This window comes from Salvia splendens, chromosome 12 (assembly GCF_004379255.2).
Source record: "Salvia splendens isolate huo1 chromosome 12, SspV2, whole genome shotgun sequence".
Classification (NCBI taxonomy): Eukaryota; Viridiplantae; Streptophyta; class Magnoliopsida; order Lamiales; family Lamiaceae; genus Salvia; species Salvia splendens.
Genome location: NC_056043.1, coordinates 11,585,281 through 11,654,696, shown reverse-complemented (window position 1 = coordinate 11,654,696; position 69,416 = coordinate 11,585,281). Strand labels below are relative to the sequence as shown.

Sequence of the window (69,416 nt, the reverse complement as noted above, 5' to 3'; positions counted from 1 at the left end):
TAATGTGTTCCATTATGTTCTCAACAATCCAAAACTCAGCTCCCTCATAAACATGAAAAATAAATCCGGAGACACGCCCCTGCATATTGCCACCAGGAATGATCATGCTAAGATAGCCAGTACCTTAACCTGGGACCAGCGGGTTGACATTAAGGCGGTTAACAACAATCAAAAGACAGCCCTTGATGTTGCTTATGAAAAAGGGATATATAATCCTTCTTTTACAAAGGTATGTATTTACAGCTAGTTAAGTACTATCTTGCAATTTGTTTTCCCATATATTGATCAGATCTATGTTTGGGTTTCAGCGTTTGACTTGGGCTGCTCTGAAATCTGCATCTGTTCCTCAAAATTCAGATTCATATAGGATTGTGAACGTCAACTTGGATGTCTATAAGGAAAGAGTAAACACTCTCACCATGCCTGGTGGCTACATTAGCTCTGAAACTGGCACTGATTTGGGCATGGCAACATTGTGGAGTGACACGGTGTTCCACGTTTTTGTTTTATGCGACACTATAGCCATGTATACTTCAATCCTTGTTGTTACTGCTCTCATCTGGGCTTAACTAGGTGATACCACCTTAGTCATCTATGCCCTTGAGCTTGCGGCACCTTTGCTCGGAGTTGCTCTGATCATGATGTCCATTGCTTTCACAGCTGGAGTTACCATAGTTGTTAACAAACTCAGATGGCTCCAAATCACTCTGCTTGCCATGAGTACATCATTCATCGCCCTATTGCTTCTGCTACTGCTTCCCTTGTGTGCACCACTCACTTCAAGGAGTCGGATACTACGGTATTGATAAGGCTCATTTCATGCATCGGTTTAAGGGTGATATACATGCTACTTGATCGGTTTATCGCGCAAAACAAATGTTAAATGTACAGAAATACCACTTAACCAAGGCAGCAAGGCCGAACTGATCAAGCAAGTACAAAAGGCGATAAAAGGCCAAGAATCGGGGGAGTTGATCAAGGGGGAGCGATCAAGCAGTTAGGTGGGGACCGCTGGCTTCTAGAAGAAGAACACGTGAGGAAATGAGCTGGATATAGCGCACCATTCTGTTATCAAGGACGACGTTCTAGAAGGGGACACGTGCTGGAATATGAGACGCAAGGACGGAGCTGAGTCACGAATCTGTAACCAAAAAGCGTCGTCATTCTAGAAGAACAGGATGTAGCAATCAATGAGTCTCAGAATGAGCGAATATTCCCTGTCAAGATCGTTATCCAGCTGGCGGCCGAATCGAGCTTATAAATAGAGGGTGTGCCACCACAAGAAGGCATCCGAGACTTTACTTTCCGTCTAGTTTAGCTTAGCTTAGTTATTTAGCGTAGTTCAGCTCTCTAGCTTAGTTTAGTTCAGTTCTCTAGCTTAGTTAGATAGCTTAGTTTAAAGGGCGACCGAAAGGGAGCGCTGCAGAATATTCATTCCTGTTAGCGTTATCTTAAGTTTCTCGCTGAGATTTTTCTCAGTTTTACCGCTTTCTTAGATTCCAAAGTGTTAGCTTAGTTTAAATTTCACGTTGTACTCAGCTTTTAGTTTAATCAAAGTTATTTTCGCTTTTAATCCGCGCATTTACTTTTCTGTTATTACCTGCAATTCACTTGATCCAGTAGTTAAATTTCCATTGATCAAACTAACTAGTTTAATTCTGTCTAGATTAAAACCAGTAGTTAAAAACTCCCAAGTTAAAGCGTGGCAGTAGCCAACCCCCCTGTTTACTACTCACACACTCGACACACCAACTTCTCTGTGGGATCGACCCCGAACTTGCCGCTTTACTGTTAAAGTTGTGCAAAATTGGGAGTTATAAATTACTTTGGCAAGGCGGAAAGGGCGAGAGCTAAATTGCATTGATTAAGTGACAACGACATTTGCTAATTGATCCAATCGGTTCGGTTATCATTCCATATAACTTGATCCGCATTCTATTCGTGTTTTCGACCTCTTTCCAAGTCCCTCCAGGTATCTTTCTTACTACCCATTTTGCTTGCTCGTATTAATTACGAGCACAAAGCCGAATCATTGAAGTCTGAAGCACCACCTATTCCACATTGTGGCATTGTATCGTATCTAATTATTTATGTTTGGTATGTACTTTAATCTACTAATAGTGAGGTAAAAACACTTCTTGTATTCGAAAATACATTACTGTCTTACTATTATCTATATGTCTGATCGTATTTACTCTTTATATGTTTTAGTATTAGTATATTAAGCATTGCACGTGTGATGTGTTGCTGATTTGTATTCTTGTGGTATTTTGTAGGATTGTTTGATATGAGGGTTTCACTTTGTTTGATTGAGATAATGGTGTTGGAAACTTTATGTTCTTAGAAGCTGTTTTGGGATGAGTTTGACTAGTTTACAATATTTTTTAAAAATTGATTGGCTTTTATTCCACTTATAAAATGACTATTGATCCCTTCTTCACAAAGTTGACTTGATCGTACTTTTATAGGAAATGGAAAACATGTTAGACAACTAATGAGTAGTGTCATAATCCTACTTAATAACTCTTTATAGAAAATTCTCTCTTCTTCGTATACATTTCTAAATTCCTCTAGATATGTGTATGATTTGTGGCAAAACATCATCATGCATGTAGTATATCGCAAAACATGATTATAGAAAAGAAGGAAACGACATAATTGATTGCGCATATGAAGAAGTTAATTGATTCTAGCTTGGTTTCGCAAGCAAACCCCTATGTCAAGGTGTTCCGTCTCAATTTTGAGGGTTGACATGTTTCTATGTGCGAAGAACAATCTCATAGCTTCCTTCGACAATATTTTATCGAAGAACTTTGGTCACGTACCAACAGATTCCAACATTTAAGTTTAATGTAATTTTCGTTGTTAAATTAATATCATTTAGACTAATTTAATTAGATACAAATAATGAAATTAAAAATACTCCCTCCGTCCCTAATAATTCGTCACCATTTGACCCCGCACGGGTTTTAAGAAATGTAATAGAATGTGAGTTGAAAAAGTTGGTAGCATGTAGGTCCTACTTTTATATATTAGTCTTATAATAAAATGTGAGTGTAAAAGAGTTAGTGGAATGTAAGGTCCACTGCCAAAAATGGTAAAAGTGAAAGGTGATAAATTTTTAGAAACGGATGAAAAAGGAAATAGGTGACAAATTTTGAGGGATGGATGGAGTATTATATATGAATTTGGATAATAATTTTAAAAAGATGAAATAAAATAATTACCTTCTGTTATGATTTGAGGTTTAAAATCGATATTAATTGTTGGAGTTGTGCTTGCACAAAATTTCATGATAACGTGACAAGATGAGGTGTCAGGGCACCCGCAACGCGTTGCGCGGGTGTCCCGCGTTCCGTCACGGAGGGAGGGAACGGCGGCGCGACGCGTTGCACTGCCTCGTCTCGTCCCCAGCCCGTCTCGATCCCGTCCCGCGTCCCGTCACGGCGTGACGAGTGACGAGTCGTCTCGCCACGCCCACTCGCCGGCCCGCAAGTGGGCATCGTCACGCTGACGCAATAAATCATTTTTTTTAATTCGAATTTAAAAAAAATTAAAAATATAATAAAAATTGTAAACGGTAATATTACCGTTTAATTAGCCGTTTTTTTACTCTATAAATACTCCTAATTCATCCTCATTTCACACACAACTACACATCTTCTCTCCCCAAATCATCTCCATTTCCTCTCCAGTTTTCATCTAACATCTCATCACAAAATGTCCGGCGACAGAAACTCCGGCGGTGGTGGCTCCGGCGGATGGGATCTCAACGCGTTCGGTGACTGGGAGAGCATATACAACACATTAGGTGGTTCCGGTTTGTCGACGTCGGGGGGTACCAACCACCCAATTTTGACGGATGCATACGCCCGTCCCTCAGCCCGGCGGTATTCGCAGGGATTATCCCAGATTCGGGAGGATTATTCCGTTGAATCCACTCCGGGAGGAGGGCGAGGCGGGGGAGGAGGCCGAGGCGGTGGAAGCTCCAGGGCAGAGGCGGGCGAGGAGGAGGAGGATCTAGGCCGGCATCCGTACAGCAGCAAAGAAACGATGGCGGTGTACAACGCCTGGATCCGTTTTCATACGATCCCATCGTCGAGAATCAACAAAGCCGGAAGTGTTTCTGGAAAAAGGTCTCTGAGGCCTACCACCAGATTAAGCCGAAGGGGTCCCGCCGCCGCACATATAAGATGCTTCGCACTCACTTTGACCGAGTCGACAGAGAGGTCAAACGATTCTGCGGCATCTACACGAATGAAACGGCTCAGTACCAAAGCGGATCCACGGGCACCGACATTCTGAGGTCGGCTTTGCGCGTCTACCATGACGACACCGGCAAACAATTCAAATTTGTTGATGTTTGGCAGGTCGTCAAGGATGAGGAAAGGTGGGTCGGCAGTGTCCGCCCCAGCTCGGGCTCAACCTCCAAGCGCACTGTAATACCCCGACTTTTTCTACCTTTTAATTGTTCTCCAAAACGTTGTTTACATAGCTGAAAATTTTTCCTTCAATTCTTTTCAATGATTAATAGAATGGGCTAAAGCCGTTAATAAAAAAATCGGGCCATGATCATTTCCATTCTTTTTATCAACCAATTGTTTTCTTGAGGGAGCCCAATTATTAAGAGCCCAAGTGAGCCCCATTGTTATTGCAATCGCACAAAATCAGCCACTCCCTTTCTGTTGAGGAATTTTTGGCAGCACCACCTGAAAAATAGGAACAAGAACAATTAGGGTTTCATCTATATATCACACGCCTCCATCTTTCATAATCTGAGATAGAAATAGGGAAATAACCGTGCGTAACAGAGTTTACATTAATGGAACAAAACAAATTGATAGAGAGATGAGTGATGGTGATCGAAAGAGGAGAGGAGACAGAGGCATGTGACGCGTTGAGAGTTCTGAAATCAGAGACATGAGAGTGAAGAGGGGATGACGAGAGATAGATGGAGGAGTGACAGCGGCGGTGCGATGCTGATCGGGACAGCGATGGCACTGCTCGTCTGCTCAACGAATCCCGAACAGCAGCAGCAGCGACTGAGCGGCGGCTGTGGCCGAGACGGGCTGAATTTTGATAGACATCCTCTTAACGATGGTAATCGAGAGAGGCGAAGTTGTGGCTTAGCATAATGAAGATAGGAACAGATTTGAGAGAGTATTTCGGTTGTTTTCTTATTGCTTACTTGTGTGTATTACAATCTCCCAATATATAGGAGAAAATAATTCCTATCTAAGGAAAAGCTATTAATTACATATCAATCTATTCTAGGGTATTGATATCAAATCAATGATTCCCTAATCTCCTCTCCTTAATTCATGTAGTTTGACACTCCCCCTCAAGTTGATTAACGGTATCTCCGATATTCAACTTGCTAAGTATTTCCTTGAAAATCTTTGGATGAACTGCTTTGGTTAGTATGTCAGCCAACTGTTCTTCAGATCTCACAAATGGGAACTCTACAATACCCATTTCGAGTTTTTCTTTGATGAAGTGGCGATCGACTTCCACGTGTTTGGTTCTGTCGTGTTGTACTGGATTCTCTGAAATGCTGATTGCTGCCTTGTTGTCACAGAAGAGTTGGCTTTTCCGTGTAGGTGGGAAGCCAATTTCTGTCAACAATCTCCTCAACCACATTATTTCCGTGAGTCCGCTCTTGATTCCTCGAAACTCGGCCTCAGCACTAGATAGAGCTACTACCTTTTGCTTCTTGCTCCTCCAAGTAACGAGATTACCTCCAACGAATGTGAAGTATCCCCCTGTCGACCTTCTATCGACTGGATTGCTTGCCCAGTCAGCATCAGTATATCCATGGATCTCCAGATCTTCTCCTTTTTCTAGAAACACTCCATATCCCACAGTTCCTTTCAGATATCGAACGATCCTTAAGGCAGCTTCCATATGATCGACCTGTGGCTTGTGCATGAACTGACTAATCACGCCAACTGCATATGTGATATCCGGCCGAGTATGTGAAAGGTAGATAAGCCTCCCTACTAATCGTTGATACCTTTCTCTGTTAGCTAGATCAGCTCCTTCTTTTATTTTCAATCCATGGTTTGAAATCATGGGAGTTTCTGCGGGCTTACACTCCAATAAGCCTGTTTCTGCCAATAAATCCAAGACATATTTTTTCTGCCTCAAGAAAATTCCACGTCGGGACCTTAACACTTCAGTTCCAAGGAAGTACTTCAGTGCTCCTAGGTCCTTCATCTCGAATTCTTTGAACAAGTTCTCTTTTAGACTCTGGATTTCTTTAACATCATCTCCAGTGATGATCATGTCATCAACGTAGATGATCAGACATGTCATCTTATCGTCTCTCCTCTTTGTAAAGAGTGTATGATCTGACAGGCTTTGCTTAAATCCTAGTTTGAACATTGCTTGGCAGAATCTTCCAAACCAAATCCTTGGGGACTGTTTTAGCCCATACAACGTTTTTCTCAAACGGCATACTTGTCCGGTTCCAAATTCAGCTGAACATCCTGGAGGGACTTCCATATATACTTCTTTGTCTGCCTCGAGTTCTCCATGAAGGAAGGCATTTGTAACGTCGAACTGGTGTAGGGGCCAATCCTTGCATGCTGCTACAGACAGTAAGGTCCGAACGGTATCCAATTTTGCCACGGGGGAAAAGGTTTCCTCATAGTCTACCCCATATACTTGTGAGTATCCTTTGGCCACGAGTCTCGCCTTGTACCTCTCGATTGAACCATCAGCTCTTCTTTTGATCGTAAATACCCATCGACATCCCACTGTCTTTTTTCCTTGAGGCAATGTACACTTCTCCCATGTTCCATTTTTTTTAGAGCATCTATCTCCTTCTTCATGGCTTCCCTCCAATGTTTATGTTTTGCAGCTTCCTCGAACTTCTGTGGGATTTCTTCTTCCTCATACAGTGCTGCTTCGAATGCCCTGGCCATTTCTGAGAGTTGTCCCTGTGCAACGTTGCTTATTGCATATTTGGCCTTTCTTCCCTTCCAATCTGGTGAATACCGTTGAGGAGGAATTCCCCTAGTGCTTCGCATGGGCAAGTCATATGATTCTCTATCTCTCCCGCTGGTTTCACCGTCGTCTTCATTGTTCCTGGTTTCATTAGTATTCTCAGGAAGTACAATATCCATATCAGAACTGTTTACCTCATGAATCGAAGACGGGGTTGACGGTTGATTAATGTCACCTAACTCCACGTTCTGACTAGTGGGGTTTGACAGCCCGGCGGTGCTGCTAACTCCCTCTGTTGGACCGGCGTTCACGACAGGGATTGGCTCGGGTTCGGGCTCTGGCTGCTCCCCCCCTATCTGGTTTCTCCCTTGAGTGGGCAAAGGTAGCCAATTTAGTAGTTCACTATCGGGACTATTGTCTGGTTGGTTCTCCCCCTGAGCACTAGATTGGCTATAAAAATACTCCCCCTCAACAAAGTCACAGTTCATGGTGGTGTGCATACGGAGAGTGGTTGGATCATAACATCTGTAACCTTTTTGGTTTTTTCCATACCCAAGAAAGACACATTTGAGGGCGCATGGTGAAAATTTGGTACGTTCCTGTTTGGGGATGTGGACAAAGACCGTACAGCCAAACACCTTGGGTTCAAGCGATAGAGATGATGGCAGTTCAAAATGTGTTGAGAAAACGTCAAAAGGAGTTTTAAACTCAAGAATTCCAGTGGGTAAACGGTTTATCAAGTATACTGCAGTAGCTATAGCTTCAGGCCAAAAGGTTTTTGGTACGTTGGATTCAATTAGAAGGGCTCGGGTTATTTCTAGGATATACCTGTTTTTCCTTTCTGCTACCCCATTTTGCTCCGGAGTGTAAACGCAAGAGGTTTGGTGAACTAAGCCCTTATCCCGAAAGAAATCTCGCATCTTTGTATTGACAAATTCCCCCCATTATCGGACCTCAGAATTTTGATGGAGTGATTATACTGAGTTTGGATTAGGCTATAAAATTCAGTGAATTTTTCAAAAACATCAGACTTATTTTTCAAAAAATAAACCCAAGTCATTCGAGAACAATCATCAATGAACAGGAGAAAATAGCGAAAACCCTGACCCCCAGTAATCGGGGCAGGACCCCAAACATCAGAATGAATCAAAGCAAAAGGAGATTTCATACGAGTATTGTTCAACTTAAAAGAGTGTCTGTGGCTTTTGGCCAGTAAACAAGTTTCACAATGAAAAGATTGCATAGATGTAGCTAATTTAGGATAAAGAAGACGAAAATATCCTATGGATGGATGTCCTAACCGACGATGCCAAAGCCAAGCCTGTCTGTCTGCCAGTCCGTGAGAAAGCATCGCAACACTCTGTTGGGCTATCTCGTCCACGTAATACAGTCCGCTTCGCTCAGTGCCACGCCCAACTATCGTCCCCGTCTTGATATCCTGTAACATGCAAAATTGTGGTTGCATTAATAATTTACAGTTAAGCTCTTTGGTCACATGACTAATGGACAAAAGCTTATGTGATAACGAAGGGACAAAAAGACAGTTAGATAGACGCATAGTTGGCGAGATATTAATTGTGCCTGCCCCCCGAACTGGAGCGAGGTCCCCACTGGCGGTTTGGACAAAGGTTTTATGAGATTTAGATATGGTTATGAAATCGGAGGCTTCAAACGACATTGTGTCTGTAGCTCCACAATCAAAAATCCAATGTGGATCTTTGGGGCCGGATGTGGAGGTGGATGAACAAGCTAAGGCGTCAAATGAATTGTGAGTGAGAATCTGAATTTCGAAAGGTATAGGACAGTGGGGTGCGATTTGCAAGGTTTTAGCAGTTTGGGGACTGTATTGGTATTTTTTGGAAATTTTGGGCTTAATTTCGGATTTATATGTGGAATAGTGGTCAGTTTGGGATTTTGTGGGTCTTGAGGGGGGTATAGGGAAGGTATTTTGGGGATGGGGTGCATTAGGTGATAAAGGGTATTTTGTGGGGTTGGTTTGGAAATCCCTAGAACATGAGGTATATGTTCCGAAATCATCCTCATTTGTAGAGGATTTCTCCGCCGCCGCCTCGCGAACCCTAGACGTCCTGGGAACCGTCGCCACCGGCACTTTCTTGCCGCCGGTGGTGTTAGATTCAGATATCTCACCTTCGGACCACGTCCTAGCCGCCGAAACAGAAGCAATGGCATTCTCGCCATTCTTCTCCTCCGGCCTGTTCTCACTGCTCACGGTTGATGGACCTCTGCTGCCCACCGGGACTTCGGTGTAGGTAGCTTGGTTGCAGACTGTGATCGCCGCCGCTGCCCTTCCACCACCATTGTTGTTCCGATTGGTATTCCGGGCTTGACGGGCCTTCTTCATTTCTTCATACCACTCTGGGAATCCATGAATATGAAAGCATGTGTCTTTTGTATGCTTTTTACCTCCACAATGGGTACACACGAGCCTACTTTTATCTTCATCTCTGCGGTAGTTTGAGTTCCGGGACGGTGGTGGTGGAGGGATCTGCGTCCGATTTTGGTCGAATGCCCCTAGTCCAATTCCGATATCGGTGGGGGCTTTTGGCTCTGGATTCATCAATTTGTCGTTCACGGCCTCCCGCCTGACTAGGCTATACGCCTTTCTTGCCGTTGGAATCGGATCCATGTTCAAAATCTCCCTCTTGATCTTGTCGTATTTGTCTTCAAGGGCCCATAAAAATTGATACAGTCGGTGCCTCTGGGTATTTTGATTGTATCTCTCGATGCTTTTTGGTGACTCCATCGGATTTGGGTCTCGGCTATCTATGGAAATCCATAGATCTTGAAACTTATTCCATAGAGCTTCTAATGTCATATTACCTTGTTTCATTCCATATGCTTGTCTATGCAGATCTGAAATTTGGAACGAGTCCGCTCCACTCCCATACGTGATTGCTAGACCCTCCCATAGGTCTCTGGCAGTCTCGTACTGTGAAACCTCGTTCACAAGGTTCGCCTCGATGTTGTTGATTATCCAGTTGAAGCAGCAGTTGTCTCGTTGCTCCCACTTCGGGTAGTTTGGATCATTGGATGTTGGAGGGTCTGAAACTCCAGTAATGTGAGACTTTAGACCCTTCCCAGTGATTGCTCGTGTCATTAGTTTCGCCCACAGAGAGTAATTATCCCCGTCGAGTTTGGTTGAAACATGTACGTCGCCCAGTGATTCTGGCTGGGTTGATGGTGATTGATTTGGTGGTTTCTGAGACATACTCAGTCTCATGAATTCGGTGAATTGCGCCGCGAATTCGGGTGTGAAGTTCACACGGCTACTGGTTTCTGAATCGGATTCTGACATATCTTCTTTTTGTGTTGTTTTGCAGGGTTTGACAAAGGGCCGGGAAAGGTCGAGACTATGATGATACTTTTCTGAGTCTCAAACCCGACAAAACCTGCTCTGATACCATCTTAACGATGGTAATCGAGAGAGGCGAAGTTGTGGCTTAGCATAATGAAGATAGGAACAGATTTGAGAGAGTATTTCGGTTGTTTTCTTATTGCTTACTTGTGTGTATTACAATCTCCCAATATATAGGAGAAAATAATTCCTATCTAAGGAAAAGCTATTAATTACATATCAATCTATTCTAGGGTATTGATATCAAATCAATGATTCCCTAATCTCCTCTCCTTAATTCATGTAGTTTGACACATCCATGACTTGTCTCGAGTCGACGGTGAAGGGGCTAGAACGGCAGTCTGAGGAACTCGCAAGGCGATGACGTCAACTGCATCGTGGCAGCAGCAAGGCTGCGATCTGACTGAGGGAAAAAGTAAGGAGCGCGGGCTGTCGGCAATGAAGACCGAGCAGCGACGAAGCTGTCCGCATGCAGTGACAACAGCGGTGTGAGGAAGGAGCGAAGGAGATGGAAGCGGCAACGACGCTGCAATTTGGAGCGTGGGGCAGCGGCGACGGAGAGACCAGGCTAGACGGAGGAAGGGTGAATTAGCGAGCAGCAGCAGCAGCTCCTGCTGCGTCGCGGCGTTGGCGGCGGTGGGGCTGTGTTTTTGCCGGCGACAACCAGCGAAAGAGAGAAAGAAGCGAATTAAGGATTCTATTTCGTACAACAATTGCAATTTGGGGAAGAGGTGTGAAAGTGGAAGAAGGGAGTATACGTGTGTATTTGTGAGTGGGAACTTTTCCAATTTTTTTGGTTACTCATTTCTTCCTTTATTTAATTTTTGGGCCTAATGCATTAATTAAAATATTTGGGTACTATTTTGATAAGGAGTTGGAATTGATTTGTGTTGAAACAAATTAATTGAATGGAAGATTTGGCCGGAGCACTTTAAATCAATGGGGACTTCACGCATGCTTTTCGAGGATGGAATGAAACACAAGTTAAAGCTTTTAAGCGAACGAGGTGGGCTTTCGAACTAAAGTTTTACTGTGGGTTTTCGAACTAAAGTTTTACTGTGGGTTTTCGAACTAAAGTTTTACTGTGGACTTTCGAACTAAATACTTTCTAGAGCTTTAGTTTTAATATTTTGATTCGAGCATCATTTTATGTGACGAAATTCCTTTTAACTGAGATTGCAAGTATTATTAATTTTATTCGATGATGACGTGATTTATGTGCTTAAAGTGATATGATTTAAGTGAAAGTGATGTTATGTGATATATGTGTTGATTTACCGAGTGATTTGTGATTTGCTCGACTTGTTGATGTGATGTGATGTGATGTGAGATGATGCTCGACCTTGACAGAGAAAAATGATTTACGCTTCAAATACGTTTTTGAGGAAAATAAAGTTTGCAAAGGGAATGTCATGCCATGTTTTTGTTTGAGAAATGCCTATCTGTTTGTTTAGCAAGGGAGTTGTCCCTACTAGACCTATTGAAATCGAATTCGGGTCTGACTAGGAAGTGAGTTCCTACTCAGGCTAGTGTACACCACGTAGATCGTGCGCTATCTCTTCGAGTTGGCCGGTCTAGTGACTTTGAATGTGGTCGCATTCCTTGTCATGTATGTTGAGATTGTTGAGATGATGTTGTTGAGGTTGTTGAGATGATGATGTTGATGATTGCTTAGTGGGGAGTGAGTCCCTACTATGAGTTTAATCGAATTCGGGTCCTAGCAAGGGTGCGTCCCTGCTCGGGCTAGTGTACACGATGAGGACTGTGAGTCATCGAAAGGGTTGGCCAGTTTTCGTGCTCGTGGAAAGTGGCCCCCTTACACGGCACCCTAAAGAACAGATATGACAGTTTCTTAAGTAAATCAAGTGGAAATGATTGTGTTTTGAAATGATGAGGAAATGATTTGAGGATGAGTAGAAAATTTGTGTTGGAAATATTTTTAGTGCTTCTCGGCATTTTAAAGTGAAACCCGAGATTCAAGCGATGGTGGCATGACATAACTGTTTTTATAAAATTGTTTTGGCATTTGTTCACTGAGTACATCAAGTACTCAGCCCTGCATGTGTTTTCCTTATGTGCAGGTTGAGCTGTGACGAGCGCGGTGGGTGTTGAGCATAAAAGTGAAGAATGTCAATCAAATGTCTAGAATATGTTGTGTCTTCATACATAACATTATTCTACTCTCGAAATGCTTCCGCTAACTATTGTTTCTTTTGCCAAGTATTGTTGAGATAATTTTTGTTTCGAGTTGTTGATTGTTGAAATGATACTCTAATTTTATTTGAGCTATTCTAACTCATTTTGAGCTATGGTCGAGTTGCGTTGTTTTCCCTTTCTTCCCCGCTTCTTTAATCCTCCCCTAGTCGCGATCAACCGTGTTTTCTATCCTTAGAAAATGCGGGCGTGACACGCACGAAGCACACGGCGAGTGGCCAATACTCGTCTGGTGACGCCGGTGAGGGCAGCGACGCATAAGAGGGTGCTCGCAGGAGGTTGAGGGCACGGCCGGTGATGCCAGGGGATCCTCCCATGGGCACCGTCAGCCGCAAGGGACCAAGGCGGCGAAGGCGGCTAGAGCGAGGAAGGGCCGAGGCGAATCAAGCCAGGTTGGCTCGGGTTCGGGCTTGGGGGAGGCTCGAACTCCCTTATGGCCATGTACATGACCGCCACAATGGCGGACACTTCCCCCTTTACGCTCGCCCAGTACCAAGCCTGGTCGAACGGAATTGTCTTTATGGCAGCACAACTTGGCCTTCCGCCTCCTACCGGCTTTAGTGCACCTCCATCGCCTTCGGGGGATGATTCGCCGGCGGAGTAGTTTTTTTTATTTTCTATAAAATTGTATTTTAAATTATGCCACGTTTATTTTTTTAGGATTTTAATTGTGTGATTTTTTAATGTTTTAACTTTTAAGTTGTATATTTATTTTATGTTATAATTTTATTTTATTGTTAATGAAGTGTGTTTTTTATTAATTGAATTTGTTGGAAAAAAATAAAAAAATGAAATTGAATTAATAGTAATTTAAGGGACGGAGGGCTGCAGGTTCTGTCCCTTAGTTAAGGGATGGAGTAAAAAAGTAGAGTGGGGCCCGCAAATAGTGTTTTAAGGGACAGTTAAGGGACAATATAGTGACAGCGTTGTGGATGGCCTCAGAGCAATCTTATAATATATTTTGAGGCTTAAGTTATACTTAACAGGTTTGGTAGGCACATTAAATTAGCATAAAATAATTAATTAAGATGAGTTTTAAAATAAAGATATACTCCTTCGTCCCGGCTAAGATGACACATTTTTTAGCCGACACGAGATCTTAGGAGTTATTGGTTAAAGTGTTTAATTGGGGAGAGAAAAAGTGGGTGTAAATATTAAAATAGAGAGAGAAACATGAATATTTTAATAGGATTGGAAAAAGTAGTTGGGTGTGTTAATTGGAGAGAGAAAGTTTCCAAAAAAATGAAATGTGTCATCTTAGTTGGGACAAATTAAAAAAGAAAACGTGTGATCTTAAGGGGGACGGAGTACTATCTTTTTTTTTTGGCAAGCATATTAAATTAGCATAAGATAATTAATTAAGATGGGTTTTAAAATAAAGATATACAGTATTATCTTATTTTTTTGAGTTGTTAAATAATTCATCCATTTTGAACTAATTTGCTCCAGGCCTCAGTGGGCTGAGATGGGCTTTGATGACCTAACATAAACCTTATTTTATCTACCAAACAACCAAATAACTCATATAACTCATATATCTTGGTTTTATCTAGATTACCAAACAAGCATTTAAGAAATTAGGGAAAGATAGATAAAATAAGTAAGTCAATAATGGCATATAACATGAAAATAATGAACATGCACTACAACAAATCAAGTTATTAAAGACGTAGAATTAGAGACGCAATTAGTTGCGTTGAAAAATTTTAAAAATTTATAAAATTGGAGATGCAAATGAAAAATGTCCTTAAATTAGAGACACGTTAAAAATTGTGTCCCAGAATAACTTAAGTCGAAAGACGCATTACATATTGCGTCCCAAAATTACTTAAACTTAGAGGCGAATTGAAAATTGCGTCCCAAAATTTCAAAATCAATTAAAAATGGGAATAAAACAATATTAACATTTACATTTGGAATAAAACCCACAATAACTGTTGCTCCATTTGAAATCGTCTTTGCCTTCAGCCAACACCCTATCTCCACCGCCGTTCCTCCACCGTGCTCCACCGCCGTTCCTCTACCGTGCTCCACCGCCGGTAACGATCGCCTTCCTGTGTTATCCAAACATCTGCGCCAGTTAAGCAAAACTCTTCTTCACTAATCTTATGGAGAAAGAGGTGAAATTCTTCATTCTCGATTGGATTGGTGTGTTGAGATCTTTTTTTTTTGTGTTTGTGAGTATAAATGTTAAAATGATTGAGATGAAATGATTCAATTTGGGAAATCGAGCTTAATCTCATGTTTCAATTATAATTGATTTCATGAGATCAATTAGGTTCAATTCGTAAAATCAGGTTCAATCAGGTCGCCTTTCCCTGTTCTATTTACTACTGATTTCTCCTCCTCGTATCTTCTGTCAGTTTACGTCTGAATCCAAAACAAATAAAAATGTCGATTTGATCTAGGGCATGCTTTTATATGTGTATCAATTTTGGGGAATACTTCTATAAATTCAATATAATGCTTAAATTGTTTGATCTGCAGATTTTTATTCAAGTTATGTAATCATAACTTGTATACTAACACTGTAAACTGCTTTTATGGATATTCCTCTGGCAAAAGGAGACATGTCAAAATTGTGAAGTTTTTCATTAAACATGGTGCTAGAATTGGTTTCAAATATTGAGGAATTCACTGCGTTGCACTTTGCGGCTCAAAAGGTAAGTTATTTTGTAGGCTTTAATACTGTGAAAGACTTTGGTAATATTGTTATATGCTCTATTGTTTCATTGTTTGACATGATAGGGATCTTATGTAATTATTTATAAACTAACTTTCTTAAATCATTAGACTTGTGAATGTGAATAATAGATATCAGGTTTGGTGATTTAGCCAATCATACTGATATGATATTGAGTTTTTGTAGTAACTTATGAGTTATGATACATTTCTTATATCAACTTATGAAGTAATCTCGTGAGATTAATCCCTTTGTTGCTTTCCATTTTGCAGCCAGTTTTTTTTTATGCAGTTGTGAAACCCTCTTGTATATGCAGTCAAGTTTGATCATTTGAATGCCTGAGGTTGCTGCTTGAGGTATTCTGGTACAATACAGAACGATAAACTTTCTTTACTGAGTTATTATTCATTTCAAGCAGTTGATTTATATGTTTCCCTTTTTTTATGGCATTGTTATTCTTCTTGTACTTGTGATATCTTCAGCCACTCTCTTGTTGCAGATATCTTTGAAAATTTTATCGTCACTCTATTTATAAAGTATAAACATGCATATAAAGCATTATAACTATGTATATTGCTTCGTTTAACCACTTTAAGAGTATAAAATTGATGCAATGCAGATTCTACCATGTAGTGATGAAGCTGTGGCAGCATTTCTAGAAAGCTGGAGAGTTATTGTTGGAACTTTTTTTGATAATATGCCAAAGGTATCTCTATCAAGAATTGACCCTCTCTTTTATTTTTCCTTTGATGCTTGTGGCCAAATCATTAAATTTGCTAGAACGAACCCCATACTGCCTTGTCACTCGCTAGATGTTCAAGAAAGTTGTTAAGCTTAGATTTATCCTGGTGTCGTGAAATTAGTAACGAGGGTCTATGGTTGATTGTTGATAGCTGCTCGTTGCTGAAGCTGCTCAAAATCTTTGGTTGTATGCACAATGCAGGTATGAGATTATACCATGGTCTTGCTAATTTTTTCTTGCAATTTTTTTCTATGCATTTTAGTATGTTATTTTGATGAACCTTTATGCATCCTGCAGTATCTGCCAAGATCGTTTGGTGTTTAGTTTCAGAAGTACTTGCAACAGTTTTACCTGGTATTCTAATGAAATTCATACCATAAATGATCAATTTGTGAACGGGCTAGTCGATGCTTCTGCTTGTGGTAAAATAGATGCTTTTCATATGGCAATATAAGTGTTAGGAGGTTTGGTAGCATAGATGAAGGCCTGATATCATGTTCATCATGGTTAGTCTGGTGTTTGGTAGGCATGTTGATACATTTACATGGCCCGTGTTAACTTGAAGGCGCCCGACGAAAACAGTCCAATTTTCCAGTTAAGTTATCAGGTGAGAGGGGCTACGACAGCTTATCTGGCTCGCTAAACACACCACGATTGAAGGGTAAATTCCAATTTTGCCTTTGCCATTTCGCTCCTCAAACGCATCTATCTCTCTCATCTGTTCCAGCGACTGTTGAAGAGGAATTTGATCTCGCGGATTAGCGTGGTGTTGAAACTTTGCAGCCTACACACGGCATAGCCAGATGATGGTGGAGAGGAGCAAGTCGTTGCCGGAGAAATTGGAGAGGGTTAGCGAGTTGACTCAGAACTGGATGAATTGGGGGCGATGGCTCGATGAAGGTCACAGTGGCGAAGATCACCGCCGCCAAGATGCGGCGGATGGAGTTTTCCATGAATTCGATTTTCGAAGTGATGCAATTAGCAAATAACATAATCGAATTTTTCACGCAGTTGAATGTGTTTGTGCGTGTGGCAGTGGGAATGTGACGTACTGACTTGTCTTCTTGTTATTCATACAATTTAATTTAATTTAATTTAATTTAATTTAATTTAATTTAATTTAATTTAATTTAATTTAATTTAATTTAATTTAATTTAATTTAATTTAATTTAATTTAATTTAATTTAATTTCTTACTTCTGAACAATGTTAGCATTGGCACAAATGAATATAAGTAAAATGAACACAATTAAATTGCTAGGCATAATTAAATATGTTAATTAATAAAATAAGATTTACAATAAATTAATTAGATTTATGTTTATAATTATTTAAGCTTATTTCGTGAAGGAGCTAAATTAAAACCATATAATTTACTAAAATATGGACACGAGAGCCATTTTATACACTATCTTGGATTCTATTGTTGTACAAAACACAAAATTATTTATCATTAAATGTTGTTATCTAGAATTTTATCTTACTTCTTCTCTTAAAGCCCATTTTACTTATTTATCTTGTGTTATCTTAACATGTCTACCAAACACCTCCTTAGATGTTACATACACTGGTTGTGTGGGTATGAAAATGAGCGTTGTAACAAAATCAAGGTTGCCTTTTGTTGCTTAAATGGCATCTAGAATCAGAACAAGTAGCATAACAAAGTCAGGGGTTGCCTTATATGTTGTTTGTTATCTAATATGTATGTATTTAGTGTTGCATACTCTGATTGTAAAAACGATACATGTACATAAGAGCACTGAAATTTTGGCTACCTATAGATGTTGCATGACATAAAATCGTGTATTGATTCACCGAAAAAGTTTCTTATCTTGTTAGCATGGGATATGTACATGATGTGTTGATGGTGTGATGGATATGGCACGGTTATTTCAAACGAATTTTGTGTGGCTGCTGGAACTCTTCTTGTAGCTTTGAATATATTGCGTCTCAAAGTATTAAGTATATATATTTCATACAAATAGTCCACTTAGTGTTCCAAAATAATACATTCCGTTAAGTCCCTACTAACACCGTTAGTTAGTTTATAATTTGTCCAACTTATCATCATAATAAAAGAATAATTAGAGATTTAATACAATTAATCACTCTAAAAAAATAACAGTCAATATCAATTCTTCTAGCAATTGATCGTGGTTTAAAAAAATTCTGTCTCTCAATATACTCTATTTTTTTTTATTGTATTCGAACACAGTATAAAATAAGTTCATATTTCATCTTTACAAAATGGCTAATTTGAGCTTCAAACAGTCAATAAGTCAATATTTAATTTTTACAAAAATGATTCAATATCTATTCTTCATTGTTACATGAGAAAGCTTTAACAATAAAATGCAATTCGCTAATTTGATGGTGAAAAGTGGTGATTTTTTTTCTCTGTGTTTTTCATTTTTGTGAGTAATAAAAATAACTGTGTTTGAAATAATTAATAGAAAGTTTTAATTTAAAGCTTTTTGTACAAATTTGAAACATTGATGAAACTTTTTATATATATGATATAATTGGAAGTAACGGTGTTAGTAGGGACTTAACGGAATGTATTATTTTAGAACACTAAGTAAACTTTTGTATAAAATATGTAAACTTAATATTTTTTTACTAAATTGAAACAAAGTTAAAATATTTTGTATGAAAGATGTAATTACCCCGTGAAAGTCACATCAGTGTCCTTTAGATTGAGACATCCAATAATAAGTTTCCTTAAGATTAAGTGTTCCAGATAATGCCTGAGAGAAGGAATTTGCTTGGGATTTAATTAGAAAATTATCGAAATGCAGAAATATCACATCGTATAACATGAATGTCTTCATGGTAAAGAAAACCCTGTTTTACCCTCTCTTTCTAGTAGCCCTGCTGAACATGTCCTTAATGTTTTGTGAATCTTTCTCCACTTTTGCCTTCTTAGCTTGTTGCCTTGTGGCCCGTGATGCATTCTTCCCCGTTACGCTGGTCTCCTGAAGGAAGAACAACATTGATCTCAGACTTCCATAACATTGGATGGATGCAGTTAGCATTGCATATTCGAAACAACTTGTTTGAGGTGCATGACTTTGTACCTGTGCTGGTGATCCGAGATCATTTCCTGTGGAATGTGGAAGTACTGCAACATCTTGTGCCTTTGTCAAGTCATCTACATTTAATCTGCAAAAGGACCACTGAGAATTTAAAGGTGTAGACAAATAAGAGCATGGATCAGTGTATTTAACTTGTGTTAGTTTTAATTTTCATAAATATTCAAGAATTTAAGCTTGCAGTTTTTCTTTACTGAGAAAAGTGGTGATCTAAAAGATATACAGTACTTGAGTTTGTTGCAAAGAAGATTTATCCAAGGCTCATCCTTCAAGTACTCCCGCATGATTGACACTGCATCAAACACTGCAACGTGAAAAATACTTAATCAGTAACCATTGGTAGGTTTGTTCACAATTACAGCCTCTTCATGCTGCACGAAATTTGGTAAATAAATCAATAGCTTTTTTTTTGCACTGTAATATGTTTGTCATTGGCAGGGCAAGAAAACATTAGACATCTATGAAGATGGAGCAAATGTATCAATTATTATACGGCTTATGGAGATTTCTAGAGGTAGTTCACTAAAAGAACATCAAGGAATTTACGTTGCATGGAATGATGACGTACAAACTTCATGCATTTAAATGACATGTAGGGCCACATAATTCTTTTTTGACAAATTTCAGGTAAAATAGTGATAAAAGTATTCACAGACAACATACATGTATCTTTCTCGTCTCGGGCAGCATAATTCTTATCCAATGTCCGTAGTGTTTGCTTCAGTTGTTGCACCTGCATTTCAGACAAATTAGACTGCCGGGAAACATAAGAGAAATGGAATGCAAGGGCAAGGCTATGAAATTGATGTGTAATGATTCCATGGCAGATAATGCTCAACTTGGAAAGGAGTCGAAGCTAACCTTATAACATAACCACTTCAATACCTTCATGTCATTGAGCCTGAAAAACTTGCTCGACCCAACTTCTGTTTAAATTGAGAAACAAATTAACTATTGATCTTAATTAATCCATATTTGTAATGAAATCTACACAGCACCGGCTCCATACCCAGATACTTCTTTGATTGAAGTGTTCTGACTTTGATCTTGTCCAGAAAAACTCAAACGCACAAAATAAATATTCCTTGTGTTCAACATACCTAATGTGTATGCATATTTAATTACTCTCAAACAAAATAGCTAGTAGGCTACCTTTAAGATCACAAACAACTTCCATAGCCTTCTCTGCAACAGATGACAGAGATTGATATCCAGGGAACCCTTGAATATACATAATCTCATCAAGTTGCCTAAACTTCCCCGGTTCATTTCCTTTCTGCATTCATAACAAATTAATAATGATGACTGGGAAGAGAAGTAACACGTCCAATCAAATCCTTGATTGAAAATTTAAAATAGGAAGAGGCTAAAAGAATTCACATACAGATTATAGAATATATAACTGATCTTTGCAGACATTCAATATACTTCATGAATAGAGGGATTACAAATCTAAGTAGAAGCATTTGAATCAAATGCTTGCTCACAAGGAACTAGAAGTTTGTTCCGACAGGAGACTACAGTAACAGCAAACGAAAAAGCAAAAGCAAACCTTCATTCGAGCTTCCTCAAAGACGGGCAAAAGAATAAAAACAGGATCAATGGGAGTGGCAGTATACAAGCGGCCATCTGCATAGGAGCAAAACATAAAAAAAACTAAACAAGAATCGCGTATAACATGTATAAAGCAACAGCTAAAAAAGAAAGAGACTTGTTTCGGTGATTGGGATAAAACATAGTGCAACAGAATCACTCCAATTCAATATCTTTGGCACTTAGGATAAACATAAGCTGCCAACACTAAATCTTTCTAATGACAGAAAATGCAATCGTTACCTTCACAAACATAATCCCCAATGAACCAAGATCCATAAGATTGCTTAAACCAGTGAAGTTCTTGAAGAACTCCATCAACACAGAGATAGCACGCTTTATTTCCTGGTTGCACAGCACAATCATCCAAATCGTTAAACTCGAGACTATGCAAAGTAACAGGCTTTAACAAAAAAACAGTTCAACACACCTTCCAATCATTAACGTGAGCAAAAGACATTGCTATTCTAAGAAAACATCCAAACAATTCATACTGTTCAATAAGAAGCAAAACAAAAATCGTGGGAAAGTACCTGTTCTGGGATGCCGAAGTGATAAAAATGAACCCTGATGCTTCCCAGTCGTAGAAGGATCTGCACACATACACTTAAGCAAGTTTCTAAGATAATTAACTAGGAGCTTGATTACTTAACAAATTAAAAAAATGGATGAAAATATAAGCCCATGATGCTACCAAAAAATGTAAGAAAATATGTACAAAGACATTAAAAGAGGAAAGGGGGAAAAACCTTGCGCGATAAGAACTCGAGTTTCATCGAAGCCTTCCCACCAAGCCATTTGTAGCTACTGGCACTTGAAAAATGTCTCAATTAAGAATTTATATAAATAAAAATATAGCATGAGTCCTTTTCGATTAAATCTGTAAATTACGATACTGAATCATTTCAATTTGAAACTAAGCCAAATGAGATTCGTTCGCCGAGCATCTTAGCGACGACAATGGAGTGAAACGATAGATCATACCTTAAACGCTGTGGTCGACAAAATTGAAGCAGAGTATAGGAAGTGGTTTCTTCGCGCTAATTTTTACTCCAGAGAAAACTAGGTTCAATTTGATTTTGAAAACTAAAACCCTAGATTTCAGTGTGTGGGTGGGAGAGCACTGCGCGCCATTTTCATTGTAGTAGTAGTACTACTACTACTTTTGCCCAAGATAATGTGAGTAGTGAGTATTTGACAATAGTCTACATCGTAAAAAAGCTGAATTTTTTTTTCGTCCATATGCAGAAATAGTTAATTCTCACTTTGTCCTTCCCCATTATAAGTCTCCGTTCTTAGTGATATACGTTTTAAGAAAAGTGGATTGAAAAAAAAGATAGGGAAATAAAGGTCTCATATTATTAATTTTAAATGAAATGTGAATAAATGAGTTTGTGCAATGTGGGTCCCTATTACTCTCTCCGTCTCCCAAATATTGTTCCACTTTGACCCGGCACGAATTTTAAAAAATGTAATGAAAAATGAGTTTGAAAAAATTAGTGGAATGTGGGTCTTACTTTTATATATTAATCTATCAATATATAAAGAGACAGTTTTTTGGGAGCCCATGTGGCACACTTTTGAGCGGGAAAGCTATCTATTGGGCAAACAAAAAGGCAAATATTATTGGATAAAAATTGGTCCAATGAGATGCAGAAAAAATTGGCTTCTACGAGAAGTTTAAGACATTTATATAGACACAACATTAATTGAATCTGCATTTTTATGGAATGATTTTCTGAATTTTGATTGCAGCATAGCAGGGTACTTGGAATCCGGCGACAGCTCCGACGAGAGGGCAGACTGAGGGAGATGGGGCGGTGGCAGCAAGGTGGCGGCTGGCGGATTCATTCAAAGATTCGATCTTTAGCCTCTGGAGAATAAGAAAAAGGAGAGGAAAAGAGAAAAGTGTCAGGAGTCGGGAAATGAGGGAGCTGGCGGGTGAGGCCGCCGGAAGCTGGTTTTCAGCACGACGGTGAGCCCGGCGGCAGCTGAAGCACGGCTGCGGCGGCGTGGAGACTGTTGTTCAGTGGGCTGACGAACAAGAGAAGGTGCCCGACGGCGGCAACGTGGAGACTGTTGTTAAGTGGGCCGACGGACAAGAGAAGGTGCCCGGTGGCGGCAGGAAGCTGGTGTTCAGCGGGTTCCACCGATTAGAGGGGAGAGAGAAGGAAATGAGGGAATGGAGGAAGTGTCAATACCACATCTCCCTAGTGCTAGTAAGCGCAACTATAATGTGACTAAATAGTCTTAAAATAAAGGGATAAGCATAAGGAATAAGTCAAACTCAAAACATTAATTCTGAAGGCGAAGGTGGTACATAGTCAAAATGAAATCAAAGTATAATAACTGAGTTCATAACTCCTAGTATATAGTCCTATTGCAGCGGAAGAGTCCAAGACAAAGTACTGTGTGTGAAGACACACTACTTTGGGCTACCTATTCCATATAAAGTTAAATTTAAAAAAATTCAAGTATAATCATAATCTTACAAAATCCGCGATTATAGAAATATCTGAGTAATCTGTGATGTTCAACACTAATAAATTTGTCGTTGCTTTTAGTAAAAGAAGTTGTGACTTGTTATAAAATGTTACTAGTTGCAGTATTTGACTATGAGAGTGCTTATAAATGTTGAAACCTTGTATGAAATGCTAATAGTGAACATGAAACCAATAAGTAAACTTCATAATCATATTAGTCCTTACTCCTCATATCACATTGTTCAGATTGATTATCCACAATTTCACATAGTTTACATCCATACGCCCTTGTTCATAATTTACGTTTTCAACTCAGACAGTAGTCTTCCTTAAGCTAGATATTAGACATATCATTGGCAAAAACCTCATTGGATTTCCATGTTTACTTTGATTGGTTTCTTGTTTATCTTGCAAAGCTATGAGGTCTTATCTATGCAGATTTTCCTTTTGGAACTCGTATGATTTGCTCTCTACAAAAACATGATATTTGATGAAACATTTCAAGATCCTATGTTTTCATGTGATACTACTATCTTTATACATGCTGGCAGTTGGATAATGCACACAAAGAGAGAGTGATGATGATGTATCAAGTACATGAAGTTAATAGAACCTTTGTGTAGAACATCTCTGCTGATTCTAGAGCCTGTCAACTGTCATCTTGAAGCTATGCCGATCAAGTATCACGGGTCACAGTCGAGCTGAAAATGTGTGTTGCATGAGGGATGCCTTGGCTTGGTTCAGTATTGTTAGAAGTAGTATTTCTCTTTTTAATTCTCTTTTGTCATGTACATTCCAAATCTTATAATCTTCTTTCAAACTCAACATTTTTCTTGCTTCAATCTTTTCTTGTCAATGCACATTTTGTATCTTTTCCCATTTACCTTTGTGGTGGTGACGACCCAAATTTTTGGCATAGAGAGAAACGTCTTAATAAATTCAAAGGTTAATTTCATAAATGATTACCAAACTATAAGAGCATCTGCAACGGTGGACGGATGGCGTCCGTCCGTTCGTCTGTGCCAGCGGCACGGAAGACGTCGTCCGCCGCTGCGCTCACGCCGCTGGCACAACGCTGCTCGATGCATCGAGCACGTCTGTGCCAGCGAGCAGGCAACGTGGCAGAGTGTGATTGGCCAACGGCATATCCGTTGGAAAATCTTATTTTTTTTTATTTTTTATTTTTAAAATCGAAAATAATACCAAAAAATAAAAAATATATATATTTTCCCAATCCCAAAAAATACTCGTTTTTTTGCCCGTTTTTCTGTATTTTTTTGATTTTTTATATTTTTTTCCCCCAAAATCATCTATAAATACACACATTCATCATCCATTTTTCATATCAAATCATCTCTCATTCATATTTTTCATACAACTTATTTACACATTCATCTCTCACTCAAAACCTCAAATGGATTTCACTAATCTCATTGCGGAAGCCGAGCGCGAAAAACAAGAATACTACGAACAACATCGCGCCGCTTATGAAGTATATGTCACACCGAATACTCCCGCCCCTCCTCCTCAACCAACTAGGTCAACTCGCCGCTACATCCATCGTGACCAGGAGGGAGCCCACGAAAGGCTCGTTGCTGACTATTTTGCCGACCCGCTGCGGTTTCCGGCAGATTACTTCAGGCGCCGTTTTCGCATGTCAAGGCGCTTGTTTATGCGTATTGTCAACACATTGTCCGCTCGTGTTGAATTCTTCCAAACAGGTCCAGATGCAGCCGATCGGCAAAGTATCTCGGCGTTGCAGAAGTGTACGTGTGCCATTCGACAACTCGCTACTGGGCAGACGGCCGACCTCTTCGACGAGTATTTGCATGTCGGTGAGTCCACTGGAATCCTTTGTCTGAAAAATTTTTGCGAGGGCGTTCGTGCAGCTTTCGGTGATGAATTCCTTCAGGCACCCACCACCGATGATTGCCAACGGTTGCTTCGTCTTCACGAATCAGTCCATGGCTTTCCCGGAATGCTTGGCAGCATTGACTGCATGCATTGGAGGTGGAAGAATTGTCCGACTGCTTGGAGGGGGCAACACTTAAGCGGCTACAAAGGCGGCGGCCCAACACTTATCCTTGAAGCGGTCGCCGACTACCGCCTATAGATTTGGCATGCATATTTCGGCGTTGCCGGATTCAACAACGACTTGAACGTGCTCTATTCTTCACCCCTCTTCAATGATATGTTGAATGGTGTAGCACCGGCGATCGACTTCACCGTCAACGGAAATACATACCACATGGGTTACTATCTCCCTGATGGTATCTACCCAAGGTGGTCGACTTTCGTGAAGACGCTCAGCAACCCGCAAGACCCGAGACGGGTTCTTTTTGCGCAGCGTCAAGAGTCCGCGCGGAAAGACGTCGAAAGAGCCTTTGGGGTCCTTCAAGCCCGATTCAACATTGTGAAGGCCCCGGCTCGGCTGTGGTACTTGAACAATATCGCCGACATCATGTACGCGTGTATTATCTTACACAACATGATTATAGCCGACGAATGACCGAGGGCGGCTAGCTTCTACGACGAGGATGAAGCCGAAAGCTCAAGCGCGAGGTCTCCCCCACGTTGAGCTACAAGACCTAATCAAACACATGTGGACAAAATTCGGCAAAGCGTAGTGGGTTTTTTTAATTTTACGAATTTAATTATGTAATTTTTAATTTTTAGGATTTTAATTATGTCTTTTTTATTTTATTTGTAATTTGTAATATTATTTCAATTTTTTTAATGAATTTTAATATTATGGAAATGTTTTTATTTAAATTGAATTGTGCTCGTCATTGCGGAAGAGCACAACTGTGGGTGTTGTGCTCTTGCCTAAGAGCAGACAGAAAAAGTAGGGTCGGGCCCACAACCGTGCTCGCTGGCAAGAGCACGGTTGTGGTGCTCTAATGCCTGTATCAAATTGATTATTAAAATTTAATATGTATCAAAATGAGTACTAAACCTTATACTTCTATTATGTGTGGTGTAATTTAATTAATTTAATCATTTAACTCCACATCACAATTAAAATGACACCAACCATTTTTTATTGGACATTTCTTCTATATGAGATGACGTTAAGTCAGATTTTAGTTTTCCGAATTCTAGAAAATATGATTTTCTGATTTCCGATTTTACTGTGACTGGAATACTAAATTAACACTCGAGGAAGTTGGGAATCTTGTGAGAAACAGCCGACAATTTTGCACCAAAAAAGGAATTCATATTTTTGAGATGGCAAGGTTCAATAATCCTTTCCCTACTGCTCACACAAAGTTTCACAATGCGTAAATACAGTATAAATAATTTACAAAAAGAATGCATGTATCAATTCCATTACAATCACTCTTGCCTGTCGATCAAAATGTACAAACACTCGTATTCAAAGCTCACAATTTCGTATATCTTTTGTATAATGTGGGGTTTTTATTGTACCTTTGTGAATGCGTCAATATGAATGGCTCAAGCATATAGCACATTGTGTTTCATCAAAACCATGTCTCATAGTCATAGACCTTCGTGGTATGCATTTCGTCCGCAGCTTAAACTGCTTCTGGAGAGAGCTAAGTTATCTCTTCTTCCTTGAACCGTAGAAGGGTGATGATAGATTGTTGCTCATTTCCATATTCGACTCCTCTACTAGCAACTGGTCTGTTGGCTACGGGGTTGTGAGGTCTGAACTGTGTAGCAGCAGCATTGGCATTGCTGTGGCTGCTGTTCTTAGCAGCTGGTACACTGTGGTTATGCTTCCCTTCGTACGTAGTTATTACATCTTTCGGGTCACTTGCAGCCCTTTCTACATGCTTACGGACATTGCAGTCAGCAGTCGTGCACTTGTAGTAGCTTCTGCAAAGACACAACAAGCAATGGGATTTTTGAGAAACTATTTGAGTTACTAAAAAAATACTCCTTCCGTCCCACAAAAGTAGTCCACTTCCATTCTTGATAAGTTTTTCTCTCTTATGATGTGGGTCCCATTACTAACAATACTCCAATCACTTTTTCTTTCTATCACTCTCCTACTCTATCATCCCCAAAGTCCCAATTTTTATGGGACGTAGGGACTATATTCACAATATAAGAAAAAAGGCATATCACCTTGGGTGAGGGTTTCCTTTAACAACCTTCTGCCCATATTTTCGCCACCTATAACCGTCATCTAAGAGGTCAACTTCACTAGTCGTCTGAATAATGATCCTAGGCTCAGTGCGATGGGAAGAATTTGTTTGCTCGGGATTCTGGACCTCAACAATCCTGCTAATATTTCGGCGCATCAGAAATTCATAACTACTGGGTAGCTGTCTCACAGAAAATAATGTACCTTCTTTTTGATTCGGGGTCACCCTCATGTCCATCATCAACTCTAATTCCAACAGCCACCACCTCCTCGCTGCCACTTGATCCAGATACTTGTTCGGGAGTAAGTTGTCTCGACCCCTCATTGGGCTTGCTCAGGCTTTGAGCACTGAATTCAGAGTTTCTATGCGTTCCATATGCGGTTCTAGTGTCTATTGGGCGTTGAGGATGGTTGTGCTGACCTTTGTATATGATTTCGGATATTTGACCATCGTGAGAGCGTTCTACTTTCTTCTTTACTGGACAGCTTGGATGAGTGCATTTATAGTAGCTTCTAGGGAATTCACTTCCCTTAACTGGCTTCTGCCCATATTTCCGCCAATTGAACCCATCATCAGTTGGCTTATCAACAGACAAGTTAGCAGATTGAGAAAAATCAGATGACTCTGAGATAGTCATTGTATCGGGTAAAGGCGGAGACATATTCTGAAAGGAAGGAAGAGGTAGCATAGGAGCAGATGGGTACTGAAATTGCATCTGAGCTTGACCACTAATCTGGGCTAGTTGATGCGACAATCCAGAATGGCCCTATTTCAAGGAAAGAGAACAAGCACATTTATTAAGAAAATGCGAAACAGCTTCCAGGACTCTCGAGAAACTGCTCTATGTTATAAAGTTTTGCAAAACTAGAAGAAAAATCTGAACCCACGTTTTAATTACAAGAAATGAGTAAGTTTGATCTAGTGGATAGAGCTCTAGGACCACTGCTAGATCAATTCCTAGGAACCACATGTACAAATACTAAACAACGCTCAAATTTTATCATCGTATTAAGCTGGATGATAAACATATATCTATATCAAGGATGGATACGAGACCAGCAAAAAGGTGATGCAACTTGTACCATAGTTGGAGACACAGAATCAAGACATTTTCCAGTGCTGTGCTATCTCTTGCATCACCGCAAGCTAAACACGAATTGAAATACATATACTAAAACTAATTACCGTTACCCTCTCATCAGACATAAAAAGGTGTCTAACATTATACCAGCCAGCATATTTCAATCAACAAGATCAAAAGGTTATAGACACAGCACCTCAACTAACCATCCTTGTAGTCGTGTTTAGGATACAAGAAGACTTGAATCGTAATTACTTACTCAAACTAAACCTTTTGAACGTTTAGGTTTCCTTGTATAATATCTTAGATAGCAGCATAATCTATTCAAAGCACATCACATACTAATATTTCTATATGGCTAATGATTAGCCCAACTGTATTAAATCATAAAACAAAACCCCACTAAATAGTAGCTATATTTCCCGTGTTTCACCCTGATATTGTCATTTTCTCCCATAAATCAGAATGTGACCAACACATTCAAGTTTAGTGTGCATCTCTTACTAACAAGTAACACTCCATACTCTTCAAATCAGTACAAACAAAATAACCTGTCCCGGGAAACACAGCATAACTGGAGACACCCTAAATAAGGTCAAGACTAAAACAAGCGTGCAGCGTTGACATGGAAGCATGCCAAATGTATACATTGTTGCCATCACGAGAATCGATCATGAGTCATGACATTCCACTACACTGCCCCTTTTTCACATCAAATACCTCTTTAGTTATAAGATTGAGTCTAACAAATACACACCAAAATTCTCATCAACTAAATTATTCTATCATAGAATATTTAGATACTCTTGCATCAATTAACTTCTATATGCATCAACATCAAATTAGACAACTGATCTCACTCACAGTGAATAAGGAATCAAATTAGATAACTGATCTCACATTGATCAAGAAATCAAATTAGATAATTGATCTCACATTGATCAAGAAATCAAATTAGACAACTGAGCTTGATTAAACAGTCTCACAAACGCTCATAGTCTATAATAAAATGATTGAAATACACAACCAAACGAAATCAGGCACTGAAACGCATATTATTAGATTCAATAACTGACGCAACGACTAAGCTTAGGCTTGCGTACAAAGAGAGAGTGAAATCAAAAGGTTCGATCAATCACCTGCGATGAAATGAAATCCGTCGAATTGAGCAAGCTCGCCGGCGGAAGAGGGAACGCCCCTGGCAGATGCGTCACGCCAAGATCGGCCAGCCTATTCTGCTGAAACCTAAACTCGCCGCTTCTTTCCGCCGGAGACGGTAAGGCGCCGGCGAGGAGCTGAGAGAAGGAGCGGCTGTCATTGTCGGGGTCGTTCTCGGCGAAGAAGCTGGATACCAAGCTCATCGGTCCGGGGCTGGCGCCCGAGCCGGCGGTGAAGAGAGTATCGAAGGAAGTTCTCGGCGGGAGAGTGATCGACGGCGGAGGTTTAGACGACGACGGTGGAAGCTCATTCTCAGCCATTTGATTTAGCCTCCCTTTGACTTTCCAGTTTTGTTTTGGGTGTTTTAAATCCTCTTTGATCATATAAATTCTCAAAGTCGTCGTTTTGCTTTTCACATTTCTATATGGAAAAGATAAACTTTATAACACGGTATCAACACAACGTCAATACAGTGTAAAATTTTAATATTTTGATGTCAATACAATTTCAACACAACATCAACTTTTGTTGCTATTATTATATCATTTGTTGATATTTTCTAATGATTAGATCATAATTTAAAATCTCTAAAATATTTAGAGGGTGCATTTAATCACATTCCTTACACCATTCTCTATTTGCCATTATTTCTTTTATACTATATTTTAATTTAATTTTAATACATCAAGAATTATAATAATAGATAATTTTTGTTTTAAAATGATGGTGGAGTTATTTGTGCAAATTACCAAATAAATCATAAAGAATAATCTAATTTTGGCTCGTTTCATATTTTCAAAAAGGTCAAAAGTTTCAAATTTTTGCAATTATTCATATGTTGTTTTTCTAATGAAATTCGTAATGACGTGGCTACCATATTTATCTACCTAGACAAACTGTGGTGACACTTAACTAGGTCATGTGGTTTACCTATAACCGATGATCGTGAGATAATTGTGAAATTTGGTTATTATATCATCGCGGATTTTATCGGAAAAACGACGTACTTCCTCCGCCCATCAAATGTTATCCATATTTTACTCGGCACGGGTTTTAAGAAATGTGAAGAAAAAATAAAGTTGAAAAAGTTAGTGGAATGTAGATCCCACTTTTATATACTCCATTTGTTTCACAGTAGTAGAGACGTTTCTTTTTAGCATGCGATTTAAGAAAAAATTGTATTAAGTGAGTTAAGAAAATGATGAATAAAGTAAGAAATGAAAAGGGTAGAGAGATGAAGAGAGAATAAAGTAAGTGAGTAGAAATGTATTGACTTTTACTAAAAATGAAAATGACTCTGTTACTATGAAACGTACTAAAATGACAAAATAATTGTGAAATTCTAAAACATAGTGATTTATCATTCCAATTTCGAAAAGCTATCAGACAAAGAAGAATTTAACACTTAGATACCCTAAAATATGAAAATAATCTCATTTTTCATTTTGGTTTGTCTAACAAAATTGGTCACGTTTTTATCTATAGAATTTTTTCCTCTCTCTCCAACTCTTACTCACTTTTTCATTTTCTCACTCATAATATATAATATACCAATCATGAATTAAAAATATGTACCGTCCATGCAAATTTTTTTTTTTGGAGTACTACATAGTACTACCTCCATCCATAAAAAAGTAGTAATTCCGTTTTTATTTTGGTTTGTCTACTAGGTTATTGTTTACATGTTTAAAAACGTTTCTGTATCTAATAGAATGGTTCTCATTTTTAACCAATACTAGTAGTAATATACTACTAATTACTTTTTCTCTCTATCTATATGTTACTACTACTTAAAACAAATTTTACATAAAAATTTCTCTTGTACGGTAACAAGACTATATTTCATGTACAAAAGTAATAGTGGAAAATTACTCCATAAGACAAGAGTATACTCAGGGAAGATGGGTGGTGAATGCAAGGGTACGTAAATTGCAAATAAGTTATATAGATAAGAATGCTCTGCTCAATCTATAAGACACGGACTTAAAATAGTCTATAAGAGTAATTTTTTTAAAATTTCATACGCTATTAAAAAGGGTTTGAACTATTAACATAAAATCAGTTAAAAAATTATTAAAGTCAGAAACAATAATATTCCTTTTTCAATTTCATTCATCCACATTTTCTCTTACTAAGTCTTATTACTTATCTTTTTCTTTGTTTTTTCAAGCGTATTAGCAATAAATTATTTTAAAACCTTGACAACCTACTACAAGTTGTGGCACCAAGTTATAAAATTGATACGTGATGTGAAAAGAAAAAAGAAGTGTTGTAGGTAAAAGAAATATTTGTGTAACAAATGTAATTAAATAAATAGTGAATGTAAGAATAAAAAGGTAATCCGAAGAAGAGCCATATTCTAAGCAACCTGAAAAACTTCCTGGTCTCGACAAACATGCAAGTTATAAAAAATTTACAAATCTTATCAGATTGATAAAACGTTAGACAACCAATCCAATTATGGTAACATAGTGTTTCACTATAAAGAAAATAGTGACAAAATCTCACCACATAAGAATTATCCATTCTCGCCCAACAGATAAATTCACAGAAATTTAAAGCATTCAGAAGCAAATAAGGATCAGATTCAAAGTCAAGTAATTCAGACAAACATAAAGCATTCAGAAGTAAATAATGTTCAGATTGGGTATTCAAAAAGTTATACCAATTGATGGCAAATTCCAACTTTCATAACAATACAATACAATCAAATGTAAAACACAATAATGAGACTTGAAGTAACAAAAACATAATTTAAACCAGAGATGGAAGTTTTTTATAGTAGAGGCTGTTACCGTCACTCAGTCATTACAATACGAATACGACGGCCTCTTTCATCCCTTCTCTAATCTATTAATTTCACAATTTAAACCAGAGATGGAAGTTTTTTAAGTAGAGGCTGTTACCGTCATTCAGTCATTACAACACGAAGACGGCGGCCTCTTTCATCCCTTCTCTAATCTATTAATTTCACGACTTCAAGTTTAAGGTTCAAAACCACATCCAAGGAAGTTACTTAGGACCAATATCCTTAAGGGCACAGATCTGCTCCTCTCCCATGGCTGACATAACACTCACAACCAGATCTTTTCCCTCAGCAAAGCCATCCTTGATCTAGGATTTCAATAAAACATCAAATGTTAATATTGATAAAATAGACATTTACATACATATTACATACATATATATGTATCAGGATAGAAGCTAACCTGAGTTAGCAGAGGCTCGTCAGTTGGAAGCCTGAGGTCATCTTTAGTGTTGCCATTATCAGTCAACAAACTCACCTAAATATATATTTCCATCATGCATTATGCGATAAGCTAAGCAAAGAAAACACAAAGATTGTAGCATATACAGAAACGAAGAACGACTTACAAATCCATCCTCAGAAATGTCAATGAGCTGGTAGTCAGTACGGTTGACGTGTGGAACCTGTCAATCAGTTAAAATCATTTTAGTCCTTGCATTACCAGATATAAATTGCATTGAGAGGGATATATAGTTCACATTTCCAGTAGAGAAGAACATAGTAAACATACTTACATCACAATTGTGGGAAGATGGGACAATATCTTCAAGCTTCTTTGCAGTGAAAATATCAATAGCAACAAAATGACATTTGGCATGACCGTGCTTTCCAGTTTTGGAGGTCGAGACTTCAACAACCTGTAAAAACTCATTCCAGTCAATTATTGTATGAACCACAGTGGATAAGTAATTCTACAAAATAAAACTTTCAAACTTTCCAAATCCTATAAGAAACTTCTCCAATCAATCATCATATTAACAACATTATACAAAATAATTAGAACTGTGTTGTTATCAAGGCATCAGCTATATACAAAATGTAAAACCTAAAAATTTGATGCTAAATCTAATGATCTGGATGTAAACAATCAAAACCGCCAAAGCTAGCATTCCAGTGGTTCAATTTCTTTGACCACATTATTTTTTACATAGTCTAATATTGGTAGCAAGCAAACAAGGCATAATTAGATTAATTATGATCATACTCGAAAAGGAGAAGCAATACACCAATGAAGCTAAATCGTATACAAAACAACTGAAGCAGATAGAATTTTCAATATAAGCAAACAAAGTAAAAATAAATCAAACAAACACAGCTCAATTTATCTAAATCGGATAATCGTCTTAACGATCAGAACCACAAATTCAGCACGCGAACAGCTCAAACATAATCAACTACGTTTCAGATCTCGAAACAAATCAACTAATAGCGACTCAATTCAAATCAAATACTCCATAAAATCTGTGAGATGAATGATCTAATTGAATCAAACCTTGCAAGGACGGCCTTTGATGACAATGTATCCGTTCTTACGGATAGTCCCAGCCTGCTGGGGATAAGTTTTGGAAGCTCCGGCATCGGCCTTGGACTCGAACTGATGCTCCTCGTCAGACATATTCACACAGATAATGTATAACCTAGATAGAGAATTGATGGAGTGAGAGAAGCAAGAGGACGACGGTGTTAGGTTGCCGTTTTTATAGGGAGTGCATTGCGTAGAATAGGGAGATTTTAGGGTTTTTTATGACTAGGATATAGAAGCTTGGTGTCTGGCCGTTGGATTAAATCTATTTATGGATGAGATTATTTTTGGTTGTTATTTCAAGGGATGGGTAGGTACGGTATACCTTACCGAAACCACCATAGCGTATACCTTACCGTAAATTCGGTATGCGAACAAATCATACATTTACCTTATCAAAATTTTCGGTATACTGAACTTCGGTATAGCTTATTTTCGGTATGACCAATTTTCATACCGATGCAGTACCTCATTTTTAGTATACCGTACCAAAGTTCGGTATACCGTACTTTTGCGGTATACCTTACTTTCAACATCAATGAAAATAGATAATTTGAGTTTTTAGAATATTATTTATATTTTATTTTAAAATATATATATTACATATATTTTATTCATAATTATATTTATATTTCACAATAAATTTTATAATTTTAAAAATATATAAAATATATTTTATACTATTAAATTTATATTTTACGGTATATACCTTAATTTACGGTACATACCGAACTTCGGTATTGTTGAAAGATTGCAATCGAAGAAGAATTTGATAAGAACGCAAGTTGAAGAAGATGAACACCCTTTTTTGAGAAACTGAAATTGGAAAACTCTTATTGATCAAATTGCGGATGTATACAACTAATTTTCACTCTCTACAATGAGCTAACAAACTAACTATATATACTAGAACTTAAGTGAAAGAGATCTTCACAAAAGTTTGTTGAGTCAGTTCGTAACCGCATCCAACGGCTATCTTGCTTTCTCCTTGATCAAGCTACATTCCTTTCTCCTTGATCAAGCTGTCTCCTTTCTCTTTCACCTTGATCAAGCTGCAGCTCCACCGAACGTACATGCCTTGATCAGCCAATAATGCTAACAATCTCCACCTTGACTGGTCATAGCTTGACGAACTCAAAATCTCACAATATACAAGTTGACTAGCCAGCAACAATACTCAAACTTATCTTTGTTCAACGTCTTGGTGAGCATGTCTGCAGGGTTGTGGGTCGTGTCAATTTTTATCACCTTAACCCTCCCACTCTCAGCTTCATCTCTAATGAAATGGAGCCAAACGTCGATGTGCTTGCTACGCTCATGAAACATTTGATGCCTAGCCAAGCAAATCGCCCCATTGTTGTCACAGTGAATAGCAACTGACTTCTGATTTATGCCAAACTCTAAGATCAATCCAAGCAGCCATTTACTCTCCTTCACGGTCAAAGTGAGGGCCATATACTCGGCCTCTGTAGTAGACAAAGCCACTACACTCAGCAAACTAGACTTCCAACAAATGGCCGAACCATACAAAGTGAAAACATATCCAGTCTGGGATCTCCTTGTATCAACGTTTGCTACATAATCTGAGTTACAGTATCCAATCAGAGGGTCCCCTTTAACTCCACCTTCTGATGTAAATAGGATTCCAAGATTATGTGCTCCATTTAGATATCTCATTATCCATTTCAAAGCACTCCAGTACTGCCTTCCATAATCAACCATGTATCTGCTTGTGGAGCTTATGGCATGAGCAATGTCTGGCCGTGTACATATCATCATGTACATCATACTCCCAACTATGTTGGAATAGGGAATCCGTTCCATTTCTTTTTTTTCCACCTCATCTTTTGGTTTCTGATCTCTTGTCAGCTTGAAATGAACTGCCAGAGGAGTAGTTGTACTCTTCATATAGTCAGCCTTGAATTTCTTCAAAAAACTTGTTGATGTAGTCAGTTTGGAAAAGCCACAGCTTCCCCTTACTTCTATCTCTGACTATATCCATGCCTAGTATTCTTTTGGTAGCTTCAAGGTCTTTCATCTCAAAGATGGCACTTAGCTGGATCTTGACCTTTCTTATCTCATTGATGTCCTTCCCCGATATCAATATATCATCTACATACAATAGGAGATATATGGGCTCCTTGTTCTTCTGCTTCTTGACAAAAATGCAGCTATCATATAGAGATCTACAAAATCCAAGCTTAGACAGATTTTCTCCAAACTTCAAATACCACTGTCTACTGCTTTGTTTGAGACCATACAAGCTCCTTTTTAGCATGCAAACCTTTCCTTCTGATCTAGGAACCTCAAAGCCCTGGGGTTGTGTCATGTAGATAGTTTCTTCAAGATCTCCATTCAAGAAGGCAGTCTTGACATCAAGCTGCTCCAGTTCCCAATCTCTCTGTGCTGCTACAGCCAATAAAACTCTGATAGAGTTATGCTTCACAATTGGTGAGAATATTTCATTGAAGTCAACTCCTTCTTGCTAATTGAAACCCTTGGCCACCAACCTTGCCTTGAATATGATGTTGTCTGCCTGGGCTGCCTCAATTTTCTTTTTAAACACCCATTTGCAGCCTATCACTTTCCTGAACTCTGCCTTATCAACAAGTACCCATGTTTTATTCTTGAGAAGAGAGTCAATCTCCTCCTTCATGGCTTGAATCCACTGTTTTGATTCTGGACCAGAAATGGCCTCTGCATAAGAACTAGGCTATGAATATTCCAGTTGCTCAGCTATGTGGAGAGCATAAAACAACATTTCATTGTCTCTAAATCTTGATAGAGGTCTGATATTTGTTCTTCTAGTCCTATCCCTTGCCAACTGATAGCCAGTGAGATCTTCATGAGCATCTGAGCCTTCTGCTACATGCTGATCTGTGCTTTCATGTGCAGGATCAATGATCTCACTTTGACTTTCATCAACATATGAGTCATATGGATCAAGATAGTCATTCCTAGCCGTTTGAGCACCACCATTCTCCACCTCAAAGTGAGGATCATTATCCACAGCTTCAGAAACTGATTCAATTTGTTTCTTTTCCTGAAGAGGTATTTTGTGCTCAACGAAGGCCACATCCCTGCTCACCAATATCTTTTGGTTACCAGGTTCTAGGCACCATAGCCTAAATCCCTTCACATTTTTCTGGTATTCAAGCATGATACATCTGAGAGCTATAGCATTCAACTTCCCTTGCTTCTGATGTGCAAAGGCTAAATAGCCAAAAGGCTCCAGTCTGCCATAATCTTACTTCCCACCATACCATCTTTCATCTGGGATTGCTCCACCTATTCCAGATGCTGGGCATTTATTGATCAAATAGGCTGCAGTGGAGATTGCTTCTGCCCAGAAATTTTTGCCTGCTCCAGATGAACTCAGCATACACCTTACTCTCTCAAGCAAGATTCGATTCATTCTTTCAGCAACCCCATTTTGTTGAGGGTTTGCTGGGACAATCTTGTGTCTCTTGATCCCATTTTCTTGGCAAAAAAAGATCAAACTCCTTGGAAAAATACTCCAGTCCATTGTTTGTTCTCAAGACCTTTGGTGCTGAGCCTTTTTCATTTTTCATCTCTGTACACCAATCTTTGAATGTCTTGAACGCGTCAGACTTCTCTTTTAGTATGTACGCCCAGACCTTCCTTGACCAATCATCAATGATTGACATGTAATATCTCCCTGCACCCAAACTCTTGACTGGTGCAGGGCCCCATAGATCTGAATGTATATAGTCTAGAGGAGATGATGAGGTGTGTTTGCCTGCTGGAAAGCTTTGTTTCTTGGACTTTCCCAGCAAGCAATCCTCACATACTTCCATCCTTTCCTCTGCATTGGCCTCTATCAGGCCCATCTTGATCAATACTTTCAGACTTCCTTCTGCTGGATGTCCTAGCCTTTGATGCCACACTTTCAAATCTGGTGTGGAGACTGAATGTGACTCACCTTCAATAACTGTAGCTTGAAGATAATATAGGCTACCATTCCTTTTAGCAACCATCTTGACCTGGGAGTCCTTGCAGATTTGCATTTCACCATGCTTTGATATAAAGGAATATCCATTCTTCTCCATAGTTCCCAGAGATATCAAATTCCTTTTGACTTCAGGAATATATCTTACATCAGATAGCACCTTGATAGATCCATCATCTACCCTTATCATGATGCTTCCAATCCCTCTGATGCAGCATATTTGATTGTTTCCAAGAAGCACAGTGCCATGCGCATCCCTCATATCATGAAACCATTCTCTTGTGGGACACATATGAAAAGAGCAACCGGAGTCCAAGATCCAGAACCCTTTCTCACATTTATCACCTCAGGCACTTCATCAGCTTCATCATTCACGTTATTTGAGTGAGAGTTCCCTTCACTGGCCTGCTTCTTCTTCCAGGCATAACAATCACGCTTTAAATGCCCTGGCTTCTTGCACCAATGGCAAGAACATGTCTCTTTTACTCCAGAGACTTCAGCCTTTGAATCTTCATACTTCTTCTTAAACTTTTTCTTATTGAACTTCTTGATATTCAGGGATTCTGGCTGCTGATCAATCCTCTTAACTGCCCCTTTCTGTAATTCCTTGGCCATAAGAGCAGCATGAACCTCAGCAAACGTAATCTGGTTGTCTCTTCCATACAATATGGCATCCCTCATCTGATCATACGAATTGGGAAGGGCATTGAGTACCAAGATGGCTTTATCTTCATCACCAATCTTCACATCAACAGCCTTAAGATCATCTATAGATTTGCAGAAGTCCTCTAGCTGCTCAAGAATTGGCTTATCTTCCAAGAAGCTATATGAATAAAGCCTTCTCTTTATATATAAACGGTTAGCCAAGGACTTAGCCAGATATACCTCATCAAGTTTCTTCAAGCTTCCAGCAGCGGTTGTCTCGGCCTGCACCTCCCTCAACAGTTTGTCTCCTAGGCACAATATCACAAAACTATGCGCTTTAAGGAGCATTTCATCGTGCTTAGCCTGAGCCTTCTCGTCGAGGGCAGGAGCCTTTCCCTTTAAATCTGCGTCGGCTGGGGTGAGAGCAGCAGCCAAGCCCTGCTGCACAAGAACGGCTCGCATCTTCATTTTCCATAAGCCGTAGTCGTTCTTGCCCGTGAATTTTTCAGCCTCCATACGTGCAGCCATCTCTTTATGCTTCTTGTTCGTTTCCCACAGACGGCGCCAATTGTTGAAAGATTGCAATCGAAGAAGAATTTGATAAGAACGCAAGTTGAAGAAGATGAACACCCTTTTTTGAGAAACCGAAATTGGAAAACTCTTATTGATCAAATTGCGGATGTATACAACTGATTTTCATTCTCTATAATGAGCTAACAAACTAACTATTTATACTAGAACTTAAGTGAAAGAGATCTTCACAAAAGTTTGTTGAGTCAGTTCGTAACCGCATCCAACGGCTATCTAGCTTTCTCCTTGATCAAGCTACATTCCTTTCTCTTGATCAAGCTGTCTCCCTTTCTCTTTCACCTTGATCAAGTTGCAGCTCCACCGAACGTACATGCCTTGATCAGCCAATAATGCTAACAGGTATGAAGCGGTATACCGCGGTATATGAAAATTCATACAGCTACCTTACCAAAAGATTTCGGTAAGTATTATACCGTACCGAAAATCACGCTATACCAAAAGTTCGGTATTTTTTATATTTTTTCGGTACGATAAGGCCGGTATTTCGGTATTTTTCCCCAACCTAGTTATTTCAAAGAAATCAAATACTATACTCCTTCAGTTTCTTAAAAATAATAATAATACCACTCATTCCGTAAAAATGAAAATTCTTTTCCTTTTAATCCATTTTTAAAAATATAAATTCTCTATTTTAGAAAACGGGCCTCACAATTCACTAACACTACTTTCACTATTTTTCTTTTCATCTCTCTTACTTTACCAATTTTAGATTAAAACTCGTATGATCTTCAAATATCTTATTTTTAAGAAACGGAGGAGTATTTGAATGATTTAAGAAACTCCTCTAGTAACAAAGTTGGAGCGTTTTTTTAACACAAAAATTAATGTTAAATAATAAATACATATTAAATGAATAAAAAAATCAAATATGAGTGATACTTGATTAGGAGAGATAAAAAAAGTAAAGGATGAGAGAATAAAATAAGAATAATTAGATGTTTTGTTTTTATCAAACAATAAATATGACTCAACTTCGTTACATTTGAAGAGGGATTACGGCTCAACTTAGTTGAGATGTGGGTGTATTATTTCATGAATTCAATTCATCTTTTCAATTTTAGTATCAACTTTGGATTTTAAATGATTGGTATTCAAACAATAAAAATTACTCCCTTTATCCCTTTATAATAGAGACGTCTCGTTCAAAATATAAAAATTAAGAAAATTGTATTGAAGGAGTTAAGTGGAAAGAGGATAAATTAGAAAAAATGATGAAGTAGAGAGATGATATATCTTCATATTCTAATAAAGTTGTGAACGCCTCAGTCAAGGATGAATCACCAAAGGTGGATTCATCAGAGGAGATAAATGATTTTGAGGCTATAGTGTTGCAGCTAGTCGAAACAAAAGCAGAAGACTACATACATGCCTACGCCCGAACCCCAGAAACTGGAAGAGACACGAGCTCGGCCACTTCAAACCAGAAATCGCAGGGGTCATATAAGGAGAGGAAGGGACTTTTAAAAAAAACATTTCTTCCCCGTTTGGCCTCGCTGTCAAGGCACGAGGTGACCGAGGATCTCCAAATATTTGGAGGGATGATGAGAACCACGGGACATGCTTGGAATTCAGGGTTGGCAAGAAGGCTCGAACGAGGAGACGAGCAGTGGTCAGAGTGATGTTGATTAATTGTATTTGTAAATGCAGTGGTCTTCATTTATTCCCTTAGATTCAGAAATAATTAATCAAATCACAGCTTGTGTTGTAGTATTTGATTTCAACTTATAACTTGAGGGAATTTAAACATTTTCCCTTTACTAAGTACATCATGCTGTGAGTGATCATATCAAATCAATATGCCCTCTTAATTTAAATAAAACGAAAGATTTATACAATTGCAGACTCCTAAAGCTTTATTACCCTTAACAGATTCAATATTCTAAAATCCAGCGTAGAGAGAAAAGAGGGATCATAGTATATATACAGTACTCATACATATACAAGCAAATAAAATATTAGGGACTTGACCCAAAAATGAATGAAATGATGACTACGAAAAAACACACACAAATGCTTGGGTCTGGATCCGTTGTCAAGGTCTCTGATACACATATTTTGTTCTTGGATCCACAATTACGCCCTTCCCTCCGTTTACCTCTAAGTCGTGCCTGCAATTGCGATTCCTTGATACTTATATTCTCCATTTTCTTTTAGACAAAATATGAACCAATAACACTACTATCTGAAATGGACACAAATTATAATAATATAATCATTTAGAACTTCAAACAATCATGGGAATTGAGATTAAGTATTCATAATAACATGGATTTGATTATGTGAGGCCAAGAAAGAAAGTGATGATTGGAAAAGATGGAAACTCACTGGAATACGAAGTCTGGAATAGTCAGCTGTTCGCGGGGGACATATTTGAATAGCTGCAGAAGACGATCAACATAGACTACCTTCTTCCAGACCTGAAGACCGGATTATAATTTCTGATGAGTTTCAGAAAACGAGAAATGGTATCTGAAATTTTGGGACGAGTTCTTGTTATGTAACGGGATAACGGAGATCGCACTTACCTCATTATCTACGAGCATCTGCAATCCGAATATTACACTCTTCAGACCAAAGGTTGGGTGGAGAACGTATATTTCCTACATTATAAAAGCCAACAATGGTGATAAGAGCTTGTGAAGAGAAAATGTCAGTCAGCTTCATATAGGAGCTTTTGAAGAAAATTTCATACGTGGAGATTGCGTCGGTGTTTCCGACCAAGTATTTGCTCTAATCTTTTCATCCACCCCAGATCTGGTTGTCTGTTGATTAGGAATTATAAAATTAGATACTGTAAATTTTATAAGGAAGTTTTCAAGCAAACAATGAAAATGGCACTAAAGAGAAAAATGTGAGGAGAAAATACACACATCTGCAATGATGCAGCAGAGTGGAAATAGACTATCGTGTAAGGCTTCTGTATCAAGGGCTCAAACTCCTGAAAACAAAATAAGAGTAGATGCCATTAAATATCATATTTAGGGGCCATGAAGCAGAGGCCCAATTAATTAACTGAAATGTAGTCATTTGCCTTCACTATGTAAAGCACAAAACGCTCCAGATCAAGACATCTTAGGAGAAAGTGTGCTCCAACCACCACCATCACCGGACGACCTTCACTATCAACCCCACCCCGATAACTAAAATTAAGGCAAGAGGCTGTGTATTAATAAGTATGCACATAGAGTTAACATCCTACTTCTATACATGTGGGATGAAAACAAAGACATGGCAACAAATTTCTTGATCTGAATACAGTTCACTGATGAATTTGAGTCAAGCTAAACATAAATCATTTGTAGGGTGGAGTCCATCTTATATGCTGAGAACATCTGCACATGCTGATGCATAACATAAATAAAAATAAAGTTCAGTGCCTTACACAATTTTCATTTCAGCAATGTCAGAAAGATTAAGTGAATTTGCTTTAGCAAGGTATCTAGAATGGAGTGAGTATTCCTCAGCAGCCGATAAAGGAGGACTCCCAATGTCTCCATATCCAAGCATTTTAGCAAAGTTCCAACCCTTTCGTGCCTGAGCGGATTTTTCCCATTGTTCTCTGCGTCGCTGATCTGGATCTTTGATCAAGGACATGAATGCAGGATCCAGATAAGACTCCAAGTACGATGAGTCACTGTTTGGAAAAAGAAGAAATGCCTTGATAACATTCGATGCTACGAAGCAGTTCCCAATTCATATGAGCTTTGATCTCATTACACAGAAAAGCAAACTATGCTAACCAGCAATAAAGATGAATATGATCATAGGCAAGTATCAGTTGGAAGATGGTAACAAATTACAAGAAAAATATGTCTAGTGTTAAGTATGTATGTCAGCGAAAAAACGGGTTTGAACAAGTTAAGAACTAGTATGAAACAACATACACATGTACAGCTAACCACATAAGAGATCAAACCTTAGCTTTTTCATGACATCATAAAAAGGGCTAGGAAAAGTATTAAGAGCCACCAACCGTCTAGCTAACTCTATGTTGCTGACTGCCAGATCAGTAGAAGTCTGGGGAGGTCTAGAAGCAGTCGTTTTCAAATTAGGTAAAGGTTGAATCCTTATTTTGCGTTCATCTATGACCGTCTCACCATTTTCATCTCCAACATCAGCAGGAAGCTTGGAAACAGCTATTTCCTCTTCAAGTTTATCACGTGGAAAGTAAAGCGGGAGCAATCTGCAGCAAGAAGTAGCAAATGGATGAGAAACTAAGTCATGGTTCATATGCATCACTAGATCTAGTATTGGGTGGTTTGGTTTCAGTGAACAAACCTTTTATATATCTCTGTATCAGATGATGTTGTGGTACAGAAAACGACTGCATGTATTTTATCCTTCTGTTTCTCAAGAACCCGCCTCACAGTTCCTAAAGAAAGATATAAGTTGGATTTTAAGACAAATTGCAGAGGGATGAACAAAATTGTAAAAGCTTTCGTGTATACAAAACAGAATGGATATGGGGTTTCAATTCAGGCATATTGAAATAAATTATACTCCCTCCGTCCCATAAAAATATGGGCGGATGAGATGGCACGGGAATTAAGACAAAATTGGTAAAGTAAGAGAGAGGTGGAGAATTGTATGGTAAAAGTAAGAGAGGGGAGGAGAATGGTAGTTAAAGTAGTGTTAGTGGATAGTGAGACCTACATTATTAAATTGATATTACTTTCCAAAAATGGAATGCACATATTTTTGTGGGACGGACGAAAATGGTAAGTGCACATATTTTTATGGGATGGAGTAGATAAAATCATAAGGGAACTACTTACTTATGGCCACATGTGCAGCTGGTTCTCGTGGATAATTTTTGGCTTCTGTGTATATACAGCTCATAGCAATGCTGCAATTGATTTTCAAAAAAGAGCTCAGTCGAACTATTTCACATATTAGAGGAGCAATGGCACAATGAAGAATTAAAAGCAAGTAAAACATCAGGTTACTGAACCCACCTGTGGAGTCCATTATCAATGAGCAGTTCAAGGCAAGATCGATAACAATGACTGAGTGCATTCTCAGCAGCAGTATGATATTTTACAGCATATTTGGGACCAACAGTATGTATGACCCTCCTGAAAAGTACAAGAAACCCCATTTTTTGCATAAATATTAGGAGAACATAGAGATTCAAAAGTTTGAGCATCTTAATTTTCACTGCTCATTGACAGACTCTGAAGACCAAATATAATGAATAAGTAAGCAAATTTTAACACACTGGTCTACCAACTCTGAACATTAGTAAGTTTGGACATATCTTCCGCACAAGCCAAGTAATTAGATGAAAAGGTACAAAACAGAAATACATAAAATGTACAGGGTTTCTGAAATCCGAATACAACAAATGAACATCTAAACAACTGAGAGTAACTATAAGCATATTTAGGAATAACCACCTTGCTGGAAGATCATAAGCATTAGTAACTTTTGCCATTCCTGTTCGACAGCCACCCTACAAAATGATTAGAACACAAATCACCACATTATTACAACTTACAAGTTTGTACATAATCTTAAAGGCCATTAAAACGTATTTCTACATAATGATTTTATTCTTAGTTAGGACTATCCAATTTAGAAGTTGCTAAGGTCAAATTTGTGAAAATTTTCAAGAGCCATAACGTAGCTTAGAAGTTATTACAGTGTGAAATGTCCTATCAAATGTCAATTCATGCAAATCCATCTTCACTTCACTATCATCACCTAGTTAGGTCCAGCATCTATTGTTAATACATTGCAACAAAAATGGTAGATCGCGGCCTCCCTAGCTATATTTTCTCTATTATCAATCTCGAAGGAATCTTGAATTTGATGAAATTAAGTCCACAGTACAGATTTAGTCATATATTCAACATCCACAATGACTCACTAATAAAGTGCAAACAAAATTCTCTACGATATTGTACTCTTTAATTTAATAAAATGCAATTGCAATATAAGTGAAGAATATCAAAGACCCCGATTCAATTTGAATAAAGTTATAGCTCACCAGGGTTGAACATTCTTCTGCAAGGTTCGGTCCTGCTGCAGCATGCAAACCAGGGCTACTATGAGCTTCATCTAAGTTCTGGCAAATAGCCAAAATAACATGAGATTTTTCCAGATCATGAAGTGGAGTTGAGCTGGTGTGCGATTTATTTCAAGAAAACAAGATTGAAATAACAAGGTGAAGGATCCAAAGAAAGCTATGCAGAAAAAAAAATAAGGGCCAAGTTAAGCTCTAAAGTTTGCTCAACTGGATCAGCCAGAGCTAGTGGAGTTTCTCAAGGCTCTACTTAGTTATGGGTGATTACTGATAAGGCAGAAAAGATACTTTTGTAATTGTATTAAAGAAGTAAAATCCTGAGACATTTGTGACAGGACACCCCGAAAAGGTGTAAATACACAAAAATGTTGCAAGGATATACAGCTCTGGAGCAATTAGAAATTACAGGAATTTAAGAGCTGGGGGATTTGGAATCTCTTGCAAGTATAGCAAAGAAACGTGTGCGATAAGGAAATACGCTTCTTTAGTATCCTCACACCTAATTCTAGAGGAACAAGTATGGATAATACGGACAGGCAGTAGAGAGTTGAAATGTCAGAATAAGCCAGAACTGTAATAAAAACACATTTTGAGTTATATGATAATCACGGCGTAACAATGAACGATCTACTGACCTCATTTGTTGAGTTAACTACAGCATCCACCTCAAGATTCCATGGGTTTCCCCTCCAAAGATATATCTTGGAGTTAACTTCACGATCCACGGGAAATTTAGATACCAATCCATTTCCACTATTCTCCCCTTTAGATGCTGCAGTCAACGGGTCTGGAAAATGCAGATTCTGGAGCACTGAATCTTCATTCGCATACGAGTACCTGAAGTCAGAATCGCTCCAACAAGGGACTTGATCTAGGGTCACAACAGAGTCCCCACTATCTGTTGGCAGCCCACCCCGGTTAGTCGTTGCGGCCCCAGACCGATACATAATTTACTGTCCAAGATCAAATCTTCACCTCCTCTTCCCTCCCACTACCACTGGACACATATTCTTCAGTTATTACCAACAGCAAAGGAAATTCTAGTAACATCTCAATCATCAAAATTCAAACCACTTAATTGCATCATTATCAAACTAACCGCAACCAAGAGCATGTAAAAATCATCACGAATTAAAAATTCCCAGTACAAAGTAATGTAGCAAAACCAAATTAATTAGAAACAAGTAACAAACCCTAGAACACAAGCGCAGTCCATAACTTGCAAGGAGCAGCAAAGCTAAGCAAAATTCAGCAGCATTTTCACAGATAAGCAAACATGTCTCTCTATAAACAAGCAAATTAATAAAATTACCTCAAATTGCGTGTGATTTGAGCTGGTGTGCGATTTGAGAATCAAAGGAGAAAATTTGAAGCGCAGCCGAGATGGACTGGTTCCGAATCTGCGGAGGATTTTCTTATTTTTCACCAAAATTAATTCTATTTACTATTTTTAAAAATAAATATTTGTATTATACTCCATAGGTTAGTGATCAATATATAACTAATCTTAAGTGTATAACTAGAGAACAAATCTCAGCCACACATCTCAATACTCCAAATTAATCTCATGGCTTAGCTATTTTTACATGTTTTAAATAAAAAGTAATTAACAAGGGTATTTTGGGAAATCATATTCAACTCCAACCATCTCCTTCAATTTTCCAACTCCAATTCACACTCCATTATTTAATTCTGGCGGAGTACGGGGAGCTGGCAGACACGGCGGTGCACGAGTGGTGGTGATTGGGAGGAGTGCGTTCTCCTGCAGGGGGCTTTTTTGGGTGCTGAAGCTGGTCTCGGGGCTGGGGATTAGCCGGGAGAGGAGAGCGGCGCTGGAGCGGCTGATTGGAGGGATGCTCGATCAGGCGAAGCTGGATGACCTTCTGGTGTCCGGCGGCGGAGGAGGGGTGTATGATGTGAATTTGGTGGTGAGGGTGATCAGATTGTTTGTGTATCACTCAATTTTTCCAACTCCAATTCAATTCGGAAACCATATTTGGAGTTTCTGAAAGATTAGGATAATTTCTATATACATCTATTTAATTTTTTTAATCACCTGATTTTTTTTCGTTTTTTTACAATTAATTGTGTTAATTATTCATATGAAATTAATTGTGGTGATAATTATTCAACAAACCTAAGTCCAATGCATTCGAAGTCCACCCAACACAAACAGTGGGAATAATTGTGTTAACTCCAACAAACCCGTCTTAACCCATCTATAAAACAAATTACTCTTAATGAAATCAATTACATATTCATGTGACTGTCGGAGTAGTTTACTGAAATGGTCGGACAAGAGTAATGATTCATTAATTAATTAGTTGATGTAATTAGTTGATTTATAGGTTAAATGTGATTATTTAAATGTAGTGTTTTTACTTCACTATTGTTTACAAAACACATCACTCTTATTATGATTTTACTTCACTCTTGTTTACAAAACACATCACTCTTAGCATGATTTTACTTCACTCTTGTTTACAAAACACATCACTCTTAGCATGATTTTACTTCACTCTTGTTTACAAAACACATCACTCTTATTATGATTTTACTTCACTCTTGTTTACAAAACACATCACTCTTATTATGATTTTACTTCACTCTTGTTTACAAATCACATCACTCTTATTACGATTTTACTTCACTCTTGTTTACAAAACACATCACTCTTAGCATGATTTTACTTCACTGTTGTTTACAAAACACATCACTCTTAGCATAATTTTACTTCACTATTATTAACAAAACACATCACTCTTAGCATGATTTTACTTCACTCTTGTTTACAAAACACATCACTCTTATTATGATTTTACTTCACTCTTGTTTACTAAACACATCACTCTTATTATGATTTTACTTCACTCTTGTTTACAAATCACATCACTCTTATTACGATTTTACTTCACTGTTATTTACAAAACACATCACTCTTATTATGATTTTACTTCACTATTGTTTACAAAACACATCACTCTTATTATGATTTTACTTCACTCTTGTTTGCAAAACACATCACTCTTATTATGATTTTACTTCACTCTTGTTTAACAAAACACATCAGTATAACACTTCTCTCATAACATCAGTGATACAATTAAATTCAAAAGTAGGAATTGGGACCTTAGGTTTATGCGGAAGATTATCAAATTAAAATTTGTATGCGTCACAAATTATTTCACTTAACTTGTATATATAAGATGTAAGTCCATGAATTTGGTCTGTAAAAGAGAAATTATATCATCTAACTTGCACAACTTGTTTAATTAATTTTGCCGTCCATCAACTTGCTAATTTATTATGCATTACTTGACTTTCTGTACTCAAAATCTCCACTTGAAGCTTTTTAAAGGAAACACATCCAATGAAATGATTAGATCTAACTTTACTATATCTTCGACTTCGAATCTGTAATTATTGATTGAATTCAACTACTCCGCCGCGTCGGAGCTGCCGCGCAGAAAACATCCGAGTTTGTCGTCGGTGGGGATATGCGCTCACTGCCTCAAGGACAGGCTGGTGAAGCTGGTCTGCTCGGAATGCGGCGAGCAGCGTCTCTCTTCCTGCTCCTGCTCCGACGTCTCCTCCTCGCAACGCAACTCCTGCAGCACCATGGAGGTCGGCAGCGTCGGGAGAGTCTCGTTTCTAATCGAGAACGACAAGACCGATCAGCCTCCCAAGCCTGCACGAGAGGAGAGATCGGAGCAGGTCATATTCCAGCGGTGGAGCGCCAACAGCTGCGTCGAGGTGAAGAAGACGAACGGATTTTGGATTGAGTTTGCAATGACATAACCTAATTTTGGCTTCCAATGACCAAAATACCCCTGCTTTGTTATTATGGAGTAAATTTGTGATTGAGGGAACTAATATCTCATTAAATTTGAAAATTAATACTAGCCCTTGATTTTCTTGATCTTCTGGCTGTGATTTGTTCTCTAGTTATTTGGTTAAGGGGTGTTTGCCATAGATCACTACCCATACTCCATATCTTATTAACTCATTCTACTTATATTTTATTATAAAATAATACTATCTTCATTTAAAAAAATAATCTATTTTTATCATTTCGCTGGTCCCATAAAACTAATTTATAATCATTTTTAGAAACTTTTAACCATTAAACACTACTAATCACTTGACTTACTATCTACTATCACTACTATAATCATTTTTATCATTCCTCTCATTTTTTTTTACAAATTCCACTTTAAGGCTTGTGCCTTTGCCAAAATCTATATTTTTAGAGAATAGGGAGTATACAAAAATTGGACAAATTCCACTTATTCTTTTTAATAATTTTCTTTATATTTTTAAAAGCTCGTGTTGAATGAAAGTAGAAATTTTTTTGATAGAATAATGAAATATATAATAATTATTTCTCATTTTGTTTTTGTGAAATAAAACGTTATCCTTCATCTTTATTATATACATCTGTCCATAATAAATAATCCTATTTTCATTTTAGTAGTTTCATAAATTAATTTATTCTTTTATTTTTGGAAAATTTTCATATTACACTATTAATAAAGCTATCCATAAATATTACTTTAATTACTCATCTTTTCTTTCCTCTCTTATTTTATGAAATTTCACATTTTAACTTTATCATCCCGAAATTCCTTATTTCTCATACTATCCCAAAAATCCTTATTTTTAGGGGATAAAAGGGAGCACTACTATCACTTTAAAAGTTTTTTATTTACTACTGTTTTTAACTTTTTATTATACTCCATATAATTATATAGTATTTTGGCACATTTGATATCACTTCAATATAGATAATAAATTGAACGAGTTACACGACAATAACACTTATCTAGACATATAAAGAAACACAAAATTTGTGAAATTTGGTTGTGACAAGTTCAAATTATTAGCTTTTTACTCAAATTATTGCTAAGCAGTATGAATCAGATCTTAGCTAATGACAACTTGGCATTAACCATACGGTTGTTGGAATATCCAAATGCTGGATACCAAACGCTATAAATCGTGTGATTGCGAATATCCGATAGCATTGAATTGAGTGGGTATAACATGAGCTTAAGCTTAATGTGGACCAAAAATAAACACATTCACTAGTAGTATTTTATACCAAAAACAATGCAATAAGCTCTAAGGCATTCATAGCTTTGGGTAAAACTTGTGACTATGTCTCCGACTGTAATGGAGTATTCGAAATTAATTTCCAGAACCAGCCAACCAGCCAACAGTCAAACTCAAAGCTTCGAAAAAGCACTAAAATAATAGCAAGACATCAAAATGAAAATGTAAGCCCCTAAGGAGTAACATTATGTTGTCACTCTTCGAGCATAGCTTGAGCAGCATCAACTAAACTTGAACGTAGATCAGTTGATGCCTGAGCAAGAACGGTGTATCCTTCTTTGTCTTTGGCATCCACATCAGCCCCATGTCTTATAAGCAGGAGAGCAACCTGCAAATCAGAAGATATTTAGGGAACATGTGGTAGTTATCCGCCAATAAGATTAGTCATCGAGTTCATCATTTAAATGGCCTAGGAAGTTATAAAAAGAAGGTGTATGTAGACAAATTACATATTTGTTATCGCATACTACTGCAGTCATGAGTGGAGTTTGCCCTGCTCTATCACTTTCGTCAACCTCTGCTCCTTCCTCAATCAAGAATTCACACAACACTATGTTACCGGTGCTTGCTGCACGATGCAGTGGAGTGCATCCGAACTGCATAAAGTTACTTTGGTCAATGGAATTAGAGGGCATATCAAGGCTATCAAGTAGTAATAAAGAAATAGAATGTTGAGATTCCAAAGATGCAAAAGGAAATAGCTTGTTTTCAAAGAATTTACTACAAACCTTATCCTTGACATTGAGTTTTGCACCATGAGAAACCAAAGTTTGAGCTATTTTCAGAAGACCTTTGCTGGCAGCATAATGGAGAGCTGTTCGGCCACCGTCATTTTTCATATTCACATCTGCACCTGTTAAAGCAAATTTGCACTTCTCAATCACAAATTGTTCATACACTCTTCCACAGCAGTATGAGGTTATATTGGACTTAGAAAACAATATAAAACTTCTAGTTGTTTTGACAAACAAACAAAATGCTCAAGTGAAGAAGGTCTAGATACTGACTAAATAATTTCTGTTGGGATGATAAGAAAACATTATAAACAATAGATGAATAATCTAAACTAGATATGAAAGTCCTGGAAAAATTCAGCAATGATTGGCTTCAACTTAATTCACCAGTCTAATTCTAGTTTTTGTATTTAACTTGCTTCTCTTCTTTCTCTCTCTCCAAGCAGAGGTGAACAATGTGACCTTTCAATCAAATAATGCTATGCAGAATCAAGGAAGCCAGATTCATAAAACACCAATATCTGGAAATAAAAAATCCTAGCACACACATTCTATCATAAAAATCAATATGATTACTCAGCCTAAGTTAACTGAAACTCTCCAATCCATTTAGCTATATGTTCTATAAGAAACATGTTATCTTCTAATAGAACATACACACAAGATGTACTGTAATCTTTTAGACTAACTGATGAAAATAAAGTCCAACGATGGGCATAAACCACTCAGTAAAATCAGTTAAAAACACCCACCGGTGGTGAGTAGAATTTCCACAATCTTAAGATTGCCACTGCTTGCAGCAGAGTGCAGAGGTGCCCAGCCTTCTTCGTCACAGCTATTTACAATTGAAGGAATTGCAGATGCTAGGACTTCAACCACCTAATTCATCCATATAAAGAATAACCATATCCATAAAAACAACGAAGGTGGATAGTATTATGATCAAATACAAGCGATTCATATGAGTCCGTAGCATATAACTGAAATCAGTGATCTAAGAATCATAGCAATTGCCTTATACCTCAATATTAATAAACAATTTCACTCAAATTCGGTTAGGAAATTAGAATAGAATAGCAATTGATGCACCTCGTCATTTGGTTTTCAAGGACAACCTAACTACTAAAAATCCTACCTAAATAGCGCTACTAAAACAGTAACACATTTGAATTTGATTGCCGCTTTCATAGCTAAAATCGTTCATCTCCAATAAAAATTGAAACCGAAAATGAACAGAACCTCGGTCTTCGACGAAGAAACGGCTACGTGGAGGATAGAACGACCGTCTTCATTGCGGAGACGGCTGGCTTCGCCTAGCAGCTCTTCAGAGATCGATTTAAAAACCGAGAAATCGCCGGATTCTGACGCCTTAAATAGGTCGTCCATCATTTCTTCAGCTGATTTGTGGTCGATTTCCATGTCTACGGCTTGCTTACCGGGAAAATCGGGTTTATGGGGCACTTTACACTAAAGATTACGTAAATGTACCCATTTTGTTATCTATTCCAAAAATGGGAAAAACGCCAACCACATTGGCGTTTCTATTAGTAAAAACGCCAACCTCATTGGCGTTTATCTTCGCGTCGTATTGGAGGTGTATTTTCGCCAAATACAGCGGCGGGAAAAAACGCCAATGAAGTTGGCGTGTTTTAAGGTAAAACGCCAATGTAGTTGGCGTGTTTAATTAATAAAAACGCCACTGAGGTTGGCGTGTTATGCTTAAAAACGCCAATTTGAGCGGCGTGTTTCTGTTGAACCATATCCTTATCAGATCTCCCCCAACATCGCGACCCTAAACACTTTCCCTCCCCAAAACGCGAAAACCCTTCCCAAACGCATAAAAACCTTTCGCTCGGGTCGACCCGGTGGTGGATTTAAGCGTGGATATTTTGAATTTGGCTAATTCTTTCAACCATTAGTCCTTCTAATCGGTTAGTATATCAAATTTTAGACTCATTCTTCTAAACATTAGTCTTCCAATATTTGATTGATTGTTGTGATAATATATATTGTAGTGTAATTAATGTAATAGTTTGACCAATTATTATGGGTACACTAATATTTTGATGGATTATTATGATAGTATATATTTTAATGGAAATATTTTGACCAATTGTTATGCTATTATATGTTATAGTATATTTTATGGATTGTTATGATAATACATATTGTAGTGTATTTAATAGAATTATTTTGTCAATTTTTTGGCTAACTCTACATAATGATGAATGTAAAAATAATACATATTTATTTGTGTTTTACATTATTGCAGATAGTATGACGTGGTGTGTCAATTTATATTGGGGTGGAAAGATAATTCCCGGAGCAGTTATTTCGTATGATCCTCCTTTTGCTAAAGGATTCATTATGTTGGATGAAACAATTTCGTACGATGACCTTGTGGAAAAAATTTGTGAAAGGATGGGGATAAGCATATATGAAAACAATATTCAAATAATATGGAAACGTACTATATGCTTTGGATCCGGAGTCACGTTTATAGGTGTTCAACTAGAAGAAGTATGCATGCAACTAATGTTTAGTGAGAGTATGGTTATTGGAGGTGTAATTGAATTATATGTTGAGTATTCGGCAATTACTCAACATCATAGTCATCATGTCATAAGTTATGATGCTGGTACGTCAACGAGAGCCCAAGAACCATATTTTGCTGCAACACAAGATTTTGATGTTGGTACGTCTACGAGAGCCGAAGAACCATATTTAGCTGCAACACAAGATTTTGAAGCTGGAGGCGTGCATTTAGGGGATCGTGACAATTGTGATGTGGTGGAGGACATAATAGGTCCTGATAAAGCCGACTTTCTTGATCCACAATCACCTTATAATTCTGAAGATTCCGACACGGTTAGTACAGACTCAGATGGTGATCCGTCGGATGATGAACAATTTGTTGCTTCAAGACCATCCATTCCACTTGGAGAAACAGCAGTTGGAGAAACATCAGTTGGTGGAAGGGTAGTTGGAGGAAGAGTAGTTCCACAGTTCCCACAGCCTGGAATCAACTACTTTCGCACCTTACCAGGTCCATATGATAGTTTTGATCCCAAAAACTTTGAGCGTGATGATCCCAGTGTGCATTATTGGAGTGAAAAGGATCCTACCAATGTCAGTTTGCATACTAAATTTAGAACGAAGTTGGAATTGAAGGCAGCTGTGACTCATTGGCATTTGGAAAAAATCCGACAATATACAGTTGTTGAAAGTAAAGGAAAGAGATGGCATGCAGTTTGTAAGTGGCCACAGGGAAATCCGAAAGATACGTCCTTACCTAAATGTTTGTGGGAGTGCCGAGCAACACTGAGGAAGCATGATGAACACTGGCAAATTAGAGTGTTCAGCACTGCTCATACTTGCATGGGGGATCGTAACTATAATGGCCACGCTAATCTTTCGTCGGGTATGATAGCGTTGAGTGTTCGCCATCAGATAGAAAACGATCCTTGCTACAAGGTAAAAGCAATTGTGGCGGATATTGAAAATAGATTTCATGTCAAAGTTAGTTACAAGAAAGCATGGTATGCTCGGAGGACAGCGATTGAGCTTGTATACGGTGGATGGGAGTGGTCGTTCAAAGTTTTACCAGCTTATTTGAATGAAGTGCAAAGACAAAATCCTGGCACAATTGTGGAATGGATGCACGATGACATATTAAGCAATGGTATGAACAAGGTATTCAAGTACGTATTCTGGGCTTTTGGACCAGCTGTGGAGGCTTTTCAACTATGCAAACCAGTTTTAACGGTTGATGGAACTCATCTACGTGGACGATGTCGAGGTAAAATTCTTATTGCCGTTGGATTTGATGCTAATAAGAAATGTTTGCCTGTTGCATATGCCATTGTTGATGAGGAAACCAAAGAAAGTTGGAATTGGTTTATGGAACGCATTAGACTTCATGTAGCAAAGCATGAAATATGTGTCATATCTGATAGGCATGTGGGAATCATAGATGCAATGAATTCTCCCATATGGAAAGAAGAACCCAATGTGGGTCATCACAGATTTTGCTTGGTACATGTTAGAAAGAATGTTTTGCAGAATCACAAAGGTATCATGGTCAAAAGACTTGTTTGGAAAATTGGTATTGCTACCAAGAAGCGCAAGTTTAAGATCAGACGTCGTTTACTTCGAAACGTCAACAACGAGGCTTTGCAGTACCTTGATGCCGTGGAGTTAGAAAAATGGAATCTGGCGTATGACAAACACAAAAGATGGGGTGAGGTTTCCACTAATATGGTGGAATCTTACAACAATGTGTTGAGAGGCGCAAGACAACTCCCAATTAAAGCTTGCATTGATATGATATTCTGGAGGACAATAGAATGGTTCAATGACCGGTCAATTGCATCAACACAGTGTGCCACACCACTTAACCTAACATTTTCAATTTTGCCTAACCTAACATTTTCAATTTGTCCAATTTCAATTTGACAAACCTAACAATATAAACAAATTTAACAATCTAAACTAATCAACCAAAACCCACATAAATCAAAACAATTTGCCCAATTTTTTAGCTATAAAAACCCTAGGGTTTAGGCTTATAATCAAATTTATACACAAATTAACTTAAACCCAACACAATCCAACATAATAATCAACAATAATATCATTCAACCAATCCAAAATGCATAATATTTCTACTCAATTCACAACCCATTACAAACCCTAGCTATCCACCAATTACTATAATTATGTAAAAGGTAAGCATACTAACCGAATAAAATAGATGAATTTGGGGGAGAATAGCACCGATTGATGAATGTAGGCCGAAATCACGGAGAGAAGGCGCGCAGCTGGAGAAATCGCGAAGGCTGTGTGTTGTGAGGTTTTCGCGATTTGGGGGAGGAACGCCTGGTATATCAGTCTGATTAAACACGCCACTCAGAATGGCGTTTTTCATAAGTAAATACGCCACTCCGGTTGGCGTCTTTTACAAAACGTCAATATGTTCGGCGTTTCAACAAAGAAAACACGCCATTTACAAATGCGTTTTTTTATTTATACACGCCAACCAAGTTGGCGTGTTTAATCGTAATTACAATCCGAGAGCATACACCCAAAATACGGCACAAGTATAAAACGTCATCATCGTTGGCGTATTTACCTTAAAACACGCCAATGACGTTGGCGTATTTACTAATAAAAACGCCAATGTGGTTGGCGTTTTTCCCATTTGTGGAATAGATAACAAAATGGGTACATTTACGTAATATTTAGTGTAAACTCCCCCATAAACCCGATTTTCCCTTGCTTACCAGCTTCGAATCACTGCTTCTGTTTATATGGGTTTTGGCTTTTTGGGGAAGTAATCTACTAGTACTTCATTTTTCTTAGAGGAATTGACGTCAGTCCGCCCGTGCCAGCGGCACGGCACTCGCTGTCCCGCTGACACGGCGCTGCTCGATGCATCGAGCATGTCTGTGTCAGTGAACAGCTGATGTGGCAAATCCGCTAGAAATTCAATTTTTTTTTAAAAAAATCGAAAATAATACAAAAAATTTTAAAAAAATATTTTCAGATTCCCAAAAATATGGCCGTTTTATTATCGTTTTATGGAATTTTTTTGATTTTTTATAATTTTTTTATTCTCAAAATCATCTATAAATACACACATTCATCCTCCATTTTTTTATTGAGCTACAAGAAGACCTAATCAAACACATTTGGGCAAAATTCGGCCACGAGTAGTGGGTTTTTTTAATTTTTAGGATTTTAATTATGTAATTTTTATTTTTTAGGATTTTAATTATGTAATTTTTAATTTTTTTGTAATTTGTAATATTATTTCGGTTATTTTTAATGCATTTTAGTATTGTGGAAGTGTTTTTATTTAAATTGAATAATAGAATGGTGGGACCCTTGAGCTCGTTCTTGCGAAAGAGCACGGATGTGGGTGTTGTGCTCTTGCCTAAGAGCATGGAGTAAAAGTGGGTCCGGGCCCACATCCGTGCTCGTTGGCAAGAGCACGGATGGGGATGCTCTTAGTACTCTAGGATTTTTTTATTTTAGTAAAATATCGGTTCAATTTTTTATTTTAGTAAAATATCGGTTAAATAGTAATATGCCAATATTCGATATTTTAAAATAATAATCCATTTGTTCTCTCATAGCCAAATTGCTTTTATTTCGTACTATTTTTTAAAAAATCATAATAATAAAGTAAAGAAAGAGTAAAGTAAAAGAGAATAAACACTAGTCAATTATCAAAATCAATTAATATCAAGACAAGATTCTTTTATTTCTTTTTTCAAAAATTTTCATGTAATGTTAATAGCACAAAATGAATTTTTTTTAATAGACTCACGAACTTGCTACCAATTATATCTTGTTTTATCATTTTAATCATATGTGACAGGTCCAATTTATAATTTTGATTTCCAATAATTTTTTTTAAAATACAAATATATTTTGAAATGCTAATTACTCTTCGTGCAATAATGTGATATTAAAAATAAATATTTTGGTTGATGATTATGCAAAATCATTCGATCTATATTATCGGTAAGATAGTTATAAAAAATATTGATAAACATCAAACGAGTGTGTCATGATACCAATAGTCAGAAAATTAATTGTTGTTTATTTACTAATTGATGTACTCATATGCTAAGGAGAGTATGAAAGAGACGGATGCAAAACATTAATTCAATTGAAATAAATAAAATGATAATTTAGCAATTCAAAATAATTTCATGTCATTCATATAATATACACACAATAAGTATGAATTACAAGAATAAAAATCGATCAAGTATAGCAATTCAAAATAATATCATATCTTCAAATTTTGAGATGCATAATTTATGAACTCCAAATATATAAAATATGTAAATACGCGATTCAAAAATAAAAATTCAAAAAAAATATAATTATAATTACAAGTAAGAACAAGCGAATTCTAAAGGGGTGTCCCGAGAACACAAATGAATTAATAGATCCAAGTAAACGTCATTCACAATTAATCCAGTTGTGTTCTCATTATCACTCCTTTAGGATTAGCCATTGTGTTTTTCTTTTTCTTATTTGAGCAATGCAATGCAGTCCCTCCCTCATTATATACTAGTTGTCCATCTCAAAGTAGTGCCAACATGTTGTCATCCTACCCACATTCTATACCCATACTTGTCTTTGACAAGAAATAGTGTCACCATTCTTACTCTTCTTATCCTCGATATATAAATGCTAGACTAATAATGGAGCAATTCATTAATACTATTGCTTTAATTGTGATATTGGATTCTAAAATCAAATGTGTTATGCACCATATTTTCGATTTCTGTAATATCATTTGGTTCCGCTGTTAAATTGGTAGTTAGGTTAGTAATTCAAGATACACATTTTCAAATAGATTTGGAAAAATAGCTACTCCCTCCATCCCATTCAAAATATCCATCTTTTCTATTTAATTTGTCTCATTCAAGATTTAACTTTCTATATTTGAAAATAAATCCATCTCTTCTTATTAAAATAGTATTCAACTACTTTTTCTCTCTATTTACTTTATTTAACTACTCCTCCTAAAATCTGAAATTCGATATTACTCAAGAATGTGAACATCTTAAATAAGAACGGATAGACTACATTCCATCAAATCACAAAATATTTTCATCTTTTTAAATTTTAAATAGTGCAATTGACCCATTCATAACTGAAAAAACTAACTTTGTGAATCCCCTATTTCCCTCCCATTTTTCACACGAAATCAGCTACTCCAATCAAATTCCTTTTTCACATCCATTATTATTCCATTTCTTCACTTTCATTTTCTTCTCTCTTTCAAAAATGAATTTCTTATCAAATTTAACCAAGAATGATGATGATGCACAACCACAGAAAGTTCCCGACGCCAAGGACGCCGGCGGCGACCAAGCCGGCGAGGCCCGCCACAAGCCCACCACGTCCGATCTAATACACAGCGCCCAGGTGGTGGCCGGCGCCGCGCAAGCCCACTTCCGCAGCGAGCCGGAGAAGTTCGACAAGGGCGAGGTCGCCGGCGCCGCTGCTGACCTCATCGACGCCGCCTCTGACTACGCCAAGCTCGACGATAAGCAGGGCATCGGGATGTACGTCGACAAGGCCGAGGACTACCTCCGCCACTACAAGGGCGCCGACGCCCCCGCTGCCAAGCCGGAGGCTGCGGGCAGCGATGGCGCTGATAAGAAGGCCGACGACGGCGGTCTCATGAAGATGGCCGGAGATTTCTTGAAAAAATAGGCCAATTATTTGCTTTCTGTTTCATTTTAGTAATTCTTTCATTTAATTTGTTTTTCTCTTTGTCTATTATTATTATTATTATTATTATTATTATTATTATTATTATTATTATTATTATTATTATTATTATTATTATTATATTTATATGTACAATAGTAATTCATCTGTCCTATTAAATATGAAATGTTTTTTTTTCAGCATGAAATTTTATGTTGTTTTATGAGTTAATTAAGAGAGAATAAAGTAAGAGAGTAGGAAAAAGTAAAAATGATTGTATCTTCATTTTATGATATATTTAATTTTTAATGGGACAACACAGAAAGGAAAACGTTTCATTTTTAATGAAATAGATGGAGTATTTGTTAATAATTCACCCATAAATCAATATTAATGTCTATTGACATATAAATACAAAAACTTTTACTATATGATTCATAAATTCAAAATTTGGTGTGATACTAAGCCAATTTTTTTTATTTGTCATGATTTTTTCATTACAATGTGTTTCTTCGTTGTTTTATTTATCAAACACAGATAATATATGCAGAAATCATCATAATAACCGAGATGCTTTATGAACATGAAAGATGTTTATCCAAGTGCAAAATGAAAACCTAGCTAAAATCAAACACTTCTGTTTCTAATGAAACAATAACTAGATAAGCAGCAATTTGGTTTAACCTTTTAAGTTCTATTTGAACTACACAAAAAAAGGTTAATGGAATCCAAAAACAAGTTTTGTTAACCATTTTCTTCCATAAGTTAAGTTAAAGGAAAGATGCCAAATTAAGACGCAAATAAAATGTGAGACATACGAGATCAATTTTCTAGACTAGGGAAGTGTATATAAAATGACATCATCGGTATATATTATAAGTGTGTCAAACACAACTAAGAATGCAACTTTTTTTCTCAAATCAAAAGGAGGAGCCATGAAATACTCAAATGTCTAGTTGAGAATTTAAGGTAGGTTGAGCTGTGATGGTGATGGATCATATTTGTGCAAATTCATCTCTAGGCATCACTATAATTCAAGGGACCTTAATTAAAGACTGCTACTCTTATAAATTAAAAAACTTTTTGTCGGAATAAATAATCCACTGACTCTTCTTCTAATCTGCAACTTTAATCATAAAGAGGAGTAACAAATAGTAAAATCAGAGCTTCTAAAGTGCAAATTTGATATTCCCATCACCCACATATCATATGGAAAAGTTGAACTTGGAAGAGAAAATGAACCTGCCTCTCTTATATGTATTGATCATATTCTAGATGACAAAAAACAACAAATGTTGTCATTTTCAGACATAATATTGCAAATGGAAGACAAAAAATAAATCTCTAGTTTTCATGAGGCTTTCTTTCTTTCTTTCTTTCTTTCTTTCATTTTCCTTTTTTTTGGTATGAGGAGGCTAGCAAGAAAGGAGCACAATGTGGTCTGCCTTCCACCAATTTCAACGTATGTGTTCGAGTTTCTCAAGGATCCAGCCCTACCAAGGTGAGTACTGGTCGTCCCCATCATCCTCATCGTCCTGAGGGGCGGGCAGATTGAGGTCAAGCAAGTCCAGCTTGGCGACCGGGCTAGGGTGCGTGTTCACCTCATGGCCACCGATGAAATGTGACCTCTTGTGGCCGCCCAAAGCCTGCCCGTTCTTGAAAACCCTGTTGCAGAAAGGGCAGACATGGCCTTTGCTCTTCTTAGCCTTCGTTTTCTTGTCAAACGAGCTGCCCGGCTTCATACTGCTAGTGGACTCAACCACCTTCCCTCTAGTCGCAAACTCATCATCCACGCTATTCTCTCCAGTCTCGTATCTTGGCTCATACAACGCGTTGATCTTCTTGTGGCACGGCCTGTGCCCCCCTAGAGCCTGGTACGACTTGAACGTCTTCTTGCAGTTGAAGCACTCGTATTTCTGCCTCTTCTCTGTGCTAGGGAGTTCGCCCCGTTTGATCCTATGATCATCATAGTTATTATACAGATCAGAATTCTCAATGGCATATCTCCTCTTTCTTGATTGCTCAATCCTAGCTGCTATACTATTAGCATTGCCATGATCATACTCATTTTCCTTTGCTAATACCTTCTTCACCTCAGCTCTATAGCTCCGGCTTCGGTTCAAGCTCTGCCTAAACTCCTCATACTCATCCACACCAATGCTCCTACGCAACCCATCCATGGACACATCGGACTCCTCCCCTTTTGCGCATTCGTCCAAGAAATAACCCGAGTCAGAGTTCTCTCCCTTAACAACATCTCCAATTTTCTTCTCATCTTGATCATGACCATTCTTGACAAGATCACACCTTTTTCTCACATTCTTTATATCAATGGAGGAAGACTTAGTCTCCAAGATCACAGAGTTGTTATCAGAACTCTCGACAACAGAATTCACCCCGCCTTTACTCCCCGTATCCCTAGACAGCTTCATCAAGCACATGGCAACCTCCTCCTGCTCCTCCCTGTCAATCTCAGAGACGGACGAAGAGCCATTGGGGAAAGGGGAGTTCACTACAATCTTCCTAAACCTCTTGCTCTTGGAGGACCTAGTCCTGATTGCCCGGTCCTCACCCTCCGTGTCGGAATGGCTGTCCATCACCAGTTTCTGGCTCTCACTAGTCCAAGAATGGTCATCTTTCATACCCCTATCCTTGTCAGAGTGGCAAGCCATGTGCCCACACAAAGCCTTCATTGACTGAAACCCTTTGCCACATTGCTTGCAAAACTTCTCTTGTGGCAAAGGGGAGGTTGAATCCACCGCCCTCCAACTCTTTCTAGGATTCTCTCTTAGGCCATAGCTAGACTGCCCATTTCCTAAATCACCAAATCTTGAATCACTCATTGTGCTTTCCATCCCACCACCACCACCAACAACAATAAATGATGGGAATTTCCTAAAGGTGGGATCAATTAGTTTGTCATCAGATTCAGCTGCATTTGCAACTACACATGACCTCATGTGGCCCCCAAGAGACTTCCCACAAGGGTATTTCTTGAAGCACAACTTACAAACAAACCTCAATTCTTGATTCTCATCCATCCTAGTTCAAACACCAATCCAACTACTAAATCAAGAAACAAATACAAATCCCCCCCAAAACCATACAATCAAGATTTAGCTGAACTCAGATTTATTTCCCTGATCCAGCAACATCAAAGTGCAAAAACAAACTCCCAAAAAGGAAAATGGAAAAATCCTCAAGTATGGATGGGCATAGATCACAAAGACTGTACCTTTACTGAGATAAGAGACGATCAAACCACACTAGTGAGATGTGACAGTGAAAAATTCCAGACCCACACTAAAAAAACAAAGAGTAACAGTCTTGAAATCCCAAATCGGTGAAATCTCTACAAACAAAAAAAAGAAAAAGAAAAAGGCATATGAGTAAATGACAACCCCAATCCTACATTAATTTTGCAAGATTTTGAAGAAATTAATGTGGAAAGAATCAAACTTTTGAACAGATAATGATGGGCTTGAACTAGTCACAGCCTATCAAGATTAAGAGATAGAAACAGCACCCAAAGACTCTTTCTTCCCTATTTTTCTCCCACAACACACACATCTACATATGTTTGTGTGTTTATACTTTATAGTAAGGTGGAGAATTACATGCATGGAAGCAAACCATGAGTAAATTGAAGGGGGACACGTGTAGCTGCGAGGAGCGTTGGTTGCTGCAGAATCGGACGGCGTGGATCTTTTGGGATTACTAACCATAGCCCATAGGGTAATACGAAAAGTTCAGATTTGTGCATTCATTGATTTGATTTGATTTCATTTATTAATAAACTCTTTGCTGAAATGTCACCTTCTTATAAAAGGGCCCCAGCCCTCAGCCGTTACCCTCCACACTAAAAGTGTCCACAATAGTGGCCCTCAAGGGCCACCAAAGTTGGTCCGGTCACTAAATGTGGCTCTTCTGGGCTCTCCACAATGGTAAATAATAAGGGTCACGAAATGTGATCCGCTTCAAAAAAAAAATTAATTTATTTACTTTTTTAATGATATTTTATAATTTAATTACAATAAATTTTATTAGACTACTCCCTCCGTCCCCCATTTCCAGTCACTCTTTGACTCGGCACGGGTTTTAAGAAAGAGTTTGAATGTGTAGTGTGGAGTAATAAATGGAGGTATGTAGTGTAATGTGGGGCCCCTTTGACTTTTTGTGTAATAAATTTGTTTGAAGTATTAAATGACCAAATAAATGTTGGAGGATTACATAATGGTATAGTTATTAAATAAATTCCATTTACTACTCTTGATTAATTAAAGTTGTTACTGCAAAAAAATTGAACATCCATTTACAACTTGTATAAACACAGCAGATTGCTCAGAAAATCAAATTCAAAAGTTGGAGGCAAAAATAAAAGGAGGGAATTTTAGGAGGCAAATTTCATTGCATGGAGGGAATTTGTACAAAGTCCACCAACTCCTATAAATACATTCATTTCTACTCCTACTTCCAACAACCAAAAACAAAAACCATAAAGCTATTTACTGTTGAAAGCCCTCAGAAAATCTTCATCACTGGGCAATGGAATGTCAGGAGGTCAGAGAGCAGCACCATGATCAGGAGCAGCACCATGATCAGGAGCAGCAGGAGCAAGGGCAGAGTGGATGGCACCGGGTTTCATTAACCTTGACCGCCCAAGAAAAAAACCTCATTGCGCAGTTTCTTCTACAGCAAAGTAAGGCTGGAGTGCTGCCAAGAGGTTCATTTACAGAGGCAGCCAAGAGATTTGGCATCCATAAAAGGACAACATTAAGAATTTGGAAGGTCAGCAAGCAGCAAATGGACAGAGGGGAACCTGTTATAATGAGGAGCAGAGCATCAGGTTATCAACACAAAGATAAACTTATGCTAGATGAAGAAAAGTTTAGAAACCTGTCTATGCTTGAGAGATCAACCATAAGGAAAGTTGCTTCTAAGATGGAAGTAAGCAAGTCAACAATTGGTAGATTCATTAAGAGTAGACAGTTAAAACCGCATACAAGTGCTATCAAGCCTACATTGACTGAAGCCAACAAACTTGCAAGGATGAAATGGTGTCTTTCTCATATTCAGCCAACATTAGAAGAAGGTAAACTTCTTTACCATTCAATGCACAACATAATTCATATTGATGAGAAATGGTTCTACATGACAAAGACATCAGATCGATATTACCTTTTGCCGGATGAGGATGTGCCATATAGGTCCTGTAAGTCCAAGAGATTCATCACTAAAGTGATGTTCATGGCTGCTGTCAGTAGGCCACTGTTTGGTAGTGATGGGGAAACCATTTTTGATGGTAAAATAGGCCTATTCCCGTTCACAGAGGAAGTACCAGCCCAAAGAAGGTCTAAGAACAGGCCAAAGGGGACAATTGAGACCAAACCTATTCAATCCATCAACAAGGAAGTCGTGACAGCCTGTCTTCTAAACCAGGTAAGCCAATTTTTTGTTGTTATTAAAGCTATCAGACATGATTAATGTCATCATTTAGTCTCATACACATATCCCTCACAGATTATACCAACAATCAAGGCCAAATGGCCAGCCAATGCAAGTAAGAAGATTTTCATCCAGCAAGATAATGCCAAACCTCACCTAAGAGCTGCTGATCAACAGTTTGAATCACTTGCTAGTACTGATGGTTTTGAATTCCATCTAATTAGCCAACCACCCAACTCCCCAGACACAAATGTGTTAGATCTAGGGTATTTTAGGGCAATACAATCACTTCAAGATGACAAAATTGCCACCAATGTAGATGACTTGCTGAGGAATGTGTTTACCTCATTTGAAGAGCTCTCACCACAGACACTCAATAGAGTATTTATCACACTACAAAGCTGTCTGACAGCAATACTACAAGTGCATGGGAAGAATGACTACAACATCCCTCACTTAAACAAGGACAGATTGCAAAGAACAGGAGGGCTGCCCTTACAACTTCAAGTTGAAGAGGGTTTGGTAAGAGAGAGTTTGGAGTACCTAAAGCTGCCTGAAAACAACACTGGAGACACCTATGACATAGGGCATCTTAACCATGTTTTAGGGTATTAGACATAATAGTAGGGGATGGAGTTTACATTATAAGCACAAACATATGTTTGTGTTTAAGATGTAAACTTTTTTTTTGTGCATATGTTGCATTTTTTGTTATTGCCATCAGAAAAATTTCATCACATGGCATCAGCCTCCAAACCCTTCATAGGGGGTGGCTTACTAAGCTAGATAGGTTGCATTTTGTGTAAACATCATAACTGTAAATGTAATTCAGTAATCAGTGATTATAGGTTGTATTATCACTTGAAATCAGCCTCCAAACCCTTCATAGGGGGTGACTTTTTTTGCATTTCCCTCAGAAAAGCTTCATCACAGGGCATAGGGGCAACACATTACACTTACAACAGCCTCCAGACCATACAAAGGGGTGGCTGAGCTAAGTACTCAGAAAAGCTTCATCACAGGGCATGGAGAAGAGAGGAGCATATCAAACCTGTAAAAATAAGGCATCAGACCAATCTCTTTTATATTCATCTGGATTTAATGCAACAATCAACTGCCCCCATTCACTGACCTGGAACCCAAGGGTGCACGACGTAAGTAAAGAGCATCTAAACAAAAGTATGATCAACAATAAACAAATGCAAAGAAAACAAACAATTCCAACTAAATCTGCCATTGAACAAATGCAAAGAAAACAAACAATTCCAACAATAAACAATTCCAACAATTCCAACAATAAACAATTCCAAAGAAAACAAACAATTCCAGCATATTTGAATTGAAAAAAGAACGGTCTGCCATTGAACGATTTCAACTAAATCTAACCAGAATTAAACACAATACCGCGCTCTGCAGCGCGAAAGTAGCAACCTCCAACCAAACTCCGATCCTCCACCTGAGTTTCAGATCCGTCGATTAATGGGGACGGAGGTAGAATTTCAGAACCGTAGACGCCCTCGGACGGAGGCTGAGTTTCAGATCTGTCGAAACATTTAGCCGGAGCTTCGGTTTCAGATCCGTTGAGAGCGTCGGACGGATCTTCGGTTTCAGATCCGTCGAGAGCATCGGACGACCCAGTCCATCGGTGTTTCAGGGACGATACTGTCCATATTCAGAGGGAGGCGGAGGGGGAGAGGATTAATGAGAGAGAGTGGATGAATGAGAGAGAGTGAAGGAGGTAGAATGAATCGAGAGTGAGAGGGAGTTGACTCAAACCCTAATGGGTTTTCAATTTGCCTTTTTTTTAATGTACATAATGGCAGTTTTTGTAAAATTTGCTAAACATTAGGGATAATTTTGATGTCTAAAAATGGTAAGTGAGAAGAGTGACTCTTATTCGGGGACAGCCCGAAATGGAAAAGAGTGACTCAAATTGGGGGACGGAGGGAGTATAATATATGATATTTATAATTTTAATTAAAATAAAATAATTTGGATTGTAAATAATTTTTTTTTTCACAACCTAATCAAAAAAAAGTTTAACAAGAACTTCGTTGTATTATATTAAAATGGGAAAATTATACAACGAAATTTTTCTAGTTTAAACGGCCGAGGGACTGCCACCGCCGCCGCCCCCTCCGCCTCGTCAGCTTCATGTTGCACCGCTGCAACCAGGTTTTGGAACTCCAGATCTACCGCTTCTTGGTACCATTCATCGTCGGAATCCATATTTCAGAAGTTGAATTAAAATAGATTGGAAAGAGTGGTGTTTGAATTGGGGTAGAAAAATGGAGGAAAAATGGTGTGTATTTATAAAAAAAAGAAGCAAAAAAAATAAAAAAATTCGGTTGCTGGGCCACGAAATGTGGCCCGCTGTAGTGGTGGGCCACGAAATGCGGCCCGCGGCTCCCTCTCTGCTCTCGGCTCCCAGCCACCGATCGTGGCTCTCTGCAGTGGGGGCCGCGCACCCGAGCCACGGGCGGCGGATCTCCCACTGTGGACACTCTAAAGAGCATTAGCAGTAGCGGACATCACTGCGGAATTCCCACCGGCGTGCGGGAATTCCTTGGCGGACGTCCGCCATTGTGCGTATTATGCACGGATACGAAATTCCCGCGAGGAATTCGCAGTTCTGCGGAATTCCGTGCGGACTTCCGCCATTGCGTTGACTCCCACGGACGTCCGCGCGGAATTCCTGTTTATTGCATTAAATATTTTTTTTGGTTCCTATAAATACATCCCGTTGAATTTCACTTCATTCGCACCACTTGTATTAACAAGTTTTTCTCTCTCTAAATTTCTTTTATATATCCGTAATGGCCGTTAGTGGTAGTGATAGTGGTGGTATTGGGCATTATGAACACATGATGCGGCTGATTCACGCACGTGTGTGGGATGCCGCGGAGAGGGAGGAACAAGCGGCCTCGGCGCTGCGGTGCCTCGACCCATCCACCGTCGCACTATAGTACCACGAGACCACCTCGCTACTCACCGTAGGTTGTACGCGTATTACTTTGCGCCAGAGCCACGGTTTGGGGAGAACCTATTCCGGCGACGGTTTAGGATGCATCGTCCGCTCTTTCTGCGTATCGTGGGCGCTTTGAAGCGTCGATACTGGTATTTCAGGGTGCGGGAGGATGCGGCTGGTAAACCGGCCACACGCCGATTCAGAAATGCACTGCCGCAATCAGGCAGCTGGCATACGGAGGCGCGGCCGACATGTTCGACGAGTACCTCCACATCGGCGAGACGACTGCCCGAGAGTGCCTGAAGTATTTTTGTCAGGGCGTTAGGGAGATATTCAGGGATAGGTATCTTCAGAAGCCTACCCCCGAAGATTGTCAGACTCTGTTGGATATGCACGGGAATCAGCACGGGTTCCCGGGGATGTTAGGCAACATAGATTGTATGCATTGGGAGTGAAATAACTGCCCCGCTGCCTGGAAAGGGATGTACACTACTGGTTTCAAGGCCACGAATCCCACGATGATCCTTGAGGCGGTAGCTGACTACCGTTTGTGGATTTGGCATGCCTATTTTTGAGTAGCCGGGTCAAACAACGACATCAACGTCCTCCAGTCGTTGCCCCTTTTCAACGACCAGTGCATGGGCGTCGGTCCGGCCGTCAACTTCGTCGCCAACGGCAACCAACACAACATGGGCTATTATTTGGCGGATGGGATATACCCGATGGGGCCCGTCTTTGTGAAGACGATCAGGTGCCCAGCAGATGAAAAGAAGATATACTTTGCGCAACGCCAGGAGGCAGCGCACAAGGATGTGGAACGGGCATTTGGTGTGCTCCAGGCTCGATGAGCAGCAGTGAAGGGTCCAACACAGCTGTGGTACGTTGACAGCATCGCCGACATCATGTACGCATGTATTATCATGCATAACATGATTGTCGAAGATAAAGGTCCAGCACTGACTGATTGGGCCAATGATGATGCTGATGCTGCGGGTCCAAGCCACGACGTGGCCACCGCCAATGTACGCATGGGGATACCCATGACGATGTCGATCGAGTCCGTGCATTTGCCGACATGCGCAAAAAACAAGCCCATGTTCGACTCCAAAACGATATTATTAAAGAAGTATGCCAGCGGAGGGGTCGTCGTTGAAATGTATTTTTTTTTAATTTGGTGAAATGTACTTTTCTTTTTATTAATGGATTTTTCCCTATTTGTGTCGAAATTTTATTTCCGTAAATTGTTTAATTCCGGAAATTGTTTAATATGTGAATTTTTTTTAATGTGGAAATTCCGCAGGGGAATTCCGCCACTGAGCAGTGGGAAGTCCGTATGACGTGGCAGTGCAGTGGGAAGTCCGTATGACATGGCAGGAGGTGTTTTTAGGAATTTCGCGGGGAATTCCGCGCCACTACTGATGCTCTAACTTGCCAATTTGTCCCAAAATTAATAATCAATTTAAATTCCGGAGTTAGATTTTTGGAATTTCAAAATATATACCATTGCCAATAAATCATCTTACATATCTCAACTGATAATTGCACTTTAATACATAAGTTATAGATATTCTAACAAATGCAATCATACATGAACTTTTGACAAATACGGCCGAGTCGTACTTCGTAGTAATAAAAATTATGCAAGATATGTCGTTTTGAAAAATCACTATAAGACAATTTTGATATGAAAATAATGTCGGTTTGATTCCTGCTCATTTTTTCTCCATGCTAAAGTTAGTCACTATTTTATTGAGGTACACATGTTATTCATCTTCGAAAATTGAATCGAATGTAATTTCTTTATAGTACAAATGTTTAAATGCTAATTAATAGTTGAAGTATTTAAATGCTATTTGGAGCATAATTTGAAAAGGT

The 69,416-nt window shown here is 38.4% G+C and overlaps 9 protein-coding genes and 1 long non-coding RNA gene across 22 annotated transcripts in view; 4 read left to right on the top strand and 6 right to left on the bottom strand.

Annotated features, from left to right (window-relative positions):
* Nucleotides 1-569, top strand: part of LOC121757544 (ankyrin repeat-containing protein At2g01680-like) — a 736-nt gene extending 167 nt beyond the window's left edge. The window contains exons 1-2 of the mRNA XM_042153072.1: nucleotides 1-229; nucleotides 309-569. The exon at nucleotides 1-229 is cut by the window's left edge and continues 167 nt beyond it. Coding sequence (XP_042009006.1) covers nucleotides 1-229; nucleotides 309-569 — 490 coding nt within the window. The remainder of the gene's footprint in view (nucleotides 230-308) is intronic.
* A 13,853-nt stretch (nucleotides 570-14,422) lies between these two features.
* Nucleotides 14,423-17,077, top strand: LOC121759276. 9 transcript variants are annotated; one of them, XR_006041642.1, is made up of 6 exons: nucleotides 14,423-14,658; nucleotides 15,104-15,201; nucleotides 15,494-15,585; nucleotides 15,841-15,927; nucleotides 16,115-16,164; nucleotides 16,261-17,077. It is a non-coding gene; the product is annotated as an uncharacterized LOC121759276 (long non-coding RNA). The 9 variants fall into 9 exon arrangements; XR_006041637.1 differs by having other exon boundaries at nucleotides 14,425-14,686; nucleotides 15,026-15,201; XR_006041640.1 differs by having other exon boundaries at nucleotides 14,426-15,201; nucleotides 16,261-16,385; nucleotides 16,475-17,077.
* A 1,634-nt stretch (nucleotides 17,078-18,711) lies between these two features.
* LOC121756931 (ribonuclease H2 subunit B-like) lies at nucleotides 18,712-21,864 on the bottom strand. 4 transcript variants are annotated; one of them, XM_042152368.1, is made up of 12 exons: nucleotides 21,633-21,864; nucleotides 21,398-21,461; nucleotides 21,182-21,241; nucleotides 20,892-20,993; nucleotides 20,608-20,684; nucleotides 20,208-20,331; nucleotides 20,065-20,115; nucleotides 19,917-19,981; nucleotides 19,719-19,788; nucleotides 19,284-19,359; nucleotides 19,041-19,125; nucleotides 18,712-18,938 (listed from the first exon to the last, which is right to left on the bottom strand). In XM_042152368.1, exons 2-12 carry the CDS (start codon nucleotides 21,444-21,446, stop codon nucleotides 18,813-18,815), a joined length of 885 nt encoding a protein of 294 aa, XP_042008302.1. In that variant the 5' UTR covers nucleotides 21,447-21,461; nucleotides 21,633-21,864; the 3' UTR covers nucleotides 18,712-18,812. The 4 variants fall into 4 exon arrangements, with proteins under 4 accessions (XP_042008302.1, XP_042008303.1, XP_042008301.1 ...); XM_042152369.1 differs by having other exon boundaries at nucleotides 21,398-21,452; XM_042152367.1 differs by having other exon boundaries at nucleotides 21,398-21,455; nucleotides 21,633-21,863.
* Nucleotides 21,865-26,326: 4,462 nt separating this feature from the next.
* Nucleotides 26,327-29,847, bottom strand: LOC121758062 (probable WRKY transcription factor 3). Its single transcript, XM_042153501.1, has 4 exons — nucleotides 29,464-29,847; nucleotides 27,447-28,009; nucleotides 27,224-27,379; nucleotides 26,327-26,971 (listed from the first exon to the last, which is right to left on the bottom strand). Exons 1-4 carry the CDS (start codon nucleotides 29,800-29,802, stop codon nucleotides 26,689-26,691), a joined length of 1,341 nt encoding a protein of 446 aa, XP_042009435.1. The 5' UTR covers nucleotides 29,803-29,847; the 3' UTR covers nucleotides 26,327-26,688.
* A 2,283-nt stretch (nucleotides 29,848-32,130) lies between these two features.
* Nucleotides 32,131-34,022, bottom strand: LOC121759437 (eukaryotic translation initiation factor 5A-2-like). Its single transcript, XM_042155012.1, has 5 exons — nucleotides 33,784-34,022; nucleotides 33,026-33,148; nucleotides 32,858-32,914; nucleotides 32,692-32,766; nucleotides 32,131-32,596 (listed from the first exon to the last, which is right to left on the bottom strand). The coding sequence occupies exons 1-5, from the start codon at nucleotides 33,904-33,906 to the stop codon at nucleotides 32,495-32,497; spliced, it is 480 nt and encodes a 159-aa protein (XP_042010946.1). The 5' UTR covers nucleotides 33,907-34,022; the 3' UTR covers nucleotides 32,131-32,494.
* A 6,781-nt stretch (nucleotides 34,023-40,803) lies between these two features.
* Nucleotides 40,804-46,475, bottom strand: LOC121759068 (protein GDAP2 homolog). Of its 2 annotated transcripts, none has more exons than XM_042154567.1 (15): nucleotides 46,357-46,475; nucleotides 45,680-46,041; nucleotides 45,009-45,086; nucleotides 44,416-44,471; nucleotides 43,975-44,094; nucleotides 43,795-43,865; nucleotides 43,298-43,391; nucleotides 42,993-43,202; nucleotides 42,402-42,653; nucleotides 42,051-42,159; nucleotides 41,890-41,957; nucleotides 41,712-41,781; nucleotides 41,545-41,619; nucleotides 41,345-41,436; nucleotides 40,804-41,127 (listed from the first exon to the last, which is right to left on the bottom strand). In XM_042154567.1, exons 2-15 carry the CDS (start codon nucleotides 45,989-45,991, stop codon nucleotides 41,052-41,054), a joined length of 1,683 nt encoding a protein of 560 aa, XP_042010501.1. In that variant the 5' UTR covers nucleotides 45,992-46,041; nucleotides 46,357-46,475; the 3' UTR covers nucleotides 40,804-41,051. The 2 variants fall into 2 exon arrangements, with proteins under 2 accessions (XP_042010501.1, XP_042010502.1); XM_042154568.1 differs by having other exon boundaries at nucleotides 41,065-41,201.
* Nucleotides 46,476-50,105: 3,630 nt separating this feature from the next.
* On the bottom strand, nucleotides 50,106-52,336 carry LOC121757342 (26S proteasome non-ATPase regulatory subunit 10-like). Its single transcript, XM_042152890.1, has 5 exons — nucleotides 52,130-52,336; nucleotides 51,643-51,769; nucleotides 50,885-51,009; nucleotides 50,606-50,752; nucleotides 50,106-50,484 (listed from the first exon to the last, which is right to left on the bottom strand). The coding sequence occupies exons 1-5, from the start codon at nucleotides 52,307-52,309 to the stop codon at nucleotides 50,350-50,352; spliced, it is 714 nt and encodes a 237-aa protein (XP_042008824.1). The 5' UTR covers nucleotides 52,310-52,336; the 3' UTR covers nucleotides 50,106-50,349.
* A 6,363-nt stretch (nucleotides 52,337-58,699) lies between these two features.
* On the top strand, nucleotides 58,700-59,242 carry LOC121757543 (nodulin-related protein 1-like). The gene has a single exon (XM_042153071.1). The coding sequence runs from the start codon at nucleotides 58,700-58,702 to the stop codon at nucleotides 59,129-59,131; it is 432 nt and encodes a 143-aa protein (XP_042009005.1). The 3' UTR covers nucleotides 59,132-59,242.
* A 1,110-nt stretch (nucleotides 59,243-60,352) lies between these two features.
* LOC121758525 lies at nucleotides 60,353-62,169 on the bottom strand. Its single transcript, XM_042153910.1, has one exon. The coding sequence runs from the start codon at nucleotides 62,167-62,169 to the stop codon at nucleotides 60,622-60,624; it is 1,548 nt and encodes a 515-aa protein (XP_042009844.1). The 3' UTR covers nucleotides 60,353-60,621.
* A 1,504-nt stretch (nucleotides 62,170-63,673) lies between these two features.
* Nucleotides 63,674-65,188, top strand: LOC121757542. Its single transcript, XM_042153070.1, has 2 exons — nucleotides 63,674-64,567; nucleotides 64,649-65,188. Exons 1-2 carry the CDS (start codon nucleotides 63,674-63,676, stop codon nucleotides 65,186-65,188), a joined length of 1,434 nt encoding a protein of 477 aa, XP_042009004.1.
* Nucleotides 65,189-69,416: the final 4,228 nt, after the last annotated feature.

Bases quoted from the DNA above. Each gene is read 5' to 3' on its own strand.
- LOC121756931 (XM_042152368.1), bottom strand. From the start codon at position 21,446: ATGGCTTGGTGGGAAGGCTTCGATGAAACTCGAGTTCTTATCGCGCAA. The intron at 20,994-21,181 runs GTACTTTCCCAC...CTGTGCAACCAG, and splicing joins ACTTCGGCATCCCAGAACAG to GAAATAAAGCGTGCTATCTC. The intron at 19,982-20,064 runs GTATGGAGCCGG...CAATTTAAACAG, and splicing joins TCAATCAAAGAAGTATCTGG to AAGTTGGGTCGAGCAAGTTT.
- LOC121758062 (XM_042153501.1), bottom strand. From the start codon at position 29,802: ATGGCTGAGAATGAGCTTCCACCGTCGTCGTCTAAACCTCCGCCGTCG. The intron at 28,010-29,463 runs GTGATTGATCGA...TCCTTGAAATAG, and splicing joins CGGATTTCATTTCATCGCAG to GGCCATTCTGGATTGTCGCA. The intron at 27,380-27,446 runs GTACATTATTTT...AAATATTAGCAG, and splicing joins GACCCCGAATCAAAAAGAAG to GATTGTTGAGGTCCAGAATC.
- LOC121759437 (XM_042155012.1), bottom strand. From the start codon at position 33,906: ATGTCTGACGAGGAGCATCAGTTCGAGTCCAAGGCCGATGCCGGAGCT. The intron at 32,915-33,025 runs GTAAGTATGTTT...ACTGATTGACAG, and splicing joins CATCTTCCCACAATTGTGAT to GTTCCACACGTCAACCGTAC. The intron at 32,597-32,691 runs GTTAGCTTCTAT...TTGAAATCCTAG, and splicing joins ACGAGCCTCTGCTAACTCAG to ATCAAGGATGGCTTTGCTGA.
- LOC121759068 (XM_042154567.1), bottom strand. From the start codon at position 45,991: ATGTATCGGTCTGGGGCCGCAACGACTAACCGGGGTGGGCTGCCAACA. The intron at 42,654-42,992 runs GTTGGTGGCTCT...TTTTCCAAACAG, and splicing joins AACATAGAGTTAGCTAGACG to TGACTCATCGTACTTGGAGT. The intron at 41,437-41,544 runs GTAAGTGCGATC...TCCGGTCTTCAG, and splicing joins AGATGCTCGTAGATAATGAG to GTCTGGAAGAAGGTAGTCTA.
- LOC121757342 (XM_042152890.1), bottom strand. From the start codon at position 52,309: ATGGAAATCGACCACAAATCAGCTGAAGAAATGATGGACGACCTATTT. The intron at 50,753-50,884 runs GTTTGTAGTAAA...AACTTTATGCAG, and splicing joins AACTCAATGTCAAGGATAAG to TTCGGATGCACTCCACTGCA. The intron at 50,485-50,605 runs GTAATTTGTCTA...TCTGATTTGCAG, and splicing joins TAGTATGCGATAACAAATAT to GTTGCTCTCCTGCTTATAAG.
- LOC121757543 (XM_042153071.1), top strand. From the start codon at position 58,700: ATGAATTTCTTATCAAATTTAACCAAGAATGATGATGATGCACAACCA.
- LOC121758525 (XM_042153910.1), bottom strand. From the start codon at position 62,169: ATGGATGAGAATCAAGAATTGAGGTTTGTTTGTAAGTTGTGCTTCAAG.
- LOC121757542 (XM_042153070.1), top strand. From the start codon at position 63,674: ATGGAATGTCAGGAGGTCAGAGAGCAGCACCATGATCAGGAGCAGCAC. The intron at 64,568-64,648 runs GTAAGCCAATTT...TATCCCTCACAG, and splicing joins CAGCCTGTCTTCTAAACCAG to ATTATACCAACAATCAAGGC.